The sequence below is a fragment of the Nomascus leucogenys genome, chromosome 16, assembly GCF_006542625.1.
Source record: "Nomascus leucogenys isolate Asia chromosome 16, Asia_NLE_v1, whole genome shotgun sequence".
Taxonomy (NCBI): domain Eukaryota; kingdom Metazoa; phylum Chordata; class Mammalia; order Primates; family Hylobatidae; genus Nomascus; species Nomascus leucogenys.
This window is the reverse complement of record NC_044396.1, coordinates 2,578,023-2,650,111: the sequence shown is the minus strand read 5'-3', so window position 1 is coordinate 2,650,111 and position 72,089 is coordinate 2,578,023.

Genomic DNA, 72,089 nt, shown 5'->3' with positions numbered 1-72,089 from the left:
AGCCATTGAGATGGCGACCTGCTTGGAGGGCTGGGAAGCTGGCCATTATGGCCTGGCCTCTGTGTCCTCTCAGCTGCAACTGCACTGAAGTGCCAGGTGCAGAAGCCTCGCTCAAGAGGAGGCTGGAGAGGAGGGTAATGGTCACGGCGATTACGAACTGATAATTATTCCCTCCCTATTTCCTCCTTTCAACCAACTAGTTGCTCCGCTGATTATTTTCTCTTTATTGCTGAAAATGGTATCCTATGGCTTGGGGCTGATTATTATCTTTCTTTCTACCAAGACCTTTATTTCAAAATTATGTAGCATATACAGTAGTTTATTAGCTTGTACCTATTCACCACAAATCTGGTGAAATCACCCTATTGAATATTTCACAGCAGAATGATGGAGAGTCAATGCAAAATACTATACCCTCAATACTCCTGTTTTCTTTTAACAATAATTCCATATGTGGTCCACCTGGGTTTTTTTTTTTTTTTAGTCTTTTTGTATTGGTTGAGCAAGTTCTCGATTTATCTTTGTAGAGCTTTCCTTATGTTCACTGACAGACTTCAGAAGTTATGTTTTATTTTCGTGCACCTACTAAAAGCTGGCCACTGTGCTTGCATTCACAAATGTGGCACAAATTTTATATGATACAATAAAATAAGTATTTTTATAGTAGTGCTCTATATGGCCAAATGCTAATTAAAAGCAGGATGGAGTTTTTATTTTCCCCATCAGAGATACGAAAGCCAAAGTGTTTCAGTACAACAATGGTTTTCATTGCTCTGCAGCAGTTATTAAAGACTGAACACCAGAGTTTCAAATGAATATTATGCCAATACCAGGGGCTTCTCAGAGAAGCTAGCGTAAGTAACAATTCACAAAAAATGAGTGACGTAGAAGAAATAAACTTGAAATTTGATGTTTTAAGAATTAAACAGTTAAAACAAGTATAAGGTAGGTACAACACTTTCCTACAAGTGAGTCCAAATCCTTTCACACAGAATCTCAAAACTTACCCATGTGCCAGGTTTTCCTTAGTATAGGAAAATTCCAGATCTTATAGAAGATTGCAACCAATATTGGTAACATCTTAAAAAGAGATTTAACATTTCTGGAAATTTTAAAGCCATGGGGAAAAAAGATGTTTTCCATCTTTTTGTTCTTTTCCTCAAAGGATTAAAAAAAGAGAAAGTAAGAAACCTAGTGGAAATAATAAAATCATGCAAATAGTCAAGCATGTTTTCTGAATCTAAGATAACCTCTCTACCTTTTGCACATTAACTATATTATATAGAAATTGGTTTTCTCAAAAATTAGTATATTTACCTTAAATTTTAAAATAAACCTTATCAAGCTTGCAAAAGGTACCAGCTGAATCTTTTTTGAATAGAAATTCATGCTATTAAACGTTATGTAATCTAACCCTTTTTGTTTTTTTCAACTTTTTCTAAACTATGAGAAGCCAATCAAGACAGCAAAGGAGAAGAATCGATATTTTAAGATGTATTTACGGTGTCACACGGATTCAGAAAGCACTTTTTTGTTTTTAGAAATAGACTTGAGGGGAAAAATAAGCGAAAGACACAAAATTCATTGACTATTACTTTTGCTATATAAAATATTACCCTCCTTTGGAATTGTATATTCCATATAACATTATTTTGAAATCTCTTTCTTTCTCTCTTGCAATGTGGAAATGTTTCCCTATGTTAGCAGTTAGTCTCACTGTTTCACTGAGGGAAATAAATCAAAGAAACAGAATTTTGTGGCCACCTTGAACACAAACACTAAGGAACAAATATCAGGTACAGACTGAGTACTGGTGGCTCCTCAGAGTTAACTGACCCCAGCTCTCCAATTCCTAGTCCGTCTCTCAGCTAAGACTGCTTTTGTGAATTTTCCATATAACAGCAGATTGTTAGGGATTCTGCTAGGATTTATATGTAAGTTGTAAAAAATCTGTTATTGAATCAAATGCCTATATTGTGAGTATCTAATTCATATATTACACCAACTATGATTCAGACATTTAGGTGTTTTCACATACCTATAAATCTATGGTTGAGAGTGATTTTAAAATTTGCTGAAGGCACTTTTTTCCTTTTTCAAATTAAAAACATGGTAAGCTTGGCAAATACCAGGTAAGTCACCAGGACAAAAAGTAGCAAGTTTCCATTTCTTTTAATATTTGTTCTTCTTCTTCTGTTCTGGTCATTTTCAGCAAACGAGGCAATATGTTTTTTAAATTCTAATTTCTACAAAAATATATGCTTATCATATTTCTGGCTCTAGATGGAAGATCAACTGTTCTATAAGTACACCAACTTCTTGCAGCTTCCTTTTACAGCGCAATATGAGTGTCACCTGCAGACAGAAATGCATAGGCTCTGGTCACCTAAACCTCTGCTCAATTGCTGGCATTCATTGCATATACTAGTTAATGATCTAAAATTGTAGATTATTTCATGAAAGCAGCTTCCTAATGCATGCCTTTTAGACATCTTTCTTCTTTTTCTCACTTTACTCCTTTATTCTCTCATTGTGAACCAAACTGGAGATAATAGCATTGAATCTATTCACTTTGTCAAGAGTCATTTAAAACAGCACATTCACCTAAGTACACCCAAGTCCCTGCCATGAGATTCTGTAACTGGACAGACTGCAACACAACATGCCAACTCAATCTTCCACTCTTAACATCCTCTACTTAAACTGAACAAATTTGGCTTGCTTTGCTACCCACAACTCCACTTCTTCACAATTGGACAATCACCCTTAATATCTTTTTGAAAGTAGTATATGCCATCCATAATATTGTGAGGCATGCTTTTTTGCTTGTTGCTATCATCTGGGGAATGAGGGAGGTGGGGGAATGCTAAGCTCTTTAAAGTATGAAAAAACTTCAGAGGGGAAATCTATTTTCACTTTGTTATGGATGTGTTCACTGGTTAAGAGTGCTTATAATATGGAAAGAATTCAATTTTTTATAAAATTCCAGGCATATAGTAGTTAAAGATACTCAGTTGTAGGATTCATGCATAGTTCAAAAACAAATACCATGTGGTTAAGTTAGATGGTCTTTAAAGATACAATGTTAAGTGGTAACTCCTCTGTGTAACCTCTCTTTACTTCTTCACTATATATGACTTGCAATTTTCTTAGTCATAATGATGTTACAATATATTTTCTCTCTAAATTTTTAAACCCAAATGTATAATTAAACTGTACTACCTTTTCTCTCCACCCTAGAAGCATTCATACAATATCTCACTTATGAAAAACTGATTATTGGCTGGGAATGGTGGCTCACGCCTGTAATCCCAGCACTTTGGGAGGCGGAGGCAGGTGGATCACCTGAGGTCAGGAGTTCGAGATCAGCCTAGCCAACATGGCAAAACCCCGTCTCTACTAAAAATACAAAAATTAGCCAGGCGTGGTGGCGCATGCCTATGATCTCAGCTACTTGGGATGCTGAGGCAGGAGAATCACTTGAACCCAGGAGGTGGAGGTTGCAGTGAGCTGAGATTGCACCACTGCAGTACAGGTTGGGAGACAAAGTAAGACCTTGTCTCAGAGAAAAAAAAAAAAAACTGATTATTTTGCTTAGTTTTTATGGTAACTTGATGACTTTAGCTTTTACATTTTCTCTGGAAATTCAATTAGTTCTTTAGGTTCCTAAGATTTTAATTTTCCTCAAAGACATGCATTAATAATGCACTTGTTTTGTAAAATATTGAATTTTAATCTGTATTTTTCGGTGACCAAAATTAGACACAACTTAAAACCTGTGACTCTGATATTGCCAACACTTGCACCACTTCCTGGCCAGCACTTCACTTCAGGAGCCCTCCTTCTCCAACTCCAACTGGTGGGCCCAAGAGAGTGGCCATGATCGTACACATCTACCCAGACCCCTCAAACACAAGATTACAGTTGATTGGTCCAGAAGTAGGTACCTGACCCAAAAATGGCTGATCAGATAGATTCCTTCCAAGGTCTTTTGACCTGAATCCAAAGTAGAAAATTGGTCTGTCTCTAGTGGTAGAAGATACACAATAAGAAACTCCTTGATTTTTAAAGAGCACATTCCCTGCCCCAAAAAGGAACCTCATCAGTCGTTACAGAGTATAAAATGACTACAAACATAACACGGCAAGAAACAGAATGAAAGACCCCCTCAGCATCCATGTCCCTAGTTCCAGTTGCTCTGAAGATGCAGTCAATATCTTTACCCTTCCTGTGGCTTAGCTCTTCAACCCTTCCTTCCAATAATTCCTTCCAATAAATTCTCCTTCTTCTCTAAGCTACTTCAAGATGGCTTTCTGTCACTTTCAACTAAAAGAAACATAATTAATGCTAATTCCTAAATAATATAGATTTTGAAAAACCTGAAAACTGCAATTAAAATGGAAACTGAAACTCCTTGACATTATGGTTCATTTTCATTTACTCTTCATCACAATAATACACAAAAAGCTCTGAGCAAATTCCAGAATTCCGAAGAATTTTAGCCCATTTTACCCTCGCCTACAAATTCCTGTATTACATGTAGTGAGGCTCAATAAATCAGCAATTATGTAGTATTTTCTATTTTCCCAGCAATAGGAAGAATAAAAGGAGAATAAAATATATCCCATTTAATCATATGTTTACCTTGTATTTTGTGCAGAATTGGTGGGTTCTTGGTCTCACTGACTTCAAGAATGAAGCCGCGGACCCTCGCGGTGAGTGTTAACAGCTCTTAAGGCAGCGCGTCTGGAGTTGTTCGTTCCTCCTGGTGGGTTCCTGGTCTCGCTGGCTCAGGGTGAAGCTGCAGACCTTCGCGGTGAGTGTTACAGCTCATAAAAGCAGTGCGGACCCAAAGAGTGCGCAGTAGCAAGATTTATTGCAAAGAGCCAAAGAACAAAAGCTTCCACAGTGTGGAAGGGGACCCGAGCGGGTTGCCACTGCTGGCTCGGGCAGCCTGCTTTTACTCTCTTATCTGGCCCCATCCACATCCTGCTGATTGGTAGAGCCGAGTGGTCTGTTTTGACAGGGCGCTGATTCGTGCGTTTACCATCCCTGAGCTAGACATAAAAGTTCTCCACGTCCCCATCAGATCAGTTAGATACACAGTATGGACACAAAGGTTCTCCAAGGCCCCACCAGAGCAGCTAGATACAGAGTGTCCATTGATGCATTCACAAACCCTGAGCTAGACACAGGGTGCTGATTGGTGTGTTTACAATCCCTGAGCTAGACATAAAGGTTCTCCACATCTCCACCAGACTCAGGAGCCCAGCTGGCTTCACCCAGTGGATCCCGCACCGGGGCTGCAGGTGGAGCTGCCTGCCAGTCCCGCGCCGTGCGCTCGCACTCCTCAGCCCTTGGGTGGTCGATGGGACTGGGGGCCGTGGAGCAGTGGGTGGTGCTCGTCGGGGAGGCTCCGGCCGCACTGGAGCCCATGGAGGGGGTGGGAGGCTCAGGCATGGCGGGCTGCAGGTCCCGAGCCCTGCCCCGCAGGAAAGCAGCTAAGGTCCGGTGAGAAATCGAGCGCAGTGCCGGTGGGTTGGCACTGCTGGGGGACAGTACACCCTCCGCAGCCGCTGGCCTGGGTGCTAAGCCCCTCACTGCCCGGGGCCGGCAGGGCCGGCCGGCTGCTCTGAGTGAGGGGCCCGCCAAGCCCACGCCCACCCGGAACTCCAGCCGGCCCGGAAGCGCCGCGCGCAGCCCTGGTTCCCGCTCGCGCCTCTCCCTCCACACTCCCTGCAAGCTGAGGGAGCCGGCTCCCGCCTTGGCCGGCCCAGAAAAGGGCTCCCACAGTGCAGCGGTGGCTGAAGGGCTCCTCAAGTGCCGCCAAAGTGGGAGCCCAGGCAGAGGAGGCACCGAGAGCAGGTGAGGGCTGTGAGGACTGCCAGCAGGCTGTCACCTCTCAGTATGACTGACTTAGTGAGGAGATACCGCTTTAGTAATTTGGGTAAGGTTGCTTGAGTGGTAAAATTAAATTTAAATCAATATTTAAATATAGGATTTATTTCAAAGTCTAGTGTTATACCACCAACCATGCGTTATCCCTTTCTATCAAGAATACTTTTATCTCATTCCCCTCTATCCCAGTATTTAATTTTGACAAATTTCCAACCTAAAGAAAGTTAAACAAAAAGGACAATAAAAATTCCAGATACCCTTTATCTAGATTTACCAATTGTTACCTCTATCGTACATTTGTCCTCTCTCATGTTCAATAGATAGTAAGAGAAAGATGCTAAGCCATTTGAAAGTAAGTTTCAGATATCTTGTCACTTTACCCCTAAAAACTGAAGAATCTCTGAATCTGCCTCTGTTTTGCCATTCTTAGCATTAACAATTCTAAAGGGCCCAGGAGAGTTGTCTTGTAAAGTGATCTACAGTCTAGATTTGTCTGGTCATTTCCTTAGATTAAGATTAAGCATTTTGGGCAAGAATACAAGATTAGTGATACTGTGTGCATCTCTCTATATCACAGCAGGAGTCATACAAATCAACTTATCCCATCGTGGTGCTACTAAATTTGATCAATTGGTTAATGTCGTTTCTGTCAGCTCTACGCTTTAAAGGTACGTTTATTTCTCTATAATTAATAAATGACTTTAGCATCAATATTGCTAGTACTTACTTCAATCAATTAATACATTGGTGGTTGCAAAACAGTTATTTTCTAATTCTAGTTCACATTTTGCCAGTTAGAATTTTTCTGAAGAGGTTTTTGTCCCTGACAAACTCATCTTTTTACATTTAAGTATCATTATAGATTCATGGATTAATTTTAATGGAATCTTATGATCCCTTACCACTATTATTCATTTTGGTGCTTGAATTGTTCCATATTTGGTCGATGCAAGCACACATTAAGCCAGTTTCTTTTTGGCAGGTTCCCATTAGTCTTTGAGCACTGTGTTTTTAGCACAAAATGTTCTAGGCTCACCTTACACTTTCCTATCCCAGACCTGGAATTAGCCATTTTTCCTTGGAGCCCTGGTTTCTTTTAATGGAGAATGGTATTAGAGACCAAGGTAAAAGTGCTAGGTGTGTTCATTGCTTCTGGGGTGTCATTGCTTTAGGCTCACTCAATGAACCAAGCTGTGAAATGAATTTTTAAAAGTGAATTGATACTTAAACCTCCTACAAGGCCTACACCACAGGATTTTTCTTCTTTCCATTGCACATTTATATAGCCTCCAGGAACCCTGGTTTCCAATGATTTCAATGCTATTTATTCATTTTCCCTATTCTAAATATGAAATCAGTTAATTTCAATGCCAACAACAAGCCTGCTAAGTAAAGTGCAAGATTCCTTTGCACTTCATCTTCTCTTAGAATATGTACCACTAATAGTAAATGTCAGGGTACAGTGTATGCTGGGTGGTCATGTTATCATTTTGAGATACAGTTGAGTTCATGTGTTCATCACAGTCCTTTCACAATATGACTTCCTCCTTCTTGAATTCTGAGTTTTTGTCTATCTTTACTTTGGCCAAATTATGTTTCTAAGTAACTTTTGCAGGCTGATAGACATTTTTTGAGACCTTGCCATATCTCTGAATTGTTTCTGCTGTCTTATATTATACATGAATGAAAATTTGAATCTCTTGTTTATTTACTAAGTTTATTCCAAACATTTTCTAAATTTGATGCTATTGCTAAATGGAATTTCATTTCATTGTTTTTCTGCTTATAATATTAGATGTCAGTGTATTTATTCTGAAAAAGGGACATTATTAAATCAATTTATGATTTAAATAGTTTTTTAATTGATTTTTTAACTTTCCTGAAAGATAATTCTATCATCTGAAAATACAGAAGCTCTGCTTTAAGAATAGGTTCACTTTCAAAAAGTTGTTCACTATCTCAAATATTATTAGTCCAAACTGACAACATATAATAATTGCTATCAGCATCCAATGGTAGTGAGAAGAGATGATGTACTTTTGCTCAGGTAATTAAAATAAGTTAACATTTATAGTATTAGGTTTAAATGTGTGTCATGCCTGTAGAAACAAAGTCAAATGCAAATGCTAGCAATAAATCTTGAAAGGAATGCAAGATATAATTAGATTAAGTTAATTATTTAGGAGCAAATGCCATTGTCTTAATAAATTAAACACATTATTTTTAATAAATTAAACACTGACAAACTACTAAGTTTAGGAAGAAGGATAACAAAGTAACAGTAAGCTAAGTAACTTTCCAAAAATGTGGGTACATTCTTAACTTGGGTTATTAAAGAAATATAATTTTAAGATTCTTTAGCTTCCATGTCATTGCCAAATGCCAATGTGATGTGTGTTTCCCATATTGTTTGGGAATGTTCAGCTCTGGTTTAGAAAGCTAGCAAAACAAATGGAAAAATAAATGCATTAAGAATAGACAGTTATTGAACAAACAGCTTATGAGACATGAGAGAAACTCATAAGATGTATTAATTGTAGATAATAAGTAAGCAAGCAGCTTGAGAGACAAAGACAGAATACTCAAGATTTACTAAATATATAGTAAGTTAGTAGCCACTAACACATGTTAAAGATAGACAAAATAAATGGACTATGTGATGGAACAAACAAAAATGATACTTACAGAAAGAGAGGGAAAGACCAAGTAATAAATGATAGATCGTGTTGCCTGTAGCCTGATGGCTAGGTCATCTCCAAATTGGCCACCCACTGGTAACACCTATCATGGTCTCATTCTGTCCCTACCTGTGCTTTGCTCAAGAAATTAAAAAACAAACAAACAAAAACCCAGGGTTGATCAGCAGGCCAATTGGCAAGTCACCACAGGGGCTAGGCATATTTATCTGCATCTCTTGAATAAGCAAGTGAGTGTGTTGACACCAGGTAACTTCCACCTGTTAGACCTCTTCATAATCACACCATCAGATGGGAGGACACTTGAGTCAAAAAGAAAGGATCGCTGGGCGCGGTGGCTCACGCCTGTAATCCTGACACTTTGTGAGGCTGAGGCGGGTGGATCATCTGAGGTCAGGAGTTCAAGACCAGGCTGGCCAACATGGTGAAACCCCATCTCTACTAAAAACACAAAAATTAGCCAGGTGTGGTGGTGCACTCCTGTAATCTCAGCTACTCAAGAGGCTGAGGCAGAAGAATTGCTTGATCCCAGGAGTTGGAGGTAGCAGTGGGCCAAGATCATGCCACTGCACTGCAGCCTGGGCAACAGAGCAAGACTCTATCTCAAAAAAAAAAAAAAAAAAGAAAGGATCAGAAGTCAGGCAGTGTTGTCCTTTCACTCTGCCTACATCCTATCCTAAGTGAGTTAACCTCTCCCATCTCTTCCCCTGGCCTCTCACTACGTATTTTTAAATGATTTACTAAAACCGTGTGATTTGAACATTTTAATTTGGTCTGTGAGTGACTCTTTTCCATGACTGTTGGGAGAGTTTGCATGGTTAATATATTTTGGAGTAGTGTTGCACAAAGGTAATTTCCCATGTGACAGTAAAATTAAGAAAAAATATATTAATCATTATATAAAAAGGCAAAGTCTCAATTATGTTCTATAAAAAATCTAATCATTCAATTTACAAGTTAAACAAATTACCATAGAAAATTAATAGTAAATACTTGAGCAGAAATAAATCAAGCAAACATCAGTCAAAGAAAGCATGTTTGTAATGTGGATTGATAAACTTAAGCACTAGCAAATTAACTTCAAGAGTTCAGCAATTCTTAAATAGAAAGCCCATATATAAATCCACCTATGTACAGTAAATTGATTTTTGACAAAGATGTTAAGAGCACACAATGAAAAAAGATGGTCTCTTCAATAAGTGGTCTCAAGAAAACTGGATATCAATATGCAGAAGAATGAAATTGGACCCCTATGATATACCATATGCAAAAATTAACTCAGAATGGATAAGGCTTAAAGATAAGACCTAAATAGTAAAATTACTCTAAGAAAACATAGGGGAAAAGCTGATATTTTCCCCTGACATTGGTCTGAGCAATGATTTTTTTGGATATGACCTCAAAAACAAAGACAACAAAAACAAAAATAAACAAGTGAGTGCATGTCAAACTGAAAATCTTCTGTAGAGCAAAGAGAACAATCAACAGAGTGAAAAGACAACCTATGAAATAGGATAATATATTTGCAAACCATACATATAAAAAAGGGGTTAATATCCTAAATATCTAAGAAACTCAATTCAATTGTAAGAAAACAACCTGATTAAAAAATAGGCAAAGGACTTTTATAGAAATGCTATTATAAAGAAAAGAAAGATAGCAAGTGTTGGCAAGGATGTGGAAAGGGGAACACTGGCACACTGTTGGTGGGAATGTAAATTAGAACAGCCGTTATGGAAGACATATGAAGATTCCTCAAAAAGTTAAAAATAGAATTACAATATAATCCAACAATCCCACTATTGGGTATGTATCCAAAGGAACTGAAATGAGTATGTCAAAGAAATATCTGCAGCTCCCTGTCAATTGCAGCATTATGGTTGCTCATAAAAGCCAAGATACAGAATCAACCTAAGTGTCCATTGACGGATGAATGAACAAAAAATTATGATCCATATATCCACATATTGGCAATGAAATACTATCATATATATGTAATATATATAATAGCACATATATATTGCATATATATACACACACACATATATGCAATGGAATATTATTCAGCCTTTAAAAAGAAAGAAATCGTGTTGTGGATGAATCTAGAGGACATTTTGCTAAGTGAAATAAGCCAGGCACAGCCACACAAATAGTGCATAACCTCACTTGTATGTAGAACCTAAAGAAGTCAAATTCAGAAGCAGAGAGTGGAATGATGGTTGCCAAGAGATGGCTGGGGGTAGGTGGAGGGAAGGGAAGGGAACAATAGATGGTAGGGAGGATAGAGCAATGTTGGTTAAAGGGTACGATGTTTCAGTCAGACAGGATAAATAAATTCAGATTTATTGATTGTATAACATGATGACTGTAGTTAATAATAATCTATTGTATACTTGAAACTTGCTAAGAGGGTTGATCTAAAATATTCTCAGCACAAATAAATGTTAAGTATGTGATGTGATGGATATGTTAATTAGCTTCATTTAACCATTTCACAGTGTATACATATATTAAAACATCACCTTATACACCATAAATACATAAAATTTTTATTTGTCAATTATCTTAACAAAAAATAAAATTTTAAAATAAATATTTATAAAAATAAAATAAATAAATGCATTTTTTAAAAATAATTTTAAGAGTTCAGCAGTTCTTAAATCCAGCATCATGTGTCCCAAATCTGTGAGCAAGAAAGGAATGAATTTGCATCGAATGTGTCAGGGATCACACACAATCTGCTATCCATCTTACTGACACAGTGGCCTGTGGTAAGCAACTCTTCCCAGTGAAAGTTATGCCTGCCTTCAAAATACCATGTCTGTCATGCTGGAAAAATACAAAAATCAGATGCAACTGAATGTTGAATCAGAGAAAGGTAAGAAAGGATTACTGTCAGGAAACCTAACACTATAAATCACCTGGAAAAATAAATAGATAAACAAATCCATGTGATAATTTTCACAGACAACAAAAAAAAAAGAAAAAGATTTTAGAAACAACCAAAAAAGTATCTGATTTTTAAGCAAATAAACAACTAAAGTAACTAAACTAAAAAATAACAACTGAAATGAAAAACTAGCATCAAAACTTCTGCAAAGTATGTTGAGAAGAACTTTTCTTTGTGCATCAGAATTGATGGTGATCACAGTCTCAGTTGAAAATAAATGATATGAAGTACTCACATTTTTTATGATCTACCACAGTTGGATCCAGAAAAGCTCACAACCACTCCCACCACCTGTACTAAGAAGTGGCAGACTCCATCCTACCTCTGTCAAATCTCACCACTCCTTCTCACCCTGCTCCCACCAGTCAGCCTAAGGAAAGAACTAGCAGAAAGAGAAGGGTCATTTAGGTGATCAGTCTCATGCAGTTACAGAATTTACGAAATGAGATCTTCCTTCCCAAGGGAGGTGGGGCACTGAGGGGAATCACTGGAACAGACTGAAGAACTTATGAGTGGGAAGATTGGCTTCTGTTCCCATCAGGAGGCTCACTAAGCCATAGAATATGATCTTTAGTCTGCTTCTCACCTGGATATTTCTGGAGACAAGAGGCTTGCTGGACAACTCACCAAAGAAGACAGTGCGGACTCCTTGCTCTGTTGGCTCTCTGTGCCTCAGAAGATGGGTTCTGTGGCTCCATAGAGGTACAGATGATGAAGATGGAGCACACCAGCAGAAACCTGTAGCAGCAGATAGACCCTGAGCAGGCTATAGTGAGGCCCGGCATGAGCTTGCCCACAGTGGATACCCTGTATTTCTTAATAATAAGTGAGTGACCAAACTATCGAATAATTTTTAAAATTTTTTGAATACAGCTTATAAATCTATTCATTTCTTATTTTTATTTTATTATAGTAAGAAAACTTAACATGAGATCTACCCTTTTAAAGTGTCCAGTATATTATTGCTGCCTATAGGTTTAAGTCACTTTTTGATACACCTCCAGTGAGACTTATATTTCAAGATGCATTTCAATTTTGTATATATTTCATATCTCCCTTCATATTTTATAATTTCCTTGAGACTAAGGACCAGGTTCTTAATCTATTACTATATCTTGGATACCATCTCAAGCTAGCGTTTTGAGCAGAGATACTGAAGCATGTTCCTAAGTGAGTAAATAGATGAATAAATACCTAGTGTATCAAATGGCCAAGACACTTGCCTGAATCAACTTCTACTACACACTGGTCACATATTCCAAGATTAATACAATTACTACTTTTGACCTTATCTGATAATTTTAGTAGAAAAGTTCAGGAAGAAAGGCCACTATTTCCTAATGGCAATAATGCCCCTCTAAAACCACCCTTAGTCCCATATTCCATTAAGAATCTGTCCCCTCTCTCACTACCCTTGTACTGGCAATTCTCAAAAGAGTTGTCTACACTTGGATAAGGTAGTAACATTTACTGTGATTGTGTGTGTGTGAGAGAAAGAGAGAGAGAGAGAGAGGAAGGAAGGAAGGGAGGAAGGAAGGGAGGGAGGAAGGAAGGAAGGAAGGAAGGAAGGAAGGAAGGAAGGAAGGAAGGAAGGAGGAGGAAAAAAAAAAAAAAGTTGAGGAGGAATTCGGGGAAGAGACCAGGTCATGCATTCATTGGGATATGTTGAATTTAAGACGCCTCTGAGACATCCAGGTGAAATTGCTGAGTGAGCAGGTATGTGGTCATGGGGTTGGCTTATTCTAGGATGTCCTAGAATCCTACATCCACAAATGTGGGCCTATCACTGCTTGCACCCTAATTTCCACATAATACACATCAAATAAATGTTTGCTGAGTCAGATAAATTTAACATTTGTCATGTTATCTTCGTTTCTTATATCACACTGTTTTCTTCCTTTTATTTTTTACTTTCTCCTTTCTTTCCTTCCTTCTTTTCTCTTTTTCTTTTCTTCTTTCTTCAATGTATATTTATTAGAGTGCCTATTATCTGCCAGAGATCATACTGAACCTCAAGAATACAATGTTTAGCAATCTAGGCAATACAATTCAGGACATAGGCATGGACAAAAATTTCATGACAGAGATGCCAAAAGCAATTGCAATGAAAGCAAAAATTGACAAATCAGATCTAATTAAACTAAAGAGCTTCTGTACTGCAAAAAAACTATCAACAGAGCAAACAGCCTACAGAACAGGAGAAAAACTTTGCAAACTATGCGTCTGACAAAGGTCTAGTTTCCAGCATCTATAAGGAACTTAAACAAATATACAAGAAAAAAACAAACAACTCTATTAAAAACTGGGCAAAGGATATAAACAGACACTTTTCAAAAGAAGACATGCATGCAGACAACAATCATATGAAAAAAATAGCTCAACATCACTGATCATTAGAGAAAGGCAAATCAAAACCACAATGAGATGCCATCTCATGCCAGTCAGAATGGTGATTATTAAAAAGTCAAAAAATAACAGATGCTGGTGAGGTTGTGGAGAAAAAGAAATATTTATGCACTGTTGGTGGAAGTGTAAATTAGTTCAACCATTGTGGAAGACAATGTGGTGATTCCTTAAAGACCTAAAGACAAAAATGCCATTTGTCCCAGCAATCCCATTACTGGGTATCTACCCAAAGGAATATAACTTGTTCTATTATAACGACACAAACAGGGTTATGTTCATTGCAGCATTATTCACAAGAGCTAAGAAATGGAATCAACCTAAATGCCCATCAATGATAGACTGGATAAAGAAAATGTGGTACATATACATTATGTAATACTGTGCAGCCATAAAAAGAAATGAGATCGTGTCCTTTTCAGGGACATGGATGGAGCTGGAGGCCATTGTCCTTAGCAAACGAACATAGGAACAGAAAACCAAATACCACCTGTTCTCACTTATAAGTGGGAGCTAAATTATGAGAACACATGGACACATAGAGGAGAACAACTGACAAAGGGGCCTACTGGAGGATGGAGGATAGGAAGAGGGAGAAGATGAGGAAAAATAACGCGTGGGTACGAGGCCTAATACCTGGGTCATGAAATAATCTGCACAACAAACCCCCATGATACAAGTTTACCTAAGTAACAAACCCGCACAGGTACCCCTGAACTTAAAAATTTTTTTAAAAAAGAAAATAATGTTTAGCACAAACGAGTCATTTTCCTCTCCTCTGGGAGCTTACAATACAGGGTAGAGAGTGAAGTTATTTAAATAAATAAAATTAACAAGAAACAATGCTGATAAGTGCTGTGAAGCAAAAGCACATGATATGTTACATGGGAGTGGCTGATGTAGCCTCACCTGGGTAAGGGATAAAGGGAAGCTTCTCTAATGAGGTGGGCTGAGAGCTGAAGGATGCATCAGTGTGAACTTGGAGTCAAGGTCAAGAGCAAGAATAAGGAGGAGTCTGGGCAGAGGACCCACGGTGGAAGGAGGACCACATGGCCTTCAAGGCTCTGCAAAGTTCCTGAGGATGGTGATTAGAGGATCATGGAGAAAGTACTGTAAAATGAGGTTTGCTTGCCATCCATTTTTACTTAATTTTTTTAGCTTTCTCTTTTCCTGTTCTTGTGTGTCCTTTTGTCTTCATTATTGTATTTTATCTTTATTTTTTAATAGCTTAACTAGTGAATAACTAAAGTAACATCAGCACATTTCATCACCCTCCTAAGACTTGGCTGTAAACTCTGAAGGACAATTTGGGAAACATGGACAGTTGGAAAAGAGTTCAAGGAGATTCATATTCTTAAAGAGCATGAAAATGACAGTTTAAAAATTTAAGTAATTTATACTTTGAGGAGGAACACCTTAAGAGTGTCCAGTACCTATTGAGTGGGAATACAGAGTGAATTATTAAAGGAGAATTAAAATACCTGTTCATACTTGTCTCTTGATTTGCCACCCACTTGTATGCCATTAGCTACAGTAGAGTTTTTTATCATTCTGCAGATTTTAATTGTTTTGATTAATGGCATGTATTCTTCAAATGCAGCACATTAATAAAAACCATAAAATGAAAAAAATTCTGCACAATTACCTCAATATATTATTTATCGGACCTGTAAATCAAATATTTTACACCAAGTTGTCTCCAGGTCATTCAGAGCTGGAATTTAAAAAAGCAAAGGTAGTGATAAATATATCTAAATTGACTTTACATTTATCGTATATAAACATGATATATATGGACAATATAGAACTGGGCCATAATCCCAAAAGGCACAATCCCAAACATTGGAATCTCAAAAGATCAAAATCCTGAAAATACGGCCAGGCATGGTGGTTCATGTCTGTAATCCCAGCACTTTGGGAGGCTGAGGTGGGCAGATTGCTTGAGCCCAGGAGTTCAAGTCCAGCCTGAGCAACATAATGAGACCTTGTGTCTACAAAAAAAATGAAAAAAATTAACTGGGCATGGTGGTGCATGCCTTTAGTCCCAGCTACTCAGGAAGGTGAGGTAGCAGAACTAATTGAGCTTGGGAAGTTGAAGCTGCAGTGAGCCATGATCACACCACTGCACTCTAGCCTGGGTGACAGAATGAGACCCTGTCAAAAAAAACAAAAAAAAATCCTGAAAATATAACTCTAGAAAAAATAATTTTAAAAAATTCTTTTAAAAGCATATATTTGGCTGGGTGCAGTGGCTCATGTCTGTGATCCCAGCACTTTAGGAGGCCCAGGTGGGTGGACCACCTGAGGTCAGGAGTTTAAGACCAACCTGGCCAACATGGCAAAACTTGTCTCTACCAAAAACACAAAAATTAGCCAGACATGGTGCAGGCACCTGTAATCCCAGCTACTCAGGTGGGTGAGGCAGGAGAATCACTTGAACCCTGGAGGCAGAAGTTGCAGTGAGCTGAGATTGCACCACTGCACTCCAGCCTGGGCAACAGAGACTCTGTCTCAAAAAAAAAAAATCATATGTTCATATTTTTAAATGGGAATTTATTTGAAAAACTTATGAAAGCATAACAGAACATTTCATAGGCCACTTTATACAATAAATTAGGCAATAATAACTTACATATTTTTGTAAGCATAAACACTCAGTATACTAACAACAGTCACACAGGTATAACAGTTATGAGCAGATGAACCAGATTCAGAAAGAAATCAGTCAGAAAGAGAAACGAATAATCGTGTGCACCCAGCTTTATATCTGCCATCATCTGAAATACTATGAAGGATAACCTAAGTCTTTATGAGATCAGTCAAGTTTGGATGGATCACCATCACATGCGCAGTTGCCCAAAAAGCCAAGATCTCGAGAAATTTTATTTTTCACAAAAGGAGATGTTCAAAAAGATCACCATTCCATATATTGAGGAAGTTTCAACATCTTTATTACACGTACAATGCTTACACACAAAGTCAACATCGTGATAATGCACTTGCATGGAGTCAAATTTGTAAAACCCTGCATAAAACAAATCAGAAGTCTTTAAAAGTCTTTACACAATTTATACCCTAGTACTGGAAATGATGTGAAGATGAAATACACAGCATAGTGAATTAATGCTATGTGTGGATGGATGAAAGTCATATATAATTGAGTGATTTGGCATGAGAGAATTCTTGTATTTTTCACTTGCATTTTCACTTTTTCTATGATCTTTAAAACACTGCACTTGAATTTGGACAGTGTCTACAAATTTTGGAAGTATATGCTGTCCATTTGAAAGTCTGGTTATTGCTCATCTCTTGTAATTTAGCAATTTTCTGCTTCCAGGCACCAATAATTATTAACTTTTAAGCTTTATATTTCACCATTAAGTAATCTCATGTACTTGAATTATCATAGTCTTTTGGTGAGGAAACAATTTTACAGATCTCTTCCATCACGTAACAAGGAATACAGTTAAAAAAAAAAATGCATCTGTGGTCCCAGCTACTTGGAAGGCTGAGGTGGGCGGATCCCTTGAGCCCAGGAGTTAGAGCCTGCAGTAAGCTATGATCGCACCACTGCACTCCAACCTGGGTGACATAGCGAGATCCCGTCTCAAAAAATAAATAAATAATAAACAATGATATTCAACATCCTCCAATACCAAATTTTTATTAGTCTCCAGAGAGACTATTAGGGTTCTCCAGAGAGACAGAATCAATAGGATATCTATATAGATATATGAGGGTGTCGTGAGCAGTGCAAGGTCAAACATAACCACAACCTTGCACATCTGTGTCTTTTTATAAGGTTATACTTCCACGGATGTTATTTTAATTATAAAAGCCACACCCCATATGGAGTTTGCAAGGAGGCGATTTTCTTTAGTACTATCCATTTACTTGGTAGTCAAAGTTGTGGGCAGGTGGGCTCAAGCCACCTTACGAGTTAGTTAATAACATAAACCATGCATAAAATTATACTTAATCAATATAAATGTTTTAAATTAAATATTTCACATCAAACAAAATAACATCGAGAGAAAAAGGGATAGAAAAACATGGGTTAATGAATAAGTTCAGGGAAAGTGACGTAGACAAAGAGAATGTCCAGGCCTAGTCTGGATAGTCTGTTAATGTCTTATAAGGAAGTGTCTTTGATGTGGACAGAGCCTTTGGCAGCAGATGATGGGTGTTTATTATAAGTGACAGTAAGATGCTGTCTGTTAAGACAGCCATTTCAAGCTGCTGGAGTTACGGCCACAGAGTCCTCTGGTGAGGACTGATAGTAAAGAGTGTGTCTGGTTATGTCCTTATCTGGTTGGATGTAGCCTTTACTGATTAGGCAAAATATTTGATCCTCATTGACAGGACTTCTTTTAAAATGTAAGATGGAGTTTTTTTCTAAGATGGAATTGCTTACGTCAAGCGGATTCTATACAGAAGAGATTTATTAGGGAAATTGGCTCACGTAATTACAGACCATCTGTAAGCTGGAGACCCTGGAAGAACCAGGGAAGCAGATAATGGTATAACCTGCAGTCTCAGGATGAAGCCTCAGGACCCGAGGCACCACTGGTGTAAGTCCTGGAGTCCAAAGGCTGGTGAGCCTGAAGTTCTGCTGTCCAAAAAAGTGGAAGAAAAGTCTGCTCCAGCTCTCAGAGACAGACCAGTTCACTTTTTGTATTTGTTCTTTCCAGACCCCTAACCAATTGGATGGTGACCACCACCATTGAGGGCAGATCCTCCCCAGCTAGTCCACTCAGGCACACGCACTGACCTCCTCTGGACACCCACAATAATGCTCTCCCAGATTTCTAGGTATTCTTTCATCCCGTCAAGCTGATATCTAGAATTAACTCCACAATTCTACCCTTTGTCAATATGGCACTCTTTAAACCTTAGTACATTTCCAAATAAAGACAACAACAAGGTCCTAGTTCCCCTAACAAGATGCAACTATCCCAAGTACAATCAAAAACACACTAATCCCTTCCCCAAAATTTGACTTCCAGGATTTCAACATTTGGGATTTTATCTTTAGGGATAGTGATTTACAGAATTTTAGACTTAATTTTGATCAAGTGATTTTGATGTTTTGGGATTTTCATCTTTTGATATTTTTAGCATTCAAGATTATGGCATTCAGGATTATGTCTTTCAGGATTATGAGTGGCACCAAGACAATATAACTTGTGGATAGGTGCTTGCGAATACCATACTCAGGTGTTCATCATTTTAAGACATTTTAAATTTTTTTTTTTTTTTTTTTTGAGACGGAGTCTCGCTCTGTCGCCCAGGCTGGAGGGCAGTGGCGCGATCTCGGCTCACTGCAAGCTCCGCCTCCTGGGTTCATGCCATTCTCCTGCCTCAGCCTCTCCAAGTAGCTGGGACTACAGGCGCCCGCCACCACGCCTGGCTAATTTTTTGTATTTTTAGTAGAGACGGGGTTTCACCGTGGTCTCGATCTCCTGACCTTGGGACCCAACCGCCTCAGCCTCCCAAAGTGCTGGGATTACAAGCGTGAGCCACCGTGCCCGGCCAACATTTTAAATTTGTAAAAAATAAATAAATAGGTGTAAATTTTAAAATTTGTTAATTTAAAACTTTTTAAATTTCTTAAAAATGTCATTAAATAATTGTAATATAAAACAAATTGTTCTTTTGAAATGTATAGCAGAAATTTCAAGTATGTCATAACAGTTTTTGTCTTTTTGTGATGCTGAGTATGTCAATTAGATTTCAGTCTCATTTTTGTTGTTGTTGTTGTTGTTGTTGTGGAGATAGAGTCTGTCACCCAGAGTGATGCCATCACAGTTCACTGTAACCCAAAACTCCTGGGCACAAGCAATCCTCCCGTCTCAGGTTCCAGAGTAACTGGGACTACTGGCACACACAACCATGCCTGGCTATTTTATTCTTTTGCAGAAATAGGGGGTCTCTTTTCATTGCCCAGATGGTCTCAAACTCCTGGCTTCAAGCGATCTTCTCACCTTGGCTTCCCAATCTGCTGGGCTTACAAGCATGAGCTACTGTTCCCAGACCCAGTCTACTTTTTAATATACGTTAAGTCACTAAATTTTAAGTAATATCATATTATGTTTGTAGACAAATCATTTTTTCATATTTAAATTAAAGAGCATCATGGGTCACTTGATAAATGGGGGAATTTTGAAATTTACTTCATCTTATGAATATTATTAAATGTTACATTAAATAAACTTTATAAGTATAATTTTAACAATATGGTGGCATTGTTTTATCTAAACTTATTTATAAATCACTTCACAAAAATAATGAAGTAATTATAAAAATTTTATAAAGGAGGTCTGTGAGATTATGTACTACTTTGAAAGTAATTCATTAATTAAAAATGTCGGGAAACAGTTCTAATCTACTTGAACTCTATCCCAAAGACTTCCAGTACACACAGTGGTTATAATATTAAAGGAACAGCACACCTGCTGGGCATCTAACACTAACCTCTTGTTTTCTTACCGCAATTCTTTTTTTATCTTCTATAACATTTTACAACTAAGTGTTAATACACACATGCACATACACCCATACTCAGACAATTGAAGAAAATGATATTCACAGTCCTCCCCATTAAAGTCTATGGGCACCAAAGTAAGTAAAAACAACCTCCTAGTTTTTTTGAGAAATAAGGCATCGAGAAAATCTTTTAAAACTTAAAACTATAGCTATAGAAATGATTTGTGCTGCAAGTATTTAAGCCCACAAGGTCAGCCTTGATTGGCAGTTAGAATTTTACATACCTCAAAATGTGTATGATTTCAATTAAGTTCTAAATCACGTTAGGTGAAAGTATGCAAAGAAAATTATTTTCCTACTGGAGAATAACAGGGATTTAACGTGGCTCCCTGAGGTCTATACAAAGCACTTAATCTCTTTTCCTCAGTTTCTAGCTGGGAATTACATCTCTACAATATAGAAATGGGATGGCCAAATAATCTAACATCTATACCAAGCTTTGAAGTTTAGTAAAGCGGATGTGCTTGTTGGGTAGCAGCGCTATTGTTTTCATTGTGTTTCATTACTTTCATAACCCAGGGTTTCCATTGATGAAAGCCTACAACAAAGCATTCATGGTGTGTGTGTGTGTTTCAAACTGCCACATTAGTGACTGGCTGTGTATACACACAAAACATCTGCTTATTCATTGGTAAATTAGTATGAAGTGTTTATTATTTAATAATTTAAATAAAAATTTTTTCAACCTTTCCATTCTTTTAACTTTTCTTCAGTCACCAGAATTATTTCATTAATACAGATCAGAAGTGCTCTTAAAGCACACACCCCACATTAAATAGCAACACTTATTTCACAGACATAATTTTGACCTAAAAAATAAAATTTTATAGCCTACAAAATGAGTAAGTCATCAAGAAGAGCTGATACTTAAAATATGTACACATGATGAGATCAAAGATTGCCAAATCAATGTGACTTCTTAAAATCCTGGAAAAATGAGAGCAAGACATCTCATTGACATCTATTAGAAGTACCTTGGTAAATTAAAACATTTTTCTCTTCCCCTTTCTTGTCAACTTCTATTTGAGTAATATAAAGGCTTATGTTCTCAACTGGAGCCAAAGAAACACCTATTGCCATTGAGGTTTAGATAATTTTTTTCAATTTTTTATAGGGCCTACACAGAGTCGTTATCTGCAAAGAATAAGATGTGAATTTTATAAAATGCATTTGCCACACAAATAAAGATTCATTTTAAAACACTAATCTATTTAAAGTGACACTACTTTTTCTTTCCTACATTAAATTTATTCTGAAAGTGTTAAATTAATAATAATTAAACGTGTTTTAGTTAGAAATAACAACCATTTATGAGAAATGACAATAAAATAATATGAAGGACATTAAAAGTATTCTACATATCCACAGAAATGCAGTCTCACTGATGTAATCTTATTAGGAAACTATACACATTTTCAAATGATATACTGTGACATAGTTTTGTAGCTATTGCTTTATGCGTATTCCTTGTTCATTATGTGCTAAATGCTGAAATGTGAATGAATGAACAAATGAATGGATTGCCTCAGAGACCACGTGATATTTTTAATATCAAAAATGGTGATAAATATTCTTCAAGAGTAATTTCAGAAATGACAAGACCATTAAAAGCAAACTCTGATGAATAATAAAGCTAATCAGGATTTGGTGAATGGTAGAGAAAAAAATGATCATTTGTTTAACATCTACTATGTGCTTGCCACATAGTAAAACTGCTGGTTTCCAAGCCTCTTTTTCTGCCTAAAACCCCAAATTTAGTTTTTTTTTCCCCTTTCCCCTGCTAACTAAAACAAAGCAAAGTCAACCCCATTCCCAGATCGCAGGCTAGATCCTCATGAATCTAAGCCAATCAGTACACATGGAATTACCCTAGGAGCTCTTATTGGGTGAGAAGTGGGCATGTCATTTTGGCCCAATTAGACTGACAAAAAAGATTTCTATTCCCTGATCAGGAAATTTTTCTCTTCCTCTCTCTGAACATGAAAAAAAGAGGCCTGTTTTTGCCCCTGTTTCTAGCAGTCTTTGACAGGTTGGTTTTCCTGAAGTCATGAGGGAAATCAGCCTGAGGTAAAGGAATAAACACAGCTAATGGCAGGGTCCAGAGAATATCAGAGAAGCAGAGCTGGAGTCTTCATATACCATGGCTGGTGCCCACCAAATCTCTGAACTTCTTGATGTGAAGAATAATACTTTTCCTATTTTTAAGCTAGTTTGAGTAGAGTTTTTCTTTCCTTTGAAAAAAGCATCTTAACTGAAAGAATAAGAACAATAAAACTAATCATTTATTGAGAAATTACCGTTTGTCAGATACTGCAGCAAAAATTAAAATTCCTAATTCTCAATACAGCTCTGCTCTAATTTTCTTTTAATTGATGAGGAAAACGAGTTTAAAGAAACTAAGTGTTTTACCTCAAAAATATATGTATATATATTTTACCAATTTTAAAGTAATTTAAAAAATATATTAATACAGCATTTTTTTTAAAAAAGAGGTATCTTATTCACAATATCTTGTTATCAGTAAGTGAATTATGCTTAGAATCTGGGATTCTCTAGCTTTAAAACTTTTGCAAAGTACTTTACACATCTTCACATTTGATGTTCACCACAGCCCTGCAATGTACTATCATCAACACCTTAGAAATAAAGCATCTGTGCAAGTTAGTAATTAATTTGGCTGTTAATAATGGAAAACCAACTAGAGTGGCTTAACCATACAAATGTTTATTCTTACATATAAAAGGAATTTTGTGCTACACAATTCTGTGCTAGTGAGGTGGCTTCACAAAATTATAACGAACCAAGCTCCTTCTGTCATACTATTCCATCATCCTAATCCAAGGGCTGCTACACGCAAAGTGTCCTCATGGTTCATAATTGCTGCTGACGTTCCAGTCATCAAGACCATACTCCAGTCAGTAAAGCAAAAGATACTTCTTCTAGATGAATTCACTTTCTTAGTCACATTGCCTCACTTAGCTACAAGGGAGGCTGGAAAATTTGTTATTTTGTCTTTTGTCTTGCTATTTCAAATAAAATTATGATTCTATAACTAAGAATAAAAAATAAAACGAAGATTGGTAAGATAGAAATCTTTGCCTTAGCATAAGAACCTTAAGGAAGTAATAAGACTTGCATAAGGTTATACAACTAGGAATGGTAGTGACTCAATATGTGAACTACGACTGTAGAATTCCAAAACTCAAGTTCCTAATTTTTATGCTGCATTTCCTCGCTAAGTAGATGCATGAATTATAGAGCATAAAGAAATGGCACCAAATGATAAAACAAAAATTAAAAATGATGTTAGATATTCATTTGTGAGTTAAAAATTAGACTCATTACTTTAAAGTTATACTTTTAGTATGTGTAAAATTACTGACATAAAATAAATGGTATATAGCAAAGTTAATCTAATATAATTTAATGACAGCATTATCATTGATATGTTGGCTTCTGTAGATAAACAGGTATGCCCTGTAAGCACTACATTTACAAGCTTATCATCATTTTTTAAATTGTCAATTAATTTAGCCCTCTGTAGAATTACGCTATTCACCCTATATTCCTAACTCATAGAGCAGCATGAATTAGATTCTTTATTCAAATGATGTATAAGCATTATTAAAATGTATTTCTGTTGCGATGAAGGAAAGGAAAATGCATGTGAGGACAGAATTAAAAGAGCAGAATACCTAGATTCCAGTCCTGACTTCACCCCCGGCTCACTCTGTGATCCTAAATGGAGGCAATTTGGGCCTCCATTTCTGCATTTTTTTTTGAAAGACAGCTGAGTTTCTTTTATTATAAAATTCCCAAATCCTCATGTTCAATGAATATAAGATCTATACCTTAGCTTGTGGATAGGAAGAAGCAGGCAAAGACCTAAAGAGGAAAAAAAATAAAATTAAAAAATAAAATCCTAGGCTTTCTATGCTCAAATTATGTTTCAACAGAACCTGTGGAAATAGACTGAAATAGACCATTTGGGCTCCCTGTGTGTTCTGGTATACATCTTTAACCTGGCATTTCTCTGCATGCAGAAGAGAAAATGGCCCTCTTTGCAAAACTATGTTTCAGAGTTCTGAATTTGATAGTCTTATTGATTGTAAGTAGAATTTATACAAGTTCTATTATCTCATCTATGCCTAAAATTGAAGGAAGCAATTCCAACTAATAATCAAATACTGGGAATTCATAAAAAGCAAATTAGGTAGCTCTACATTGCAACTAATATTGAAAGAAGTTCAATACATACTGTTAAGTAAAATAAAATTAAGGTGCAGAACAGAGGGTATAGTCTAAAGGCACTGCTATAAAAATGTGTATTTTTAAAAGTATATGTTAACTATAGTATATATTAAAAGTAAGCATATATTGGCTGGGCGTGGTGGCTCACGCCTGTAATCCCAGTACTTTGGGATGCCGAGGCGGGTGGATCACGAGGTTAGGATATCGAGACCATCCTAGCCAACATGGTGAAACCCCGTCTCTGCTAAAACTACAAAAATTAGCTGGGCATGGTGACACGTGTCTGTAATTCCAGCTACTCAGGAGGCTGAGGCAGGAGAATCGCTTGAACCAAGGAGTCTGAGGTTGCAGTGAGCCAAGATCGCACTACAGCACTCAAACCTGGCCACAGAGCAAGACCCCGTCTCAAAAAGGAAAAAAAAAGTAAGTTTATAATAAAAAATAAAAGTGTGCGGCCGGGCACGGTGGCTCATGCCTGTAATCCCAGCACTTTGGGAGGCCGAGGGGGGTGGGTCACGAGGTCAGGAGATCAAGACCATCCTGGCTAACACGGTGAAACCCTGTCTCTACTTAAAAATACAAAAAATTAACCGGGCGTGGTGGCAGGCTCCTGTAGTCCCAGCTACTCGGGAAGCTGAGACAGGAGAATGGCGTGAACCTGGGAGGCGGAGTTTGCAGTGAGCCGAGATCGTACCACTGCACTCCAGCCTGGGAGACAGCGAGACTCCATCTCAAAAAAAATAATAATAATAAAATAATTTTAAAAAGCATGTGTATGTAAATACACACACACACTTTGCAATGTGTGCACATATTGTGTGTGTATATACGTTTCTGTTTCTTTTTCAGTTTCTAAATCTGCCAAATTTCCAATCTTGTTTAGTTTCTTAAACATAAACATAGATATTTTAAATTTAGTTTCTGGTATCTACATGATCTATATCCCGTCTACATTTGTTTCTATTATCTGTTCGTTTCCCCTGGCTTCTACTCACATGATCATATCTCCTTGTATGCCTTCCTTTTTTTGAATGCTGAAGATTATTTATAAAAAATTATGGTGCTAATATCAGGCTCTAGAGATTATAATCTTTGTCCTGAAATAATTATTTGTTTCAGGCAGACAGGTATGCTAGAGTCACTAGCAACCACGAATAACCTCAATCCAATCAAGAATTAGGAAATTTAAAGCTGGGTCTTCTCCCTGGAAGTGCTGATTGATTCTAAATTTATTGTCATTCCTAGAATGTAGTCATTTTGAATCCCACTCCAAAGCTTCAGGGAGTTACCATGTTTTCTTTTCCAACATGAAAAAGAAACACAAATAGATACATGGTCCAGAGGAACACAAATTGGAGTGCAATTTGGACTCAAATTCGTGTTCCCCTGGCCTATGTATCTATTGAAGCACACTTTCAGAGTTGATGTCACCTGTAGGGATTGAAGTGTCTCCAAATGCCAAGTTCAATCCTACGGCATTTTTCTTCTCCAGGGTCTTGGCTGCACAATCTCTCACCATCTTGGTAGCTTTCCAATGCCTTAAGAGAATTTTCAAAATTTGTCCAGCTTCTGTAGTTGTTTGGAGTGGGAGAGTTTGTCCAAGCCACCTAGCCTGCAATTTCCAGAAACAGAAATCCTATATATGTTTTTTAAAATACATATAAATCTCTGGGAGGATATATGAGAAAGTATATAAATGTGCTTACCTCTTGGGAGAGAGATAGAAATTTGGGTAAGGAAACTTTTCACTTTTAGCATACAACCTTTCATATACAGTTAGAATTTTTTTTCTTATAAGTATGCATTGCTTTTATTTTAAAAATCTAGTTTATAAAATTATTGAATAAAAGTTTAAAAAGAAAAATAATAATCAAATAACAATAACTTTGTGACGATTATTTAATATTCACTACATGGAAGTATTATCAGAAAGCCTACCTAAACTACAGGTTGGAAGATAATGTCTGTCTGTTAATCTGATGTGCAATCTATATCACATAGCTAAAAAATACACTTCTGTGAAGGAAGAGAACACATGGAAAAAAATAAGTCAAAGAAGGCAAAAAGGAATCAGCAATATTAGCCATTATATTTGAGATCTTAAAGTTTATTACTTATGTGTCCTGTTATTCACAATTAATAAACATAATTATCATCAATTGTTAGACACTTAATATATGTAATTATATATAGTGGTTTCTAATCACTAAGTTAACATTTTTAAACTAGAATATCTGTTTTCAGGGCATAATATAAAGCATAGAGACTTTCCAAAATTAGTATGTGACTTAAAAGACACGCAAAAGTGCTCCCTATAAATATTGACTTGCTTATGCCACAAATACGTACTCAACACTATTTGACAGTCCTAATAGACCCAAGCATTCAGTCATTTGGCAAAACCAACAAAGCCTGTGGCTTAAATGGGTCTGAATGATTGCGAGAACCATTGTTCTGCAGTTTCCCTCAGTTGTGATATCAGACCCTTGTGCAATAAGTACCACAGAAGGACAATATTGACAAAAGAAAAAAAATAGCAACATAAATTTTAAACTCAAGCTAATGGCATTTTCATTGTGAGCTACAGGTTACATCCTAATTCAGTGAAGCTATAACTTTGCAAATATTCATTGTCTGTTAACAAGTTTGAACTAGAAATTGATTTCAAAATGGAAAAACATAGGGGCATGTGGAAGATGTCTAGTTTACGTTGATACACAGAACATTTACAAAAGATATATGAACTACTGATATTTTGCTTCTGTGAACTGAATGCTTCATTTATCCTTTTCAGCAATATGAGTGAACAATTTGTTCCTTAGGGAAAAAAAAGTAAAGCTGAACGTTTTTGAAAAACCTTTCAAATCTCTACTCATATCCAGTTTATTTCAGTTACACAATCACATCTCAATACCCTGTAAGCCATAATTACCAAGTAAATCACATCACGGGCACCTCCTATAAAAGAGAAAGGAAAGGGAAGTAAGGAAATGCACACATGTATGTGTCTATGTGTGTATATCTATGTATACCAAACCAAAGAAGAAAATGTAATAGTCATGATAACATAGCTGATACTTTATAATTTTATAAATCTCCTTCTCCACTTGCTCCATGCTCCTTTATCATAAACTATATTCCTTGTTCAGAGTCAATGTTAGTTGAGATTACCAGGACAGTGCATGATGTCAGAAGTTTGGCAAGCAGGGAAGGCAAGTGCATATCTTAAACAAGTGTTTATTCCCGTGAATATAAGTCCTTCAGACAGAAGGTATCTAATATTATTCACCTTCTGCCAGAGTATGATGCCCTACTAAGGACCAGCTTTGATATTTGCTATTGATAGATTGCTTATTAAGAAAAAGCAGTAGCTTGATCAACTATGGTGATGAGAAAATTAGGTTTTAAGCCCCCATCCTTCCCACCATGGCCACGTTGTTCATAAGCACATTAAGCAAGCTTTGAGGTAGCTATTACCTAGGCTGACAAACACCTGCAGAGCAGGTCATTTTGTGCACCAGACTGTTGAGAACCTCTTCTGCAAGACTGTATGTTGAATATTAATTTGGAACACCAATATTTGCCCATTTTAAGAAGACTACCATGCTCCTCTTCCCCAAACTTCCTTTTCATCAGTTCCAACTGTGTTATCTTTGAAGTCCCTAGCCATTTGACCAAACCACTGATCATTATCTAAGGATCAGTGGAGCTTCAGTACAAAAGCGAATTTCTTTCCAGGCAAATGGATAAACAGATACAACTCTCATTGCCCTTTCTTGGAAGATTTTGCTTCCTCAATAAACTTCAGCAGCAGGAAGGGGACTATAAGGCCACAGTTAGTCTATTTCCAGTGAGTGTTGGCAGATCATGCATGAATACTCAACTGCCCTTAGGAAACATCCCATGACGAATGAGTATAGATTGAAAGAAGGCAATGAAGGAGTAGGTGCACTGGGCATTGTGAACCACCTACTCTTTGGATAAATTTGTGCTCTCAGGGTCTGCTCTAGTCACGTGATGATGGAGTCCTGCCATCAAGCTCAGGTAACAGGAGGTTCACAATGGCTTTTGCATCTAAATAAAAAATCCTTGCATTGATGGAATCATGCACTCTTCTATATCTTTCAATAACACTGTTTATACAAATATCTAAAAATGATAAGTGGTTGAATTTTGCACAGCTCACATAGCTTTGTCTATCATACAGTCAGAACTTAGTATTCCACTAAAAATCATAGTTCTTTACCCATTAGTCTATAGCTTAGTGTATTAGTCTTATTTGCTTTTATTCAGCTGTAACATTCACTATCCAATATATTATTAGATTTTTAAAACAGTTCTCAGATGTAGGTTGATTTTTTTTTCTCATTATTTATCTACACAGTTTATTTTCTATAGGTCATATACTTCACTGTTTATTATAAATTTATTTATTCTTATTCCAGTATTGCATTCTACTCCTTATCATGTTTTTTGTTGTTGTTGTTCTGTGAGATACTTCTCAGCATATGCCAAGTGTTGGTTTGGTGTTAAATACCCACGTCGATTTTGATTCTACTTTTAGCAATTTGGCTGCTTAAATAACACTTCCAGATTATGTAAAGCAACATTTTATCTTTCGCAACATACTTTGTGGATCTGACCTCAGTTCATACTAACACTAAATCTAGGAGGTAAGGTGGGCAGAGAAGATTTTCTTTCTTTCTTTCTTTCTTTTTCTTTCTTTCTTTCTATTTTTACATTTTTTATGTTAATAGACTATTTTTAAAAACAGCTTTAGGTTTATAGAAAAATTGAGCAGATAGTATAGAGTTCCCATATTCCACTCTCCCTTACACAGTCTCCTATTATTAACACGTTGCATTAATGTGGTATGTTTGTTACAAACGATGAACCAATGTAGGTATGTTATTCTGACCTAAAGTCCATAATTTACATTTTTTTACTATTTGTACTGTTTAAGTTCCATGGCTTTTGACAAATGTATAATGTCATGTATCCACCATACAGAATGATGCTGCCAACCTGAACTTCCCCTGGGCTTCACCTATTCATCTCTCTCCCTCCCCACTAACTCTGGCAGTCATTGATCTTTTTACTGGCTCTATAGTTTTTCCTTTTTCATAATGTCATGTAGTTGGAATCATACAGTATGCAGTCTTTCCATAATGTCTTCTTTCACTTGCAGTATGCATTTAACATTTCACTATGTCTTTTCATGGCTTGGTAGCCAATTGATTTTTATAGCTAAATAATATTCCCTTGTATAGGTGTACCACAGTTTATCTATACATTCATCTACTGAGAGACATTTTGGTTGCTTCCAGTTTGGGGCACTATTAATAAAGCTGCTATAAACATCTGTGTGCAGGTTTTTATGTGGATGTAAGTTTTCAACTCATTTGGGGAAATACCTAAAAGTGTGATTGGTAGATCACGTGGTAAGACAAAGTTAGACTTGGTAAAAAAATAAATAAAAATAAAAGGGCCGAGAGCAGCGGCTCACACTTGTAATCCCAGCACTTTGGAAGGGTGAGGCGAGCGGATCACGAGGTCAAGAGACCGAGACCATCCTGGCCAACATGGTGAAACCCTGTCTCTACTAAATATACAAAAATTAGCTGGGCATGGTGGCCCACACCTGTAGTCCCAGCTACTCGGGAGGCTGAGGCAGGAGAATTGCTTGAACCCGAGAGATGGAGGTTGCAGTGAGCTGAGATCGTGCCACTGCATTCCAGTCTACTGACAGAGCAAGACTCCATCTCACAAAAATAAATAAGATAAAATAATTTTAAAAACTGGCAAACTGTCTTCCAAATGGTTGAACAAGCAATGAATGAGAGTTTCTGTTGTTCCATAGCCTCAACAGCCTTTGTTGTTGTCAATGCTTTGGATTTTAGCCATTCTAATAGGTATGTATAGTGGTATTCATTCTTGTCTTAACTTGCATTTCCCTGATGATATGATCTTCAGCATCTTTTTTATGTTTAGTTGCCATATCCTCTTTTGTAAGGTGCCTGTTCAAATCTTATGCCAGTTTCTTAATTGACTTTTTTATTTTCTTATTGATGAGTTTTAATAGTTCTTTGTACATTTTGAATACAAGTTCTTTTTTTTTTTGGGGGGGGGGACAGTCTTACTCTGCCACCCAGGCTGGAGTGCAGTGGCACAATCTTGGCTCACTGCAATCTCTGCCTCCCAGGTTCAAGCAATTCTCCTGCCTCAGCCTCCCAAGTAGCTGGGACCACAGGAACCCGCCACCACACCGGCTAATTTTTTTTTTTTTTTTTTTTTTTTTTTTAAGTATAGACGGGGTTTCACTATGTTGGCCAGGCTGGTCTCGAACTCCTGACTTCATGATCCTCATGCCTCAGCCTCCCACAGTGTTGAGATTACAGGCGTGAGCCACCACGCCTGCATGAATACAAGTTCTTTATCAGATATGTGTTGCCAATATTTTCCCTCAATTTCTGACTGGTCTTTCCATTCTCTTAAATGTGCTTGATTTTTTTTTTTTTTTTTTTTTTTTTTTTTTTTTTTTTTTTAGTTGGAGTTTTGCTCTTGTTGCCCAGGCTGAAGTGCAGTGGCACAATCTCGGCTCACTGCAACCTTCACCTCCCAGGTTCAAGCGATTCTACTGCTTCAGCCTCCTGAATAGGGATTACAGGTGCACGCCCAGCTAATTTTTTGTATTTTTAGTAGAGGTGGGGTTTCATCATATTGGCCAGGCTGGTCTCAAACTCCTGACCTCAGGTGATCCACCCTCCTCGGCTTCCCAAAGTGCTAGGATTACAGGCACGAGCCACTGCGCCTAGCCATGTCCATTTAATTTTGTTTCTGTCACTTGCAAATGAAAGAATTCTGGCTAACAGATCTTTGTAGACTTTCATTAATATATAAAATAGATTTTAAAATTGTATCAGAACTTGACCATTGAAGATCATTTGTCAATCCAAGGATATGCATGTTGCTATCGTTTAAGAGATTGTCATTAATTAGTGAGTCCTGTAGATAAGACCCACAAGGGATTAGCCTGAGTAAGCTATCCCTAACCTTCTGAACCTTTCATTCAGGCAGATTTAGCAATAAAAAAAAAAGAAAAAAAAACTTTATAGGAAATACATACTTTACAATGCCTGAAGAAGTGTCTCCATTTTCTTTTCACAGTTCTGTTTCATTTTGGCAACTTATGACAAAGAACCTAAAAAAAAAAAAAAAAAAAAAAAAAAAAAAAAAAAAAAAAAAAAAAAAAATCTAAGCTTCATTTTCCATTTGTTTATTTTCAAATGACAAAGAACCTTGTATAATTGATTTATATGTAGAAGTAATTCATGATAGTCAAAATTAAAATATTATGCCTTGATATAGCAGTGCTCTTTATAGTAAAATCACTCTAGGTTATAGAAACGTCTTTTCAATTTACAGTGTAAGGTTATTCCAACAACATAGAAATAGAATTTAATTGACTTTGGGTAGAATTATTTCCAACCTATGTATGAGATGAATTCAAGATTGGGAGCAGGGGGTGTAAAACAAATGTTTCTTCAAAGATGTTTTCCTTCCAGTCTAAGTGGTAACAACATTAAACCTGCCCTCTGCAAATTGTGCCATCTGGTCCTCACCAGAAGAGTCCGTGACTATGTGGCTTCCATCGGTCCAAGGCAGGGCTGGCCTTCTCCCCTTCACGCTGATTTTCTGGTTTGAGGACCCGTGCTCTGAGGCGTATAAACTGCTTTACTTCCCCTATTAAGACGTTGACATGAATCCAAAGTGATATCCCTGCAGTAGTGAAGAAAGGCTTCAAAATTGAAATGAACCACCCTTGCAGTTTAATGCTCTTGTCATGTAGGGTTTCTTCCTTTCTTTCCTTTCTTCTGTCCTTTTATCCTTTCTTTATTTTTTTTTTAAATAAAGACTACAAACAGCAGGGGATATACGACCTTGCAATCACTAGAAAATGAAATGTCTCCACAGCAGTGAGATGCATTTAGTGCTAAGACGGAAATTTAGTTCCTTCTATTCTTCTGTAAGGATAAAGTCTTTTTTGAAAGAAAAATGAAATAAAAATAATTTCAGGGTGATGGGCTATCCCCAGCCTTCAGGTCATGCTGCTCTCTCATCATGTTTTAGGCTGCTTGGTGATAAAAGAAAAGGAAAAAAAGAGAAAATTTCCTAATCAGAGTTTCATCAACTGAGTGATCAACAACAGAAAATGGCCACTTTCATATTCATTAAAGTAATTTTTCAAAGAGGAGAGATTTCAGAATTAGTGACACTGAGTGCATATTGCTAAATTTATTGTTGACTGTTACTTGGAAGTTTTTGTTTGATCTTTCTTTGTTTTCTTCTGTGGTATAGCTTCATTATATATATATGGTTGCATCTTTCTCTTAAGTTCACTCTGACAATTTAGTTTCCTTATGTTTCATTGTTCTGGGAATCACATTCAAAAGAAATTAAGGGGTTTTTTTTTAATTCAAAAAAGCAATAAATCTTTCAACAAATAACATAAATTTTTAATTAAAAAATAAAAACAGCTACATGCATTATACATATATAAAACATTTCTTTATTTGATCTTTCTCAATGATAACAGTATTATAAGATTGTTACAAACAATTAAAATAGTGTAATATAAAAAGGTAGAGGTGCAGAAATAATTTTGTGTATACTCCCCACCTCACCCCATCCATCTACCACCATCTCACCCCACTGAGTTAACCGATGTTGGCCCCCTTTGATATATTCTTTTATGCTGCTATGTTTACATATTCTTTATGCCATACATAGAGATTTGGAGGTAATACTTTAAGTGAAAAATAATTGTATCATATAGGTTTTTTGCAAATTGTGTTATTTATTTTGAAAATATGTCATAGAAGATTTGTATGATGATTTTTTTAACTTTTTATTACAGAAAATTTCAAATATATACAAAAGTAGGAAGACTTGTATAATTAACCCCCATGTACTCATCAACCAGCTTAAACAATAATCAACTAAAAGACAATATTTTTTGCATCTTACCCTTCCTACTCAATTATTGTGACACAAATTTAGACATCATGCCACATCAATCATAAATATTTAAGGTGTACCTATTAATAGAAATGATGAATATTTTAGTACGACCATAATACTTTTTAACAATCTAAAAATTAATAGCCAGCCAGTATTCAAATGTCCAGTTTTCTCATAAATGAAGTCTTATGGTGCTACAGAATTTCTCACAATATGGATTTTTTTGGTCAGGAATAACTCATAGGTGGATTTGTATATATCTCCAGAATGCACATGTCTGCTAGTCTCTTTTTTTGTGATATTAGCATCCATTGATAATCATTGCCTACTTCTATTAATTTATTAGTGGTTGCAAAATTGTAATGATACAACTTTTTCTTGATTCATTACCTAGAATACTTCTATAAAAAGAAAAGGCCTTTAATCAACAAGTTTCTTACTCTGAAGAGGAGTTGATACAGGAAAGAGAGAGCAAATGCTTAAATATTTCCCTTTGCTTACCTCTTTTCAAAATAATGAATAAGATTTCTTATACCCTCCAAAAATGTCCAATGATTTCTAAGTATAAATATAAATTTATGGATGTAAACATATTTGGCATGTCTCAATCCAGTGTGTTTATTATCCTTTATGATGTTTAAATGGTCATATCTTTTGCCACAGACTTTTGAGCCCATTTTTATAGCCTCTGATGGCTATTTTACCTTCTTAAAACAAGTTATCCCAGCTTTAGCATTTGACAAAATGCAACATCCTTACATGATGAAGAAGAAAAAAACTGAACAAATTAGGTATAAAAAGAATGCACTTCAACATAATGAAGAACATATATGCTGAACCCATAGCTAATATTACACTCAATGGTGAAAAGCAGAAAGTTTTTTCTCTAAGAATAGGAACAAGACAAGGATTCCCACACTCACTGCTTCTATTGAATATAGTATTGGAAGTCCTAGCCAGAGCAATTAGGCAAAGAAAGAAGAAAGAGAGAGCATAACAATTAGAAAGAAGTAAAATTTTCTCTGCTTGCAGTTGATATGGTCTTATATCTAGAAAATCCTAAAGACTTCACCAAAAATAAACCTAAAACATCAAAACTAATAAACAAATTTAATAAAGTTGTAGGATGAGCTTTATTTGTATTGATCAACAAAATCAATACACAAATCAGTTACATTTCTATACACTAACAACAAACTATCTGAAAAAATAAATGAAGAAAACAAACAGAAAACCAAATGCCACATGTTCTCACTCATAAGTGGGAGTTGAACAATGAGAAGAGAAGGACGCAGGGAGGGGAACATCACACACCGGGGCCTGTCAGGGCAAGGGGAGAGACAGCATTAGGACAAACACCTAATGCATGCAGGGCTTAAAACCTAGAGGACGGGTTGATAGGTGCAGCAAACCACCATGGCACATGTATGTCTATGTAACAAACCCGCACGTTCAGCACATGTATTCCAGAACTTAAAGTTAAAAAAAAAAAAAAAAGTTGATAGGGTGAAACTCAGAGAAAAAAAGGAGAGAATCATGGGACCTATCCCAGCAGGGTGGGCATCATTGAGTATTATTAGGAAATGTAATGAGATAAATGGAAATTTATTTATTTTTATTTTTTTTTTTAATTATACTTTAGGTTTTAGGGTACATGTGCACAATGTGCAGGTTTGTTACATATGTATCCATGTGCCATGTTGATTTCCTGCACCCATTAACTCGTCATTTAGCATTAGGTATATCTCCTAATGCTGTCCCTCCCCCCTGCCCCCACCCCACAATAGTCCCTGGAATGTGATGTTCCCCTTCCTGTGTCCATGAGTTCTCATTGTTCAATTCCCACCTATGAGTGAGAACATGCGGTGTTTGGTTTTTTGTCCTTGCGATAGTTTACTGAGAATGATGTTTTCCAGTTTCATCCATGTCCCTACAAAGGACATGAACTCATCATTTTTTATGGCTGCATAGTATTCCATGGTGTATATGTGCCACATTTTCTTAATCCAGTCTATCGTTGTTGGACATTTGGGTTGGTTCCAACTCTTTGCTATTGTGAATAGTGCCGGGAAATTTATTATGTAAAATAAAGGCCTTAATACAGCATCAAAGGTTGAGTGGACCAAAGAGAGCCCCTGCTGGTCCCCCAGTATTAGAGAGACCCAAGCCAATTTTCTATATTTACCCCAGATTGGAGAAATAAAAAAAAAAAAAATCAGAAAGCAAAGTTACAATAAGGAAAAAAAAAGGACAGGCCAGGTACGGTGGCTCATGCCTGTAATCCCAGAACTTTGGGAGGCCGAGGCGGGTGGTTCATGCAGTCAGGAGTCAGAGACCAGCCTGGCCAACATAGCGAAACACCGTCTCTACTAAAAATACAAAAATTAGCCGGACATGGTGGTGCATGCCTACAGTCCCAGGTACTTGGGAGGCTGATGCAGGAGAATCACTTGAACCAGGGAGGCAAAGGTTGTGGTGAGCAGAGATCGCACCACTGCACTCCAACCTGAACAACAGAGTGAGACTTCAGCAAAAAAGAAAAGAAAAGAAAGGATAAAATACTTAGTAATAAATTAATCAAGGAAGTGAGGAATCTGTACGCTGAAAACCACAATACATCAAGAAAAGAAATTTTAAAAGACCCAGAAAAATGAAAAGATATGCCATGTTCATGAGTTGAAAGAATCAGTATTGTTAAAATAGCCATAATCCCTAAAGAGATCTACACATTCAGTGCAATCTCTATCAGAATTCCAATGTTATTTTTTGCAGAAACCAAGAAAAAACTCCTAAAATTCATGTGGAACCACAAAAGACCGCAAATAGCCAAAGCAGTCTTGAACAAAATGAACAAAGCTGAAGACATTATACTTAATGATTTCAAATTATAGTAGAAAGCTATAGTAATAAAAACAGCATGGTATTGGCATAAAAACAGACACATAGACCAATGGTACAGAATTGAGAGCCTAAAAATAAACCCACACATATACAGTCAACTAATGTCTGACAAGGGTGCCCAGAATGCAAAATGAAGAAAAGAAAACCTCTTCAATGAATAGTATTGGGAAAACTAGATATCCACATGCAAAATAATAAAACCAGGCCATTATGTTATGCCATACACAAAAAATCAACTCAAAATGGATTAAAGACTTCAGTATAAGGTGTGACAAAAATAAAACTTCCAGAAGAAGACATAGGGGGAAAGTTCTTTGATTCATCTTAGCAATGGATTTTTAGATAAGACACCAAAAGCACAAGCTACAAATGCAGGAATAAACAAGTGGGATTACATTACATCAAACCAGACAGCTTCTGAATAGCAAAGGAAACAACCAACAAAATTAAAAGACTCCAGCCTGGGCAACATGGCAAAACCCTGTCTCTACTAAAAATACACAAAATTAGCCAGGCGTGGTGCATGCCTGTAGTCACGTGCATGCCTATAGTCTCAGCTACTGGGGAGGCTGAGGTGGGAGAATCACCTGAGCCTGGTGTGTTAGTCCATTTTCACACTGCTATAAAGTAATACCAAAGACTGGGTAATTTTTATAAAGTAAAGAGGTTTAATTGACTCACAGTTCCATATGCCAGGAGGCCTCAGAAAACTTACAGTCATGGCAGAAAGTGAAAGGAAAGCAAACACCTTCTTCACAAGGCAACAGGAGAGAGAGAAAGAGTGCATGAAAGGGGAAGACCCCCACACTTATCAAACAAAAAGATATCGTGAGAATTTGCTCACTGTCATGCGTACAGCATAGGAGAAACCATCCCCATGATCTGATCACCTCCCACCAGTTTACTCCCTTGACATGTTGGGATTATGGGGATTACAATTCGAGATGAGATTTGGATGGGGACACAGAGCCAAACCTTATCATCTGGGAAGTCAAGAGTGTGGTGAGCTGTGATCACTCCACTCTACTCCAGCCTGGACAAGAGGAGTGAGACCCTGTCTTTTAAAAAAAGAGAGAAAGAAGAAGAAAATACAACAGGGTGGAAGAAAATATTCGCAAACTACACATCTGATAAGTGGTTAATATTCAAAACATATAAAGACCTCAAACAATTTCACAGTAAGAAAACAGCCTGATTAAAAAATGGGCAAAGGACCTAAAAAGATATTTCTCAAAAGGAGACATTTGAATGAGCAACAGATATATGAACAGGTACTCAATATCACTAACCATCAGGAAAATGCAAACCAAACCATAAGGATATATCATCTCACACCTCTTAGGATGACTAATACTAACAAAACAAAAGATAATAAGCTTTAATGAGGATATGACAGAAAGGAAACCCTGATACACTGCTAGGGGGAATGTAAATTGGTACAGCCTTTAGGAAAAAAAAACAGCAAGGAGGTTTCTCAAAATATTAAAAATAGAACTACCATATGATCCATCAACCCCACTTCTGGGTATTTATCCAGAGGAACTTAAGTCAGGATCTTGAAGAGACACCTGCATGCCCATGTGTTTTGCAGCACTGACAGGACATGCAAACAACCTAAATTTCCACCGATGGACAAATGGATAAAGAAAATGTGGTATACACATAAAATGAAATATTATTCAGCCTTTAAAAAGAAGGAAATTGGCCAGGTGCAGTGGCTCACACCTGTAATCCTAGCACTTTGGGAGGCCGAGGCGGGTGGATCACCTGAGGTCAGGAGTTCAAGACCAGCCTGGCCAAGATGGCGAAACCCTGTTTCTACTAAAAAATACAAAAAAAAAAAAATTAGCTAGGCATGGTGGTGCATGCCTGTAATCCCAGCTACTCGGGAGGCTGAGGCAAGATAATCACTTGAACCTGGAAGGTGGAGGTTGCAGTGAGCCGAGATCACACCATTGCACTCCAGCCTGGAGGGCAAGAGGGAAAGTCTGTCTCAAGTTAAAAGAAAAAAAAGAGAGAGAGAAGGAAATCTTGCTATTTGCAACAGTATGGATGGACCTGGAGGACATTATATTAACTGAAATAAGCCAGGCACAGAAAGACAGATACTATACGTATGATCTCATTTATATGTGGAGTCCAAAATAGTCAAATTCATAGAAGCAGAGAGTAGAATGGTGGTTACCAGGGACTGAGATGAAGGAAAACTGGGGAGGTGATGGCCAAAGGGCACAAATTTTTATTTATGCAAGGTAAGTTCTTGCATATTGCTTATAGCTAACAATACTGAATTGTACACTTAAAATTTGCTGAGAGTGTAACTTAAGTGTTCTCAACCAAGAAGAAAGCAATAACAATAATAACAAAGGTGGCAAGAGGAAACTTTGGGAGGCAATTAATATGTTTATGGCTGAATGGGCAGTGTGGCTCACGCCTGTGATCCCAGCACTTTGGGAGGCCGAGGCAGGTGGATCACCTCAAGTCAGGTGCTCTAGACAAGCCTGGCCAATGTGGTGAAACCCCATCTCTACTAAAAATACAAAAATTAGCTGGGCATGGTGGCGGGCATCTGTAATCCCAGCTAGTCAGGAGGCTGAGGCAGGAGAATCACTTGAGCCCAGGAGGTGGAGGTTGCAGTGAGCTGAATCATACCACTTCACTCCAGCCTGGGCAAAAGAGCAAAACTCCGTCTCAAAAAACAAAAACAATATGTTAATAGCCTTGATGGTGATGATGGTTTCATGGGTGTATACTTATCCTCAAACTCATCGAGTTGTATACATTAAATGTATAGTTTTTCACATAATAAGCATTAAGTAAACGTAAACTAGTATTATTAATTTCAATGTGCTCTTCACACATTCCTACTATTGTGCTTTTCCTTTCAACATTAGAATTCTTAACTTTGCAAATTTATATTTTTATTATACCCACCTCAATCCTTTCTCAGTCAAACTTAAATCTATACATATTTGTGCAAAGACTTTTGTCATAGAATTGTATTAACTGACTTATGGAATATACAATAATTATATCATGAAAAAATGGTGGGTTGAACACGTGTGTCTACTTTGATCCCTCCTGAAACTTCACTAAAATAAGAATAAAAATATTTTCTTTAATGAACAAACCAACAAAACTATAAAGAACAGGAAAGAAAGCAAGAAAAACAAGATTTCAGAAGCTGGAAAGCAGACAGATGGGTGAGTAGCAAATCAAAGGATTTATCAGAGAGAGATGTAATTTACACCAGAAAATACCCAGAGCTTCTGTCACCTCACCCTTCCATACGAAAAGGCAAGGAGGATCATCAGACATCTGAGGAAATGCCGCTAACCTGACAGATAAAGACAAAACCAAACTAACAAAAGAACAACTCCATGGAAGCAGACACAATGTAGGGGAAGACGCGTCACTAAAAAGCAAAAACTATCAATGATATCCTCAAATAAATTAGAGAAAACAGTGTAGCCATGTAAGGAGAATGGAATGCTCTTTAAAAAGGGCTTCTGAAGACAAAATGCATAGGTCTTAAGCTCTTGGAAATTAAAACTCTGTTTGCAGAAATTACATGTATCCTATAGAAGAGAAGGAAGATAGGCCTCACAGAAAGTAAAGCAAAAATGAAGGACGTGGAAAATAAGGGTAAAAATATAAGAAAAAGAGAGAGGACTAGTCCAAGAGGCCCTAAAAGGGAGAGCCAACAAACAGGGAGGAAGATATCATCCACAAACATATTCAGGGGAACTTCAGAAAATTGAAGCATATGACTTCAAAGTACAGAATCAACTAAATGCCCCACACAGTGGATGAAATAGATGGTACGAAATTTCAGATGACTGAGAAAAAAGAAAATCCTCAGATTTCTGCTGATCACTGAGAGATAAGAGCTTTTTGAGAGAAAAACAGATCACATGAAATGAACCATAAACCTGAATGGCTTCAGGCTTCCTAACAGCTACACTTAAAGCAGGATTACAGTGAAGCAATTCCTTTAAACTTCTGAAGGGAACATGTTTCATACCTAGAATTCCACCCCCAGTCCAACAACAGATCAAGTCAGAAGGCCAAGGCAGACATTTCCAGACAAATAACATCTCCGAAATTTTACCTTGCTTTCAACCTATCTATGAAAACTACTGGGGGATACGTGCCACAAAAATGAGGAAGTAACACAGGAAAATGGAAGAATAAAATACAGAAAACAGGAGATGGCACACTGAAGAGACGAGGGAGGAATAATGAAAAAGAGAGACCAAGGATGGCAGCTGTGACCTGGCACACAAGCCAAGCAGGCCAGATGGGCCCAGCCCCAAAGGCTGTGATGGGTATTTTTTCAAGAAGATGCAAACGGGAGAAGACCTGATCCATCGGAAGGTCTTCAGACTGTGATTCATGCCTCTTGCTGTCCCTTGTGCCGCTGACTCCTCTAGATGTTCAGGTTATTAATTTCCCCATACCATGAAATTTAGACTGGCCTTGAAGTTGAATTATTGATAAAAACAGAAACAAGACAATTATTTTCTTCAGAGAAAACAAAACATACCGATTGGGAAAAGGAAGACTTACTTAATACAATGGCTCAGCTTTGAATAGCATTTACAATGTCATGTTATGGTAATACAAACACTGAATTCTGATGTAATCAAAACTATAGGACAATGTTGCAAGAATGAAGACATGGAAAGAGTGCATGGGTATGGTGACAATAGGAGGAAATAGAATTCAGTCTCTCACATCTGTAGAGGCAGATGGAATACCTCAGCTCAAAGTCAGAAACTGCAAGAAAATCGTGGAATTTAGAGATATGGAGGTAAATTCTAAAATCAGCTAAAGTGAATGAAAGTGTTTCCTGCCAAGAAGGGAAATCAGGGCAGGACAGGGCAGAGAGGACTGGTGTATTTCATAACATAACTTGTAGAACTATCTAGCTCTTTAAACTATATGTACACGTAATTGCAGTAAAAGTAAAAGAAAATTGAAATCACTTTTATGAAAATAGGATAACTAAACTGCGTTTTACAATTCCGTTTCCCAAATGAGATAAAGGGTATTTCTTCAAAGCTTATTGCCATAATTTATTTCTTTATCAACTTCTTTTATCATCGATGGAGCCTGTCCTGTCTTCATTAAAGCAAAATTAGCATTAGTACAGTTCATTCATTTATTTATTCAATCAATAAATAGATATCAAGGTGTCCTTGCCTTAAAGGAGCTCACCATACCTCAGGGGGAACATTAAATTACAAATCCCCCAGCTGCCTGAGGAAAAGAATATCAAATATGTCATGAGAGCACAGGACAGGGATAGATTTGCCTGAAAGTATCTCAGAAAGTTCCACAAAGGGATTTCAAAGACCTGAAAGAGGAGACTATGTTGATTTTTATTTTACTTTGTACATTCTCAAGATAATTCAGTAAAATGAATGTTAAAGAGTATATCTTTGTGAGGATCATTCTACTAAAGGCTATAGGAAACATGAAGATCAATGAGGATAAGGTCTTTACTGCCGGCTCAAAATATAGGACAGTAAAATAAGCACTAACATAAAAGTTCAGAGAGCTTCGGGAGAGTGGACACAGAGAGTTGTTCCAGAGAAGGGATCTGGAGTTTTGGGAAAGTGCAGTTTGAGAGGTGGGACCTGATTAAGTGTCTATCTGTTCATTGACTTCCAGAAGCAGCATACTTGATTTATTTGTTCACTCATAATTCTTTCCTTCATTCAGCTGCCATATATTAAGTGCCTACTCTGTACCAGACACTGGACTGGGTCTGAATATATAAGGTGTACTTGAGCACAGGCAAAGGAAGACATCACAGAGCAAGTCCAAAGAAAGGAGACAAGCTGGCTGGGTTGGTGTACAGGAGGGAGTGGAAGGAGGAGAGGAGAGAGGTGGCAAGGAAAGATGAGTCATAAAAATCAAACAAGGCAGGGATGACTACCCTTCATGTTTAATTTTTCCCAACTTCCTCTAACTCCTAAATTATTGCCTGCTTTCAGGAAATTTTAAAGCCCTTGGAAAAAAAATTCTTAAAATACACCTATGTAGAAGTTAGTTGGCTCCCCTGGGTTCCTTGGGTGGAATATAACCTGACAGCCTGAATGGTGCTGTCCCTTGGGGCCCTTCCCAGCTCCCAAGCCTGTGGGCCCTTATGTGATATCCCACCACTACCCTGCCCATCCCTTCACTCTCTAAGAGCAGAAATGGAGCAGCTCAGTGTTTTGGAGGTTCATTTGTGTTGTAGCCTGTGTCGGTCGGTGCTTCATTCTTTTAGTTTCTTTTTAAGCTGCTTTGTTGAGATATTAACTCATGTACCGTATGATTCAACCATTTAAAGTGAAAAGCTTTCAAGCATGTACAACCGTGACCACAATCAATTGTAGAACACTTTCATTGCCCCAGAAAGAAACCTCATACCCATCGGCAGTAGTACTGTATTCTTTTTGTGACTGAGTGCTATTCCCTTGCACAGATAGATCATTGTGGTCTATCCATCCATTTATTGATGAACATCTGGGTTGCTTCAACCTTTTGGCTATTGCGAATACTGCTTCTATGGACATTTGTTTGCAAGTTTCCCTGGAGACAGGAAGCAGATTGGCAGTTGCCAGGGACTTGAGAAATGGGCAGGGGGAGTGACTGACTTACTAAGTTCACAGCTTCCTTTTGAGGTGATGACAAATTTTCTGAAATATAACTTTGGGATTGCACAGCATCGTGAACCTACTTAATGCCACTGAATTGTGTACTTTAAAATCGTTAAAATAGTAAATGTCATGTTTTGTGTGTTTGCCATAATCATGCTCCCTTTTTCTTCTGTCAGAAGTCTCATTTCCTTTGCTCCCACTATCTCTCACTTGCCCAGGCATCTTCCTCTTCTCTGCCTTTAGTAAGGTCCTTAGTAAAGGCTGTACTCGCAGCAGCACTTGGGTGTCACTTAAAACTGTTGGGAGAAAGTGCCCAAAACAGCTTGTTCTAACAGGAGAGTTTACCTGGGTGATATATTCTGCAGAAAATCCCCGTGGACAATTCAGCCATTCCCATCTCCATGTCTGAACTTCTTTCTTCACTTTGACTGCTGAAATCTTTCACAGTTTCTATTAAAATTGCTTCTTAAATATAAATAGCTGCAATCTCATTCCAATTCATTCCATGATTTCAGGCTCCTTACATACACACGCACACACACACACACACACATATACGGTGCTTAGAGCCCACCTGCTCTCCTTTCTCTTACTTGGGGAAGAGAATATTATCTACAGGGCTCTGTGTGCTACAAGGCCCACATATCTCTTCCTTGGGATGAATAAAGAGGCAGAGGCCCGACTGGCTAGATTCCTAAGGATGAGAGATTTCTCACATGTAGCCAGCAGAGGTTGAAGGAAGAGGTCCAAATTACCTTGGTCATTAGGAGTTGACGGTGCCTCAGAGCTGGCACTGGGCTTGGGACTCCTCCCCAGCCCACCTCTATCCCCAGTTTTCTTGAGAAGAGTGACAGTAAAGGTAATCTGTTATCTCCATATTTCTCAGTGTTTGCCTTTATCTGCTGACTGCGCGAGACTTCTTCAGTTTCTGAAAAAGTTTTGTGGTTGTTTTTCTTAGCCACAGCAGGCAAGGACTGTGCCTAATAATTAGAACAAGCTAGTGATAAGAATTGCAGAAGTGTCTTTAGGAACTTAACACTAATGAGTAGATAGATGATTCTTAACTGTCTGCTACACTCATATAGGTAAAATCATGTTAAAGTGATTTTAATATCTATGGTAGAATTCCAAACAAAAAAAAATTCTGGCCAGGCACAGTGGCTCAAGCCTGTAAGCTCAACACTTTGGGAGGCCAAGGTGGGAGGATTCCATAAGTCCAGGAGTTTAAGACCAGCCTGGGCAACAGAGAGAGACCACATCTCTATGAAAAAAAATTAAAAAATTAGCCAAACGTGGTGGCACACGCCTGTAGTCCTAGCTACTCAGAAGGCTGAGGTGGGAGGATCACTTGAGCTTGGGAGATCAAGGCTGTAGTGAGCCACGATTGTGCCACTGCACTCTAGCTTGGGTAACAAAGCAAAACCTTGTCTCAAAAAAAAAAAAAAAAATATAGGCCGGGCAAGGTGGCTCACGCCTGTAATCCTAGTACTTTGGGAGGCCGAGGCGGGTGGATCAGGAGATCAGGAGATTGAGGTCATCCTGGCTAACACAGTGAAACCCCATCTCTACTAAAAATACAAAAATTAGCTGGGCGTGGTGGCGGGCGCGTGTAGTCCCAGCTACTCGGGAGGCTGATGCAGGAGAATGGCGTGAACCCGGGAGGCGGAGCTTGCAGTGAGCCGAGATCGCGCCGCTGCACTACAGCCTGGGCGACAGAGCGAGACTCCGTCTCAAAAAAAAAAAAAAAAATCTAAAACAGAAACCTGAGGTGCTAGCATTTGATGTTTGTGTGTCTGCAAGAGAGAGAAAAGGTGACTATTGCTTATAAATTTACAGATTACTTGGGTTGTTTTCATTAGTAAAAAATTTTTTTATCTTTAGAAATAGACAATAAAGTATTTTGACATTTTAAATTTAGTGAGGGCTGGGAGCGGTGGTTCATGCCTGTAATCCCAGCACTTTGGGAGGCTGAGGTGAGCAGATCGCTTGAGGTTAGGAGTTTGAGACCAGCCTGGTCAACATGGTGAAACTCCATCTCTATTAAAAATACAAAAATTAGCCAGGTATGGTGGTGCATGCCTGTAATCCCAGCTACTCAGGAGGCTGAGGTAAGAGGATAGCTTGAGCCTGAGAGACGGAGGTTGCAGTGAGCCAAGACTATGCAACTGCAATCCGATCTGGGTGACAGAGCAAGATAACTAACTAACTAAATAAATAAATAAATAAATACATTTAGTGAGGAGCAAATGTAAGCACTCAGAATCCTCAAAGCTGATTTATTTTATTTATCTCTAGGGAAAACCTAGACACATGACATGAATTTGCTTGGCTATTCACCTTAACTTTTGCAGTGAAAGTTTCAATTTGCCTCCTATCCTATTACAAAATTCAGATACTCTCTTTGTTTTGTCTTTTTTCCTAAGAAATTATTTCTTTTGTTCTTAATGGAAGATTCCAAAGATATATCTCCTGACTCAGTGTTGGCTTACAGACCCTTTTAGACAAGCTTGTTTTGTATCACAGAAAGTTCTTTAGATTCTCAACTAGAAGCCAAATGAGTCACCATTTTGTCTTCTGCATCTTTCAAATAGAATTTGTTTTTGAAATAATAGCTTTATTGAGATATAATCCACATATTGTATAATTCATCTTTTTAAAATGTACAATTTAAAGGTATTTAGTATATTCATACAGTTGTGCAATTGTCATCCCAATCAATTTTGGAATTTTGGAATATTTCATCACCCTCAAAAGAAACCTCATACCCATTAAGAGTAACTCCTCACCTTCCCGTCCCCCAGTTCCTGGCAACCACTAATCTACTTTCTGTCTCCATGGATTTGTCTATTCTAGATATTTTTCATAAATAGAATCACAATATTTGTTCGTTTGTGTCTGTCTTCTTTCACTTTTCACAATATTTTCAAGGTTCATCCGTGTTGTAGCATATATCATCACTTCATTCCCTTCTATGGCCAGTGAATATGGCATTATGTGGATATACCACATCTTATTTATCCATTCATTAGTTGATGGACATTTGGGTCATTTCTATCATTTAGTTATTATGCAAAGTGCTACTATGAACATAAGTGTACGAGTTCTTGTGTGGATGTATGTTTTCATTTCTCTTGTGTTCACATAAACATTTTAACGTAATACAGACTAGACTTGAGCCTGAGTGACTTGGGTGGGTGTGTCCATGCCTAGAAAGGAAGAGGAGAGGGAATCAAAGGACAGCAATATCAGTAAGGAGATAGAACTTACTTCACTAATTTCCCAATTTGCAAATCCCTCTAAAATAACACCATTTGATATCATAACATTATAGAATGACAATTTTACATATGAGCAACTGAGAACCCAGAAAATATAAATAACTTGCTCAACAATTTGTTGAAAACCAACTGGGCCAAGGGCCAATGGTTCCTATTTCTTAGTAAACTTCCTTTTGCACCACCTGCATTGCATTAGTACACACTGATATCCAGGTGGTGTCTAATTAGAAAAATTTAAGTTGCCAAGGATCCTATTTAAAAAAAAAAAAAGAAAAGTTAAGAATTGGCTAGGATTTTCTTCACCAGGAACAGAAATATCTGTGTTAATCAAACCTAACTCGTATGGAGGTCTTAGTATGCACTATGTACTAAGCAGTGTTTTGCTAAAGCTGCCATAATTAATTTTGGAAAGCACCCCATTTTACAAATGATGGAACCAGATTTTAAAAAAAAAGTCACACAGCTTTAATACATGATGAAGAAGCAAGCTGAAGCCAGAAGCATCAGCCTCTATGAGATTTAGTTATGAAGTATTTTGCTGTGCTAATAGATACAGATAAACATACTCTGTCCTCTGTCTCCTTTCTTTGTCCTCCCACTCCTACTGTGGTTTTCATAGGTTATGAGGGTTTTTTCGTTTTTTTTTTTCTTGAGAAGGAGTCTCACTCTGTCGCCCAGGCTGGAGTGCAGTGGCACGATCTCGGCTCACTGCAAGCTCCACTTCCTGGGTTCGAGTGATTCTCCTGCCTTGGCTTCCTGAGTAGCTGGGATTACAGGTGCCCACCACTATGCCCAGGTAATTTTTTGTGTTTTTAGTAGAGACGGGATTTCACCATGTTGGCCAGGCTCGTCTCAGACTCCTGACCTCAGGATTCACCCACCTTGGCCTCCCAAAGTGCTGGGATTATAGGCGTGAGCCACCATGCCCAGCCCATAGATTATGAGTTTTAGACAACCTACAAATCGGACATTTGTAAACTGGGAATGTTTATAAATTTATAATTGTGCTAAGCAAAAATATGAAATCATTCCATGTCTAAATAAAATCACATATATCCTCCAAAATTGTCGGCAAAAATGATATGTTCTTCATCTCAGGCCAGGATGACAAATGCTTTTTGAACTTAAATGCAAACTCCAGTCATTTCCTAGAGTGCTGTGTTGAAAATGATTCTAAAGCCTTGATCTAAATGATTCTAAAGCCTGAATGTTTTTAATCACATCAAGGCCACACACTGCCCCACTCTCTGGTCCCACTGACCCACAAGCCACCACCCCACAGATTGGCTCGGCTCTGGTCTGTGTCATATCTGGTTCCCCCAGCCTTGCTGCTATAAAGAAAGTGCTTCAACAGCTCTGGCTGGAGGCTGGGCTCAACTGTATCAAAGTATCCCAGGGATCTTCAAACTTGAAACGATTCTGTCTGCAGAATGTTCCACATGACTTCCTGCCAACTGGGGTATCTTCAAGTACAAATTTCTCCAGACTCCAGAACGTCTGTTCCCTTTTGTGGTCAAATGGACCTTTCAAAGTTTTCCCAAACCACTTCTCATGAACCAATGAATATTCAAAAGAGAGCCAGAAATTTGAAGCCTGTACAAAAACTTATCCCTATAACATATGTGCCATAATATACAAACTTCTACCTTTTCAGTCCTTCACATCTACCTCTCTGAATTTTCATGAATTTCCATTTCACAAGGGTAATTATTTTATGTACACTGGCAGCAGCATACAAGCAAATATGTAGTATAGAAACAATTCTCACAATAAAGTGAGGGCAGCAGAATTTGGTTATGTGTATGTTCCTTTTTAATGACTTTTTTTTCATAGATATGACCACTTGCTTTTTCACCTTAAAAAATAAGATTCTGAGACTTGGCGTGGTTTAGCTCACCCCTGTAATCCCAGCATTTTGGGAGACCGAGGTGGGGGGATCGCTTGAGCTCAGGAGTTCGAGACCAGCCTGGGCAACGCAGCAAAACCCCATCTCTACTAAAACAAATAAAAATAAATAAATTTTTTTTTAAAGTTGGGTGTGGTGGTGCATGCCTATAGTCCCTGTAGTCCTGACTACTTGGGAGACTAAGCCAGGAGAATCCCTTGAGCCTGAGAGATTGGGGCTGCAGTGAGCTATGATCATGCCACTGCACAATAATATTAAAAAATAAGATCCTGGGCTGGGCATAGCAACCTGTAACACCTGGAGTAGTAGCTACTCTGGAGGCTGAGGCAGGGAGATTGCTTGAGCCCAGCCTGGGCAACATAGTGAGACAGCATCTCTAAAAAAAATAATAATAATAATAAAATTTTATTGATGCCACATTTGGGTCATATTATAGTTAAATAAGGAGAGGAACAGAAAATCAAGGGTTGGAAATGCCCTCACTTTAATGTGAGAATTGTTATATTAGATAAAAATTACTTAAATAGTTGAGTAACTTCAATCTTGATAGGAGTGACTAATGTAGGGGAAAATTTTTTGAGCATGGCTTGGTAACCAAAGGAGTTCATGAGCTAGTATAGTAATCATATTTTCCGAATTCAAACTGGAACATACGACCTCATAATAATTTTTAAAATGTATAAATTTATTGATAGAAAGGTACTTGGCAAAGATATTAAAATTAAATAGCATTCGAGGATGTTTTAAATAAATCACCTTTATAGATAAAATATAGAACTACAGTATATCTGCTGATAATTCTGGAAAATACAGTGTTGTTGATTTAAATAACAATAAAAAAAAGAATTTGGAGTTGCTGGTCTCCAATTTCTCCAAAGAAAAGTTTTTACAGCTTGCCAGACCCAACGTCCTCCCGGAAATTCACTCACCTCCTTCTGCTTCTGTCTAAAATCCATATAGGAGAAGGACTTTTCTAGCCAGCTGGAAACACACATTTCTCTCCAAATTGAGCTAATGTTCTTAAGAGCAGACTGTCAGTCAGGTTCTGAGAGTTCAATTTCTAGAGGTAGAAGGAAGCCACTTCCTATATTAGCTGTAATTTTAGGGTCATTCACATGGAGATTCTGGGCTCTCACCCTTTTGCTTGTCTGAAATCTACCCTTCTAATCATTTGCTTACTCTCCAGGGGCAGCTTAGTTTCAGCTTGAGTATTCTCTGGTGAGTAGGCAATCTGCTATTTTCATGAGGGGTCTGGAAATTCTTCACTGGAGTATAAATTCCTCTAAATTTCAGGTTCATTGTCCCTGCTTACGACCTTTAGCCCCAGGTGAAGACATTGCCCGCAGTCTTCTGCATTTAGCTTCAGGACCCTCTGCCAAGCCCAGTGCTACAAAATCTTTTTGACTTGGGCATCCCTAGTCAGCTCTATCCCTGGATTAGTGTTTTTCTCTTTTTCCTACAATAAACATAGAAATGGGAGCCAGTATATTAGCTCAGTGAAATCTCAGGGTAAACCCACTACGCTTCCTTTATTGCCCATCAATAATCCTTTCACTTTGTCATGTTTTCTTGCCTTTTCATACCCTGATAGTTATCTGTACTAAAGGTTAAATCGAGCTTTTCCACTCCTCATTTTCTCCCCTTCTATTCTTTGATCCTACATTGAAATCATAATGCTGGACTTGTGACGTCACTCTCAATTGTTTCCAGATGGTTTATCAGACTGATCAAAAAGAAGGTGAAGCCAATATGTTGGTTAAAAAGTAGATCTTCAAACAGGGAGATAGTTCAGAAAAAAAAAAAGTGTATTAATAATGTTGAGAACACAAAACCAGTATAGGTAAGGTAAATTGCCTTTTCTCTCTGTCCTAAAATAAAGTCTTTGATCAATTGTTCCAATGTATGAAAATTTGAACTCTAAAGAGACCAGGCAGCTTTCTAACCCAAACATCAAAAGCTTTGCTTCCATTAGAAAAATTTAAACCCATGATACTTTGAATGGATTTGAAATTCTCTAAAATGAGCTCTAATAATAACCTTCACAAACAGAAAGAAAAAGAACAGTAGGTTATATGGCTTCGTGCTACCATTTTCTCTGGAACATTAGTTTTCCAAAGATGCCATTTTGGCTCATACCAAATAAAAGGGCAAAGGTTACCAAATGCAAGCCTGGGGAAGCCAAGAGAGAGAACAGCTATTACAATGGAGGGGGAAATCCAAGCTGTCAGCTCTGAATGGATAGAAATTGCATGTGTGAAATTGACAACCAGCAACAGCATGGTACCGTAAGAGGGGCCAGGAAATGAGCTCGACCAGGATTTCTGTTTACTGTATTAGAGCTGCGGTTTTGTAGAGTTTTATTTAAGATTCACAGATACAAATCTTCAGGTTTTTGACAACTTTAGTAATGTTCAGTGGCTGTTTGGAAAATAATCTAAACAAATAAGATATCAGAATGAGAATGGTAGAACTGATACAGGAAAAAATATAAATAAAGGAAAAAAAAATCAACCATCATCCAACCTCCCAAGAGTCTCTGTTAACAAACTGTTGCATTTGCTTCTTCATACATACATTGTTATACAACATTGAAACCAATTTGTATATATAACTTTGATTTCTGTTTATTTAGTATTATGTCACAAATATTTTTCCATGTCATGAAAATGTTTTCATAACCATTGTGTTTATAGAGCATTCTGTCACATGAATATACAGACTTTAATTTACTTAACCATAATCAATTCAACTACTAACTCTTTCCCCCAATTTTTTGTCCCATTCCAGTATTTTTCCCACTGAACAACTAGAGTGATCTTTCAGAAACTTGATCTTGTCACTCTCCTTTTTAAAACCATTCAATAACTTTTCTTTCTCTTAGAAAATATTACTGTACTTAGCAGGCTCTTTGGAGCTTTATGTCCTTGCTACTTCGATGTGGTTATGTCCTTGGTATCACCTGGGAATTTATTAGAAGTATAGAATCTTAACTCCTTCCCTGACCTACTGAATCAGAGTTGCATTTTTACAAGATCACGGGTGATTTCTACCCAAGACAAGGACTGAGAAGGTCTGCTCTTCATGCTCCTGTGTGGCCCCCACCAGCCTCACCAGCCTCCTCAATGCTTTTTAGGATCCAGCAGAGAACCAGCTTCAGGGCCTCACTTACCACGCCCCTTTCCTCCACAAAGCCTTGCCAAGTATATGGACTAAATGTGTCTGTTCCTCCAAATTCACATGTTGAAACCCTATCCCTCAATGGAATGGTATTTGGAAATGGAGCATTTGGGTGCTAATTAGGCTTAGATTAGGTCAAGAGGCCAGGGTCCTCAAGATGGAATTAGTGCCCTGTGAGAAGAGACACCAAAGGGTTCTGTCTCTCTCTTTCCCTTACATGTGAGGACATAGTGATAAGGTGGCTGTCTACAAGCCAGGAAGAGATTGCTCTCACCAGAACCCGATTATGCTGGTCTCCTGATCTTCCAGCCTCTAGAACTGTTAGAAAATAAATTTCTGTGGTGTAAGCCACCTATGCTACCAGATTTTGTTATGGCAGCCCAAGATGGCAAATACAGCAGGTACGTACTATACTCTCTGCCTGGAAAGGTCTTCTCAGGACTAGTCACCAAGTTAACTTCCAATTATCCTTCAGAGTCCAGTTCAAAAAGGGAAGCGAGACGTCTCCCACTTCAGATCTTCAATAAATACATGTTCACCCAAAACCTTGTATGCAAATGTGTAGAGTGGGATGTCTCCCACTTCCCTTTTTGAGCTGGGCTCTGAAGGATAAGCCCAGTGGGAATATCCATAATATATAAAGAACTTGTACAATTCAGCAAGCAACCCAATTTAAAAACGGGCAAGGACATGAATAGACATGTCTCCAAAGATAAATAAATGTTCTGGAACTAGATAGTAAGGCACATGAAAAGATGCTCTGTGCCATTAGCTATCAAGGAAATGCAAATCAAAGCCACAATGACATACCCTCGGGACCCCACAAGATGCCTACAATTTAAAAATAATAATTTTGGGAGGCCGAGGAGGGCGGATCACGAGGTCAGGACCATCCTGGCTAACACAGTGAAACCCCGTCTCTACTAAAAATACAAAAAATTAGCCAGGCGTGGTGGTGGGCACGTGTAGTCCCAGCTACTCAGGAGGCTGAGGCAGGAGAATGGCATGAACCTGGGGGACAGAGCTTGCAGTGAGCTGAGCTCGCACCACTGCACTCCAGCCTGGGCAACAAAGCAAGACTCCACCTCAAAAATAATAATAATAATAATAATAATAATAATAATAATAAGCATTCATGAGGATATGGAGAAATTGGAACCATGATACATTGCTTGTGGGAATGTAAAATGATACAGCCATTGTGGAAAACAGTCTGATGGTTCTTCAACAAGTTAAAGATAAAACTGTTATATGACCCAACAATTCCTCTCCTGGGTAAGTGCCCAAGGGTATTATATGCCCCCACAAAACCTGGACACAAATATGTAGAACAATGTTATTTATTATAGTTAGAAGGTAGAAAAAAAATCCAATGTCCATCAGCAGACAGATGGATAAACAAACTGTGGCATATCCATAGAATGGAATATTATTCAGTCATAAACAGAAATGAAATACTAATACACTCTACAATGTGGATGAACCTTGAAACATTATCCTAAGTGAAGGAAGCCAGACACAAATGACTACATATTACATTCCATTTATATGAAATGTCCAGAATAGATAAATTCATAGAGACAGAAAGCAGATTAGTGCTTGCCAGGGGCTGTGGGGAGGGGAGAATGGGAAGTATAGCTTTATAGGTTTGGGGTTACCTTTTGGGGTGATAAAAATGTTCTGGAACTAAGTAGTAAAGATGGTTATACAACATAATGAATGTACTAAATGTCAATGAATTATACAATTTTAAATGGTTAAAATGGTAAATTTTGTTATGCGTATGTGTATACTACAATTTAAAAAAGAAGAGGAGGAGAAGCAGAAGTAAAAGGAAAGAGAAAAACACAGAAACAAAGAGATAAAGACGAAGAAACCAAGATAAAAGGGGAATCTAAGAAAGATGCTTGGGCAGGCACAGTGGCTCACTGTAATCCCAGCACTTTGGGAGGCCAAGGCAGGTGGATCACTTGAGGTCAGGAGTTTGAGATCAGCGCAGCCAATATGATGAAACCCTGTCTTTACTAAAAATACAAAAAATTAGCTGGGCATGGTGGCGGACGCCTGTAGTCCCAGCTACTTGGGAGGCTGAGGCAGGAGAATCGCCTGAACCTGGGAGGTAGAGGTTGCAGTGAACCAAGATGGTGCCACTGCACTCCAGCCTGGGCAACAAGAGCAAACTTCATCCAGGAAAGAAAAGAGGGGAGGGGAGGGGAGGGGAGGGGGAGGGAGGGGAGGGGAGGGGAATTTATTGTGAGAACAAACTACCCAGATTTTTTTTTTTTTTGGACAACTCTTAATACTTGATTATACAGGCAATCAGGTTTTCTAAAACTTTCCTGGACTCTTCCATGCCAAAAATAAGTGCTTCTTCCCAACTGGTCCCTGGGCACGGACCTACTGTTTATATTCTTCCTCCCCAAGAAGCTTACGCTTTCCACACGCCGTCACCCAACTTGTATTTTTAGTTCACACTTCGCTGCTGAGCTTGGAGATGGGAATTCTAATTCTTCTTGGATAATTCTACTGGAATACCTCACCATCACTTCTTACTTAACATAGTCACAATTCCTCCCCCAAAACAATCCCCATCTACTGCTTTACTATTGTACCCATTTCACCAGTTATCTTAATTTACAGAATCTGAAACCCAAGGAGTGTGAGTGAGTTTTTAAAGCCACATAGCCAGCTTAGCGCAGTCCCAACTCTGAAAGGTTGTAGTCATCTTTCACTCACTTTCTTCATCCAGGATCTCCCGTTAGTCACTAAATTGTGTTGATTTTTCCTTCAAATGGTCTTTGTATCCATCTGCACCCTTCCATCCCCACTGCCAACCCCCCAATTCAGGTTTTCAACACCTCGCGCCTCAGTGCCTGTGGCAGCCTCCTGGCAGGCCTCTAAATCCATCCTGCACACAGGCCTCGGTAGCTTGCCTGAAACCACAGCATGTTTGCACAGAAAGGATTTGGGAGATCATCAAATCTGTTGCACTAAACAGAGAAAATGCCAGAGCCAACACAAACCTCTGCATGCTGCCTGGGTCCATGCTGATTCCCCAACTACTAAGATACGGGAAAAGAAGCAATAAAGGATAAATTTCAAGAGAGTCATGACCCCTCACAGACTGTCAGCAGGGCCAGCCTCGTGCTTAAAGGACCAGCAAGGAGTACAGTTCTATAGAATCGCACAACAGGTTGCTCAAAGACAACTCAAGAGTTGTGGTTTTAAGAGTTCTGCAAGTGGCCAGGTGCAGTGGCTCACACTTGTAATCCCAACATTTTTAGAGGCCGAGATGGGAGGATCACCTGAGCCCAGGTGTTCAAGACCAGCCTGGGCAACATGGTGAAACCCTGTCTCTATCAAAAAAAAAATATATATATATATATATGGCAGGTGTGGTGGTGCACTCCTGTAGTCCCAGCTACTTGGGAGCCTGAGGTGGGAGGATTTCTTGAGCCTGGAAGGTGGAGCTTGCAGTGAGCTAAGACCGTGCCACTGTACTCCAGGTTGGGTGACAGAGCAAGACCCTGCCTCAAAAGAAAAAAAGGAAAAAGAGCTCTGCAATCTGGGCCATCTGCACTTCTCCCATCACATTGGGTCTGCAACATCAGAATGAAGTAAATATAGGAATTGCCTGAAAGTGAAGGCTCTCAGGATTACTTCTGGGAAATCTGGAAGCCACACTTCAATAGTATGTGGCTGCCTAGCAGAGGGTCCTTAAGCATAGCAGAAGACATTAAACTGGACCTTGAAGTGTTCTAACATCTTCATTTTACAGATGGGAAAACCAAGGCCCAGATATGTAAAGTAACTCACCCAGGCTCACTCAAACAACTGGTAGCAGGGCTGAAATAGAACTAAGATTACCTGCTTCCCAAATTAGTGCACGTTTACCTTTCTATTATGCTCTATATCAGTCTCTCATAATTAGGGCAGTAGTCCCAATAGAGTAACAGTTGAAAAATATCAAAGCAGCTCCATTATCCACAACGTTCTGTCTTCCACAAACTCCACTCCTGCCAACCCCAGGGGTGAGATAACTGTCATAGGCTGCCACCTTTTTGATTTTATGACCCTCAGAAAGCCCCTTTGCAGGTGGGTATTCATTGCCATACACACTGAGGAGCCCAAAAGTGTAAGAACTGCTCTCGCCCTTGAAGAGTTCACTGTCTTGAGGAGACAACGGTGTGCACAGATTCTGCCTCATTAAATACAATAATGGGGGTATGAATAAAATAAGCAGAAAAAAGAAAGGCACACTTGTCTCTGTCTATGAGGGTGGAGAATATTCTCAGAAGTGGTATCTGAGCAGGATTTTCCAGGATAAATAGGAGTTCTACAGATAGGCAACAGGAAAGTGTGTATGTTCTGGAAACATGCCAGCAGCATGTTAAACACTGGCCCTCACTCCCAGCTCGTGGAATCAGCCTAACTGGAGAACAGCGCTTGCTGCTCTCATCTTGAGCTCCTGCCCAGGAATGCCACTTCATTCAGTCTGTACTAAAATTCTGGTCCTCTTAGTCTTTACCCACCATTTCCAGGAAAGGGCTTAAAATCAAGGCAGAGAGAAGAAAGCCGCTGGCCTGACAGCCATCGTATACTAGTTAAGCAAATGCACACACCTCTTCCAGATTCTGCGATGGTTTTCTGTTCTCTTGGCATGAAGTTATTTTTTCTCTCCGGTCATCATGAATCCCCAAGTCCAATCCACGCTTGTTACCAAGGCTCCATTTCCTCCCACCTAGCCGAGCTCTCTAGAGCACCATGACTCCTGGCCTCTTGCCAATCCACTTGAATTCTGAACTTTCTCTAATTAGTGCACCTCAAACTCTAATCTTTCTCTCCCTCTCTTTCCCCTCGTCTCTCTCTCTGTCTCCCCTTTCCCTGCTTACCTCCCCATCTTGACACTTTTCATATGTCCTTTCCCTTAGCTGCACGTGGCCTTGTTCTGCAACAGGCCCACGCTTTACAACCACAAATAGACTCAAATTTAGCCATTTGTAGTATCTACAAATTCTATTACATTCACTGACCCAGAGGCACTCTGAAAGATTCAGAAAAAGATATTTGTTATTGAACTTAAACATGTGTCCTATTTCTAGCCCATGTTCCCTGTTGTGCACTAGAAATTATTATTTCTAATAAATCTTATAATCACAGTGTGAGTGGTACAATTACATTGCATTACATATTTGTTGGTTACAAGCATAAATTTTCAAACGTAAACACACAATATATTCCACAAGGAAGTATTAGGTTATGGCAGTCTCCTTTTTTTTTTTTGAGTTTTGAGACAGAGTCTTGCTCTGTTGCCCAGACTGGATTACAGTGGCATAATTATAGCCCATTGCAGCCTCGAACTCCTGGACTCAAGTGATCCTCTGACCTCAGCCTCCTGAGTAACCGGCGTCTTGATGACTTAGAGAGCTCAGCTAGGTGGGAGGAGATGTAGTCTTAGTTACAGGCTTGATTTGGACTTGGCAGTTCATGATGATTGGAGAGAAAAAATAATTTCATGCCAGGAGAACAGAAAACCATTGTGATTACAAGAGCAAGCCAACATGACCTGCTAACTTTTTGAACTTTTTGGAAAGACTAGGTCTCACTATGTTGCCGAGGCTGGTCTCAAACCCCTGGCCTCAAGCAATCCTTTTGTCTCAGCTTCCCAAAGCTCTAGGATTACAGGTGAGCCATGGTACCTGGCCTCATTTTTTTTTTTTAATGTGCCAGAAACTTTTCCCCAACCTACCTTCCTCCCTCATCACCAGCAAGGGTCTGCAATATCTGGTCCCCAGACACTACTGCAGAGGTGAGAATTAAAGAAGAAAGCTAAGAGAGATGAGAAAGCACATTAATTTTCAGGTTATATGTGAAGAGTTTGGAAACCACCTGAATATTTAGAAATTGAAAGTGCATTAATTTTCTTTTTTTTTTTTTTTTTTTTTTTTTTGAGACGGAGTCTCGCTCTGTCACCCAGGCTGGAGTGCAGTGGCGCGATCTCGGCTCACTGCAAGCTCCGCCTCCCGGGTTCACGCCATTCTCCTGCCTCAGCCTCTCCGAGTAGCTGGGACTACAGGCGCCCGCCACCACGCCCGGCTAATTTTTTGTATTTTTAGTAGAGACGGGGTTTCACCGTGGTCTTGATCTCCTGACCTCGCGATCCGCCCACCTCGGCCTCCCAAAGTGCTGGGATTACAAGCGTGAGCCACCGCGCCCGGCCAGTGCATTAATTTTCAAGGGTGTACAGCAAGACTTTGGGAACTGACTGAATATTTATAAAGTATATTGCTAACATGAACTTTAGGCTAATTTATATTTTTAAATCTTGCATGAATAATATAGAAAACACAGAGTGTCCTAGTCACTTTGGATTCTTGGTGTCTAGAGACTATGAAAACCCTTTCCCAATGGCAGGATGTTAGAAATGTGGTTATCTCTGAGACAAGTGTCAGAAGCCTGATTGATGTGTCCTATAACTAAATTATGCAGTACTAAATATGTCACAAGAAGTCTCAGAGTTTGTTCCCTTGCTTAGTGATAAGGTCGATCCTAATTGGGGATAGCTAAAGATTTTATCTTCAGTCTTTCCACTCCCCTTCCTGCCTCGCCCACCATCCCTGCCCTCTACCCTCCTTGCAGTGCCTCTTCCATGCTAGCTCCAATACCCTCATCATGCGTCAGGAATTTCTTCTCTGAGGAATAACGGGCAAATATTTTTCATTTTTAAAACTATACCTATTAAACCAGCTAAATCTTCATCAGAAAAATCTCAGATAATAGAGAGAGTCAACCATGCTAAGAATTTGCTGTTAAGATCAGTTTTCTGTTAAGAACAGGCCTCCAAATGTCTACTTTATCACTCTCAGATCATATAGAATTCCAAGGTTGTGTTTGTTTGTTTGTTTGTTTGTTTGTTTTTGAGATGGAGTCTCACTCTGCCGCCCAGGCTGTAGTAAAGTGGTGCAATGTCAGCTCACTACAACCTCTGCCTCCCAGGTTCAAGTGATTCTCATGCCCCAGCCTCCCAAGTAGCTGGGATTACAGGGATGCACCACCATGCTTGGCTAATTTTGTATTTTTAGTAGAGACGGGGTTTCGCTATGTTGGACAGGCAGGTCTCGAACTCCTGACCTCAAGTGATCCACCCGCCTTGGCCTCCCAAAGTGCTGGGATTACAGGCATTAGCCCAGACAGAATTCCAAGGTTTTCACAGCGATTCTCAGGGCTTCAAATTCAGAGACTTTGATTCTCAGGGCTTCAAATTCAGAGACAGTACCCAGTCAGAATTCCAAGGTTTTCACAGCAATTCTCAGGGCTTCAAATTCAGAGACTTAGAGTGTGGATGAGAAGAAGCACCAGAACAATTTCAAACACCAAATGTCCCTTCGTTAAAGAATGTCTAAGCAGTCTTTTTCTCTCTCCCCTAGAAGGTTGGGCTTCTATTTTGAGTTTGATATTATATTGAATTCATTTTAATGAGGTTCAAACAGCCCTCATTAATATAGAGCCCAGTGTGTTTTTCTACTTAATCCTACATTTCTCTCCTGATTGATTCCTGCCTTGCGGCCATGGCTATCTATAACAAAGGGACCCTGACTATTTGAGCTTAGTGTCTGATAATTGTGATTACATAATACACTAAAGAGTAGCTAACCATAGCATTTAAGCCAATAATAAAATACACTAAGTTGTCCTTTTAAAGATTTTGCTTTCCAAAGTTGCAAAATACAAATACTTGATTAATGTTTCTGTTGTAAAAGATGATCAGAAAATAGGAATTTGGAAGCTTCTTCCTTTGTGAGCTCTCCACATGTGGGACATTTGGAACTTCATACCAGCAGATGCCCTGAGAGGGCTTTTCTCTAAAAATAAATGTCTCTTGAATTCAAGTCTACTGATTTATTTGATTTTAACTTACCTTCTCCAAAAAAAGACCCTACATTTATTCACATGACTCTTTCTAGAAAATATTTCATTCAGCTGGCACAGTGGCTCACACACGCAATCCTAGCACTTTGTGAGGCTGAGGTGGGTGGATCACTTGAGGTCAGAAGTTAGAGACCAGCCTGGCCAACATGGCAAAACCCCTACTCTACTAAAAATACAAAATTTAGCCTGGCGTCGTGGCGCATGCCTGTAGTCCCAGGTACTTGGGAGGCTGAGGCAGGAGAATCGCTTGAACCCTGGAGGCGGAGGTCGCAGTGAGCCGATAGCGACACTGTACTCCAGCCTGGATGACAGAGCAACTCTGTCTCTAAACAAACAAACAAAAATTATGATTGACTTCATGCTTAAATGCTAAAGTATACTTTCCTAAGTCCATCGAGATACTTTAAAAATTGTGTCTCAGATATATTTTCTTTTGGAAAAGCAATTTTTTAAAAATTTGGTCAATAAAGGAGACTACGAAAAATGAAGTATTTATCCTAGGAAAATAAGCAACTTAAATTCATATCCTAGGTGATATTGGCAGGGTAATAATAGTGGTAGGTAGAGTACCATATCAAAAATTTTTAACTTATTTCGACAAATCATTTACTTAAGGGGTCTCCTCTGTCGCCCAGGCTGGAGTGCAGTGGCGCCATCTCGGCACACTTGCAACCTCTGCCTCCCGGGTTCAAGCGATTCTCCTGCCTCAGCCTCCCGACGGCTGGGATTACAGGCACCCGCCACCACGCCCGACTAAATTTTTTTGTATTTTTAGTAGAGACGGGGTTTCACCATGTTAGCCAGGGTGGTCCCCATCTTCTGACCTTGTGATCCTCCCATCTCGGCCTCCCTAAGTGCTAGGATTACAGGCAGGAGCCACCGCGCCCAGCAACAAATCATTTAAAAAATATTTCAGAGAAAAAAAATTAAAGCTGTAGATAGTGTTTTTTAAAAATGCTGTAACCGTTTATATTTACCCTTTGGCTACTGTTTTTTTATTTGTTTTGTTTTGTTTTTTGAGACAGAGTCTCGATCTGTTGCCCAGAGCCTCCCAGGTTCACGCCATTCTCCCGCCTCAGCCTCCCGAGTAGCTGGGACTACAGGCGCCTGCCACCACACCCGTTTAATTTTTTGTATTTTTAGTTGAGAAGGGGTTTCACCGTGTTAGCCAGGATGGTCTCCATCTCCTGACCTCGTGATCCGCCTGCCTCAGCCTCCCAAAGTGCTGGGATTACAGGCGTGAGCCACCACGCCCGACCCCTTTTGGTACTTTTAAATCTAATTTCTAATCCCGTGATTGAGTTCACAGTGGTTTAAACAGATATCAAACATATTTTGGGTATTAGAACTCATGATATTGTCCTGAGAAAGTGATGGAGGCCAACTTAAATTCCCTTGGGATTAATTAAAGGAGTTAGAAATGATTAAGACAGCCATGTGGATATTTGCCGTATTTTTAAAAATCAAATACATGTAGCTAGTAGGCCCTGCAAAACATGTAGAGGCTTCAAGAAATGAAAGGCAACCAAGGCCCCAATGTAGGGATCTCAAAGGTAGATAGGTGGACTTTCCTGTCTCAATGCTATGTAATATCACCTAAGCACCTGCTGGGTCCAAGCGTTCCAGTTTCACTGGGCTGGTGTGGTGCAGAAAAGAGACCCCTCCCATTGAATGCAAGACACAGATAGTTACAGGAAAATTCTTCTTTAGCCTTCACTTGTGTCTCTCATTTCAGAGCAAAAATGGGGAGTTATTTCTACAATTTGCAGAAATCTCTCCCTTTTACTGTATAATCATGCAAATAACATGAGGACAGTTAGGCTGTAGTAAAGTAACAGAGACTTTTGATGATCGTTTTACCACCTTAAAATTTTTATAAACAGGAATTAGAGAGTTTAATAAAGGACACATTCATTAGTGAGATAAACTCTGAAGGTAGGAGTTCCATTTCAGGCTCGGCTTCTTGCCAGATGTTTGACCTTAAGTAAAGCATTTTATATTTCTAAACCTCAGTTCTCTTGTCTGTAAAATACAGATCCTATTAAGACCTTCCTTATTGGAGTATTGTGAATGTTAATGAAATTAACTTGAGTAAATACATTAAAAAGTCTCATTCACAGTGAGTTCCAAAATTATTAGCTATTATTATTTTTATTATGGTAAAAATTTGGAAGAAGAAATAGTTATTTTGGGGGGATATGCCGGGGAATAAATGGTCAAGAACAACAAACAATATGTTTATAACCCATTAAAAGCTATGCCAATGTTTGCAAGGTTTCCTTCAGCAGGAGAAAATTAATATACTTAAAAAATAAAATCCAAAAAGTTCTTTTAGAGAATAGATGTTTTAGATTAATTCTGTTTGTTTTCAAAATAAATAATAACCGTGGTAATGAACCTCAAAGGTGTATTGTCTTAGAGTTTCTGTCTTTAATATTGTAACTGATGACATTAAAGGCAATTAAACCATTAATTAAAAATCTGCATTTATGCAAAGCAGAGGGGAAATAAACTACTTCAACTTCAGCTTCTGACATATTTACACTTGAAATCAAAGCTTTTGTTAAGTTAAACTAGAAAGAGCTGTTTAACATAAGAAAGAGTTAACACTCACTTAGGGGTGCCCTTTTTTTTTAAGTTCGTTGGAAAATACTTGACAAATCTGTCTATGAAAGCAACTGCAAAAATATTGTCACTGCCCTTTTGACAGTCTGAAAAAATCATGGTTGTCAAAATAATAAGCAAACTACATTTTATAACTATCAAGAGAAAAATATCAGTTTTCTATTTTATAAAGTTGTTTTTTAGCATATCCTATTGTGTGATGACTGACTACCATACAGATAGGTTAATAATGTCACATAGGATATCTTCCTAAAAGAATCTAACACAATCCAAGCTTCCATTTAGCTTGCGGAAATACATCGGCCTACTGAGTAAGCAACCAGACATTGCGGCTGACTTAAAGAACATCTTTATATCCATGGAAATGAACATTTTTTAAACATCTGTAAGCCCTGGTTTCTTGGTAAAGACAGTAATAGTAGTAAGTTTGAGTGGCCAGCTGTTTTCCACATGTTACTCAGAAACTTTTACACAAGTACTTACTTCCTGGTAGTGTTGAGTGAGTCCTAGACCTACATTACCTTCCTTAAAATGAGAAAGGAAAGTATGTCAAGGCACTGTATCCTGCTTCTGAAGAGCTATGTACTTAGCAAGTAGTTTACTCAGAAGTAAGAGCCTACAGCAAACTGATTTCAAAAGTTACTTAATCTTTTTAGACAGGCTGAACATGTCGTTCCAGAAGCAGCACGTGTAAATTCTCCCAAGACAAGCAACCCACTAACACTGGAAACTTTTGTTGAAGACCTACCATGTAAATGCATTGTGCTAAGTTCTAGACAGAAAGGATGCAAAGATGATAAGACACAGTTTCTGCTCCCAAAGAGTTTTAAGGTTTTAAAATAAATTGGCTTTGAGGCCTAAAAGAAAGAACTTTTCCCTCTCCTTTTTTTCTTGCACTAACAGTTTTTTGTTTGTGTTTTTTAATAGTATTTCTTTTGCCATTTGTATCCATCTTTCTATTATCTTCTGCTGTGTTGGTTCAATGATTATGATTTTGCTGCTGAAGTTTTTATTTCTTCAACTCATCTGAGACTTAGCTTTACATTAAAAAATTTCAAATAAATGTCAGAAAAGCAGTGTTACTTTTTAAAACTCGATCCTGGTTGAGGAGCAATACGCCATTGTTAATTTCCCAAACGTTAGGTAAATAAGTGGGGCGTGTTCCTGCCCTGTATTCTAATTGTCTAGCAAGAAAAATTTTCTGTTCAGGATGAGATGTTTGTCTCTTCCAAAATCTGTATAGCATTAATCTCATTGAGATACCCCAAAATCTCAAATCTGAAATATTGAAAAAAATACATAAAAGTAAGAAAGGGAAGTGATGTATCCCCTGGGATCTATTCTACTTTTTACAATAAAATGTGGCATAAGAAAAAAAAATCACATTACCTAATAATTATTAAGTAAAGCTCTGTTGTGTTTATTATTTATTATTACGTCTGCCTAACAATTCTCATGCCTTTTAAGCACTCTGATGGCTTAAAGAAGAAATACTACCTAAAGACATAAAAAAGAAGAAATACTGCATATCTAAAGGTATTTTGTGCATCTAAATTCACACTGACTTCTCAAATTATATAGCGCCAAGAAAACATAACTACTCCAGTTTAAGGGAGTCTTTGCCATTCTGAATATTGTTTCTAATAAAAGTACATGCTATTATTGAGAGAAAGCGATAAGAGCTAATGGATTAAATCTTGGGATGTATTCCCAATTCCACCAATGACTGAGATGTTACCCTTATGCCTTCCTGGGCCTCACTTTGCTCCTCTCTAAAATAAAGAAATTTGATTTTGTCTATTATTCCTTCCAAAAGCAAAATTCTACTGCATTTCTGAGACATGTGTGATACTTATGGCTGCATTTGGTTTTCCACTTTCATTCATACTACTCACTTTAATCAGGGAATGTATTTATTACAAATGAAACATAATTATTTGACTCACTAGGTTTAGGGTATATACACGTCAAATACCCTCAACCCTCCCTCCAGGTATATCAAACAAAACCTTGAGCTCCTACTGCCAAAATTCACATTTTCCTCTTACTTGATATCAATATGTTCTATTTTTATGTCTCATAAATTTAATTATCTGCTAAAATGAAGACTGAAGCCCGATGCCCCAAACACTAATTTCCACAAACACGGATTCAGAATAGGTTTCTAAAAATTTCACTATCCTGTTTGTCACAATTCTATTGAATCTATGATCTTTCATTAAATTATTCCGTGTGTGGGTCACTGTTTTGTCCTAAGTGATTTACCACCCAACCTTGCCCTCCTAAAATTATTTACAGTGCAGCTACACAACCCTTTTCAGCATGCTTTAGGCTTGTACTTCCTGGAGGGAACTTCACTTCAGTGACGAAACTATTCGTCTGAGATGAACACTACCACTAGCTCCAGTGCCACCTCCCATGTAGCTATGCAGTGACTGCAAACATGAGCAAGCCTAATGCTTGCTACATTGCATGTAAATTCATTTAACAAGCAATAATTTCCCTTTTCTTTCTGAGAATGACTTGGTTCAATGTAAATAAAGGCCGTAAAGTTTAGCTGGAAGAGAATAAGAGAATATTGGAAGCTGTGTAGCCTGGAGTAATTTAGATATGTAGGATGTTCCAAGTTACAAGATTTATTGTGTATCTACAGGCACTTTATGATACAAATGGCAATGAGCTAATAGTTACACGTGCTTCTGGTGTCATGGAACTTTAAATGTCATTTGTCATTTATTTAAAGGACAAAACTGAAGGAAGTTAGGTTAGGTTTAGGAATCATCCAAAAAAACGAAAGTGTCAGTATAAGGAGCATCACAGGTTCCTATATCCTATCAGATATAATATATATTGGTGATCAGAACTTTTTCTTTTCTATTTCTAATATTTAGATTACAGATAAGCTCAGAAGCTAACCTCGGAAACTATTTTAAGAATAAAACATTCCATCATTGCAATTGAGGGAATCTTATTTGCAATCATTATTTGCATGTTGGAAAAATAGTGGTAGCAGAGGTGATACAAAAAGGAGAAATCTAATGCTACCATTTTGACTTACTTTTACCAAGATTAAACATGGCCATCACAAAAGATTGGCTTCCCAAACTGTGGACATCTTTCCAGTTCTTATAAGTAAGGGATGGTTTACCTCAAAATAACACTGAATTAGAAGTGACTTGTGTCCAAAGAGCTAAAGTCAGCACAAATTATAACAGCCCATGGCTTGCTGAGTTCTCACAATTTCAAGCATTTGCCTAAGGCCTTCCCCACTCACTTCTTCCGTACTCACACTAGCTGACTTCGGGGGAATCCAGCAGTATTGCCGGCCCCCACTGGCACGGTGGCACAGAGCAGCCTGCGACCACGAAGATGCCGGCAGATCCCCATCACCTCCCTCCCCACCAAGTGTGTGGAGGGGCCAGCTCTCTCCGCCTCCCTGATCATTTGTTTACTGTGCTCAAGTTGGGATTCTTGGCCAATAGGCAGCTCAAGGGGGAAAGAACCACGGTGTCTTAAGTGCATTAAATCTTCATATTAGCCCTCTGGCTTGGTAAACCTTTATGTTGGCTTTGTTCTCTTTTTTTCAAGCATGACAAACAAGTGGTTTTTCTTTTTCACTTTAATGATTCTTTAAACAAAAAAGGGGAGTTTAGGGCTTTCTCCGAGGCTGATAGGTGTTTCTGTTTAATGAGGTTTTTATTATACTGTATTGGCTTCCCTGAAAAGAAATTACGAGCAGCAAACAGCTGATAATAGAACAAGACTGGAAGAAACAATAACCAAGAGGGGGAAAAAATTAGTGTGGCAGCAGATGCACGCGTTGTAGCTGGGGGATTAAATGCCACTTCCATTCTCCCTTGGCCACCATTGTGCAAGTAATAAAGTGAATGTGGGCACTTATGTGCCAGTTATGTGTGTGCAAAAGATATGGATATAGATATAGACTCAGCTAAACTGCCATCTGTGGAGGAAGAAGGCTGGTGAGCTCAGTCTAGACAAAGATGAGTGAAGCTCAGAGTGCGGGGTTTACAAGGGCTGGTCGGTTACCATGGAAACTAATTGGAGCTAATAAGTAAAGGGACATTTTAACTGTGGGAACAGAATAGGAGGGGCTATTTTTCAATATCACCGTTACCTACAATTAATCTTTCATTTTAGGAGTGTCTTTACTCAATTCTTATGATGAAGCGCTTCACTCTGTACACAACCTCGCCCTGCTCAAAGTACTTGAAAATTCGGCATATCATCTTTTAGAATGTGCTGTATTTTAGGTTTAGGTCTTTCAAGACAGAATCAATTTCACTTTTTTTTCTTCTTAAAAAATAAACTGTTTGCAGATGGCAAGGAGAAAGGAAGGGAGGTAATGGAAAATCCTTAACTTCTAAACTGACACTCTGCTGAGCACTAAAGCAGGCTTCAGAGAGAAGGGGAGCTGGGACCTTATCCTGCAGCACCAGCTTCAGGTTTTTGTTTGCGTTGATTTTCCCTAACAAAAGCATTTCAGAACAACAACGAAAAATGTGTCTTTGTGGACTCACTCTTACAATACTTTCCAAAGGTAGCATTTACAGCTACTGCAGAAGGAAGTATTAAGATCATAGCAAACAACCACATCTATTGCATCCCTGTATTTTTTATTTTAAAACAAGTATTAAATCGTGTAAATACCTGAAGTTATCAATAAAAGGGAAGCAGTGACTGAGTTTTAATGAAAAGATCTACAATTAATAATAGAATAAAATGTCTGTGTTAAAAAACACGTTAAACAATAATGTAGGTCAGAACCAGGCCCATTTGGGAACGCCTCATAGATGGTGTGTTACAAGCACAGGGTTGATAAAGCTTCCTGATTCCGCATCTGTACAGTTTCTTAGGTTTTACTTTTGTAACTCAATTTACAGTTTAAGAGAATGCGAACTACCTTACTAATGTCTCTGGGGTCTTCCAAATCTATGCAGTTGAGGTAATCCAGATTTCCAGACATGGGTCTGGTTGGATTAACCCCCCTCCCGCCAAAACAGGAAAAAAAAATACCTTACAATAATTGGCACTATTAAAAATTTTATGATGCCCAAGGGAAGTTAGAGCCCTGTTGTGCCACTTGCCATTGTTGAAAATGTTTGTGTTGATTATGTATCTGGACTTACCTGATTAGGAGTAATTTAGTGAATACACGATATATTGTGAAACAGACACCTCATAATCACTTCCGAGAAGCAGTTGAGCAAAGGAATCAGGACTCTAACTTCTGATTCTTTTTCTTCCCTCCTTCTTCTTTATAACCCAATTATAAGAAAAAAATGCACTGCAGAAAAATTAGTTTTCTAATTTTGTACTTCAGAAAATTGCACCAGGAATAGTTTTTAAGTATCTTAATATAATACCACACAAAAAAATTCTAGAAAAACACAAGCTAGTCAAATCAATGTTGCTAGAAACGGAAATAATTCTCCTTGTGATACTAGCGTGCCACATATTAGATAACTATTTATAGTCTAAATTTTAAGGCATTAGGCAAGTTTAAGAGTTTTTTTGTTTTTTTTTTTAAAAACAATCCCCCTCCCAGTTCAAAGAAATACAAAAGTTGCAATACTTAAAATGTTGGCTTCCCACAGACACTGTCAGGGAGTTGGTAGTATTTAAAATTCCTATTTTCTCTTTCAGTTTATCAAAATTCCTTAGATATCTGATGGAATTTTTGAAATTGTGAGATTTGTGGCAATTAATTGATTTCCAGATATCTTCTTATAGTACTGTAACAAGTATAGCCATTTTCTGGTTCAGATTTCTGTCAAAGTACTTAGTTTTATAAAACAGTTCAGAAAACCAAAACAAAAAAAAAATTCACCTAAGAAGAAGGTATCGAAATGACCAAAAATTGAAAACATTTCAAAGCAAAATTGTTAATGAGCTGTTTGAGCTATATGGACATTATAAGTGCAATTAACTAGAAGCCAATAAAAATAATCAATGACAGAGTGCAGCCCTCTGGTACCAAAGTGCTTTTACAAAGAGATGTCTGTGAAAGCAGCATGTAATTAAAAAAGCCACCTTTATCTGTGGGAGCGCGTGCTATTTTACATGAGTAGAAACGAAAATGATTTTCATTGACTATTTCTGAAGTTCAGCTTGTGGCAAACAGTGAAGAGCTGTGTGTGGGAATAGAGAAGTTTCTGCTCTTAGCTGCGCCCCCACCCCCTCCTTGCCAGGAATGTTGGAGGCAGCCACGATCTAATCAAAGGAAGGTAGGAGTTTAGATTTCAAAATGTAGATGTCACATTTCAGTGCCAACTACTCCTACATTAACCCTTTATCACCAAGTCAAGATGAATCTTTTATCTTCTATGGAAGGGAAAACGTCTTGCTGAGAAGATGGCCCTTCCATAGACGGGCAGTAAAAATTTTTAGGGTTTCTGTGCATCCCACTGAGGGTTCCCATCATCCCAGGGGGAGCACGAGGAGTTGTGAAAAGTAACGCACAACTGGTCATCAGAATAATTCATTCCCTCCACCTTCTCTGTAGCACCTCCCACTTCTCTTTTTGTAGCCGTCCTTTCTCTCCGAAAATCTCAGGTTACTTGACTGGGAGTTCTCAGACCTCCAGTTTCAGCCCTGCCCTCAGCCTCCAATCCGTAAGAGACACCCAGCCCCAGCAATTGGATTGGGCAGCCCGTCTTGACACACCACTGTGCTGAGTGCTTGAGGACGTGTTTCAACAGATGGTTGGGGTTAGTGTGTGTCATCACATTCGAGTGGGGATTAAGAGAAGGAAGGCTGCCTTGCTGGAGCTGTGTGGTCTTCTCCAAGTGAGAGTCGCAGGCAATAGAACTACTTTGCTTTTGGAGGAAAAGGAGGAATTCATTTTCAGCAGACACAAGAAAAGCAGTTTTTTTTTCAGGTAAAGTAAAAGACATTGAATGCTTCTCTCCCCCTCTCTCTTTTAGCATAGTTTTGAATGGAATGCTAGCACGGCACACTTGTCAAAGCCAGTTGCTGCTGTCCTATCAATGCTGCTTTTGTACGGCTGACAGATGACAGTGAGCATAGCTTGATGCTTGGCTGTCTTTGTAGAACTAACGCTCCTCATGCCTTGCTTTTGAAGGTGTAGCTAAGAAAATATCTTTGGGAGCCGCATTTGTACCTTTTCATATCCCCATTGTATACTCAAAACAGGAGCTGTAACTTGCTTGTAGAGAGTAGATAAGGCTGAGAAAGGATTTATTTTAGCTTTCAAAATTAAAATTCACTTTCAAACTGTTGCATTTTACTGCTCAATTTATAAAGATTCTTTGAAGGGTCTATTACTGAGTTGCTGGCAGAGATGGAAATGCTTTCTTCACCGATTTGTGCAAGGTAGATTATGTCTGATTTATGACACAGCAAAGGGTGTTTTAAAATATTTTTGGAGATTGACTCTAAAGTTTGGAAACTCCTTAAGGGAAGGGGCTACCCTCCGAACAGCCGCTAGGTCGGCTTTAAAACAAAAATGCTTAGAGCTGGAAGAAAAGCAGAGAAGGAAGAAGGAGGAAAATGCTCTTTCACATAGCCCTCTTGCAGCTGCAGGGAAAGCAGATGGAGGTAATTGATTTGCAGATCTGTTTGTGAAAGTTTTACAAGTCATGGAAAACTAAAGTAGCATCTCTGTAATGGATCATTAAGAGTCACTACATTTATAGGTTTTAGACCGGCTAAGTGAAGTGTTAATTAAACGTAAATAGATTTTCAGGTTTGGTTATAAACAAACAGAAAGGATTTAATTATAAACTAGTCATTGGAAATTAATAGTGATCTGGTGCGTGAGCAACATAAAATGACTTGTCATCATATATGTGAGTAGCCGTAACGGCTCTACCAAAAGAACCCACCAAAATTGAATTGAACTATTTATAATATAAAAAGGGGGTTTATATGCTATGTTTAATTTGTAGTATAAAAAAAGGCCTTTCAATTCAGGCTCTATTTTCACAGGGATCAAAACATGAAATTTTTTGTTTTCCAAATTTTCTAGCAAGATAGGTGAGCCAATGAGACTTCTGCTACCCTAATATACTTGCCCTCCGATAGCAAAGTTCATATACCTGTGGTATGCAGAGATTCTGGCTCCTACTGGACTTTCACATTTGGCAGAGAAACCCAGCATTATCCTCCCCATTTGCAGGTGAGAGATTCTATGAATAATATTGTATATAAGCTGTTCCGAAATAAGAGCTGTTTGGTAGGTTGAATAACAGGATTTATGGCTAGTGCTTTGTGATTTTAGTATTCAATTGCATAAAGATGCCTGTAAAATTGTTTCAAGTTGCATTATACATATTTTTGCAACCATGCAGTTAATTTTTTTAAAATCCTTTTTTAAAAAAAGTTAAGATTAAAACAATATTTTAATATGGTCTTTTATTTTTATTCAGAATGTTCTCCAGTTATACTCTCAAACTTCTCCTTCAATGAGAAATTATCCTCATAAATACCCAGGCAGTTATTCTGGCTGAGTATTATCTGATTCCCAATATTACATAACCAAAATAGATCCAAGTTCATAAGCTGAAGTCTTTTGGAATTCCAGTCATTCCATTTTGGCTTTACGATGGAAATGAGGCTTTAAAAAATAAAGACAGAAAGGCAAACTAATATCTCGTGTTGTATCAGGATTAGAACTACATGGACGGCATATAGCATGCATGGTGCGAACTACCAATGCCATTTTTCACTACTGCAGAAATATTTCACAAGAAAGTCAAGTGCCTCCTCACAGATCGGATTTTCCTCCCTGAGATGTGGCGTGATGGCATCTAACAGAGGCAAGGTGCCATTTAGCAACGAGTGCCCCACCAGCATACATCCCTAATGTTGCAGATCGATCACAGGGCTGCCTGGACAGGACTTTGACGATATGGGACAATTCCCCTGAAAAAACAATTGTACACAGGATTAGGCAGGATGGAAACAAGAAAGGAAGTGTGGAGAGATAATAAATTCACACCTTGAAACGGCAGCCGTGTTTTTGACCCCCTAACAGGGTAATGTGAAGTTACTTCGTGAACTGAAAGGGCTTGCTTAAAACACAGTGCCCACAGGGCAATCCCAGCTTCTTGTCAAAATCAAAATCTACTGTCCCAGATGGTAAACATGCAGAGACATATCTATGGTGACTTCTACATACCTCAGTTTGACATTTGGTTTCTTCCTGACAGCACTTGTGCTGGTAATACACATGAAGTTCCCATCAGCATTCTACCAGCTGTGAAAGTGTTTGAGCACAGGGGATATCCCTTCCAGAGAAGCGAAAAATAACGGAGGTTGAGGAGATCTGAAATGTGCACTTGGTATGCATTAAGGTGATAATTCTTAGAGGTGAATAGTGATCTGAAAGCTTGATTTGTGAAAGTGACAAAATTCATTTTTATGCTGGTGTGCAATACCAAAATACATTAGTCCAGGTATTGACTGAATCCATGGTAGATTATGAGTGGGAACCTCCATCAGGAAACTAGAAGGGTTCTACTCTGTTTTCCTTCTAAGAAAATGTCAGTGACTTCATGCAGATTGTTGTAGCCATTTCCATCATAATAGTAGAGACAAGTGGCAAATGGGACATTTCCTATTTCCTTCCCTAATTATGTATCCATATTGGAAGGGTTAGAAGTTTGTTTCTTCTGTGTTTTATATTGAAAATGGGTTTATTCTTTAAAAATCCTAGGACCGGGCACAGTGGCTCACACCTATAATCCCAACATTTTGGGAGGCCGAGGGGGGGTGGATCACCTGAGATCAGGAGTTCAAGTCCAGCCTGGCCAACATAGTGAAACCCCATCTCTACTAAAAATACAAAAATTAGCCAGGCATGGTGGTGGGCACCTG